Source organism: Vanessa atalanta, chromosome 21, assembly GCF_905147765.1.
Source record: "Vanessa atalanta chromosome 21, ilVanAtal1.2, whole genome shotgun sequence".
Lineage (NCBI taxonomy): Eukaryota > Metazoa > Arthropoda > Insecta > Lepidoptera > Nymphalidae > Vanessa > Vanessa atalanta.
In genome coordinates this window covers 8,616,857-8,688,945 of record NC_061891.1, presented here as the reverse complement: position 1 = coordinate 8,688,945, position 72,089 = coordinate 8,616,857, and the positions used below count along the sequence as shown (strand labels likewise).

Genomic DNA, 72,089 nt, shown 5'->3' with positions numbered 1-72,089 from the left:
GTTTATTCACTTCAGCGATAGCTCAAAGATGGTTCCTCGCGATCACGCAGACCATGACCGCCTCCACTAAATCAGGTCACTTTTTACAAATTCAAATGAAATTTCCCATGTCAATGTCTCATTTGAGAAGTACCTTTGCGTGGATGAACAGATTTGTTCTACAAAAGCTAGGCACAACCTCAAGAGATACAACCCTAAGAAATGCATCTGTGCAGCGTAAGTGGGTTTATGTACAAGTTTGAGCCAGAAACTGGACAAACCTCTAGTGAATAGAAAAAGAAAAAAGACAGTAATGATAAAAAAGCTGTAAAGAAAACAAAATACAATAACTCAAAGTCCACGAAAAGAGTTATAAATCTTAATAAATTTGACGACGGTACAGAAAATTATTTAGTATATTTTTTAATGAGAAGTACGAATAACTATTATATAAAGGACTAAACCAAAAACACGCAGCATGAAAAATAAATTAAAAGCTCTTTACAAACTGATGAGTAAATATATTCGATTTGACTATAGAAACTTTCATTCGAACATTATTCAAAAACATATTATACACACAGGCAGCTTAAAGATAACTAACAAAGAATAACGAACGCACAGAGCTTGGATTGAAGGACTTGGATCTTTGTACGACTCAGTGTATCAAAATACAATCACATTTCCTGAAGGAACAACCTGTTCGTCAGTAATTCACGAAATAGATGAGGCCGAGTTGACAACGAGAATAAATGCATTAAAAGCAGAAAAACGTCCAGGCCCTGATAAAATTACGAACGTAGCCATAAAAATTGCATTATCATATCATATCATATCTGCTTATTTCTCTAATACATCTCTTTATCTTGGTATTAAAAATGGGTACGCCAAAACAATGAACAGAATCAAATATAATACTATTTTATAAAAATGGCGACCCTAATAACATAGGTAACTACCGGCCTATTTGCCTACTTCCATCAGGTATTATTCGGAACGAGCACGACACCAGCGCCACCATGTACAGATGTAGTGAATAATCCTTTCCTTTCGTATTTTCTCGGAAATGTTCGTTTTTGTCTTACTACTTCACACGCACTCAGTACCCATCGAGACAACGTAGGGAACGGTCGCATTGCAAGAGGAAGTATCTATATAGAGTAGTTAATACCACAGAAATATTTTGTTTATGTTAGATTTTGTGATAAACTTCATGGACTCGTGTATTAATGCAGGCCACCTATATTTTGATAGACTTTTTACATTTCACTCTTGTCTGTAATTTTTGTAAATAATAAACATTGATTTTATTCGATCCACATTAACAATTTATAACAGACATGCCGAAAGCACTTAGAAAAGGGAAACGTTTAGATCGGCAAGCCTGCGAAGTTATACTAATATATATTTATATTTCTTAACTGAAAATGATGAATTCAAACATACCAACTATACTGTTTACTTTTGTAAAGTCCAAAAACGAGTTTCGGAGGCCAGTGGAATTTCTCAACGAACAGTAAATAAAATATTGCAAAAAGAATACATAAATCAATCCACCTCCAATAGTCCGAAGTTGGCAAAGTTGGGTAGACCAAATAAATTATTTTGTCTAGGTCTTGACGATTTTGACTACAACGTTATACGCCAATTAGTGTATAATTTCCATTTGATATACAAACAAGTACCTACAATTAAAACCCTGAAGTCCAAGTTATCCGAAGCCATAAATTTTAAGGGATTTGACTTTACGCTAAGAAAAATTCTTAGAAAAATGGGATTTCGGTATAAAAAAGTTGGAAAAAACAGAAAATTACTTATCTAGAAAGATGATGTTCGTTTAAAAAGAGTAAAGTTTTTAGCCGCGATAAAAAAGTACAGATTGCAAGCAGGTAGGCATGCGTTCTTAGTACATACTAACACTACTTAATCGTCCACATTTCCTTCGTCAGAAAATACGTGACGTCTGGTGGCCCTGGGATCTTACTCTATAATAAATTCCCTATAAATAGAGGTAATCCAGAACCTTTAAACAAAATAAAACAACTTTATCTCGATAAATATTACACATCACCATAATCTCAAGTTAGACGAGGAAAGTTCTTCAGATGTTCAGATCAAGAAATCTTTGTTTTCTTCAATATATAAAAAAAAAAAATTGATTCACAACACAAACAAATTCGAGATGAGATTGAAATTTATTTAAACTCGTCAATTGAACCTGAAAGCACAAATCGCACAACACAAATAAAAGGGTATTATGTCTAAAAACACGATTTTTTTTTATTTTCGTTTCGAAAACTACATTTTTTTCTTTATAAATTGGCAAGACAATGATATTTCCAGTTCAAATAGTTTCTGAGATAAGACAACACATTTCTTTATTGACTGCTCACTACCACCATACCCGAAACAATCAAAACGGTCGCATCTTACTTGAATCAGTTGCCGCTGTGCATTCGTACGCCTCACACGTATATAGTTTATGTTACTACCCGATCGTTGTGAATTACGGAGCAAAAACTTTAAATGTGAGTATTTTATACAGTATTATATTGACTTAATACCCTATTGATTGTTAAATATAATATGAATTTGCAATATCATTTTAAAATTGCTATTGCCTGTTAAATTTTAATTTTATTTAATTGTTAACGAAGTTAATTCAAATTGATACTGTGATATCCTAATTTGTATAAGATAATACCTTATTACTTGAGATTGACGCTCAATGACGGAGTTACAAATGAAATATTACCGTTTAGTTTGATGTTTATTTATACTTTTCTTTTAAATTTTAGCATTACTTACAAACTATGAAGCGAAGTAAGAGGGCTGAAATGATAATGAGGGCAATCTACGATTACCAAAGTACACCCGAATCGAATTCAAATACTGAAAATCTATCTGAAGACCTGTTTGCTGATGGTGACGAGTTACACGACCCAACTTATGTCCCCGAAAATAATACGCAGCACCGTCCTCAATCGTGTGCATCAGAGTCATCGGGTAGCCAACAAACATGCGAGTATACCTCTTGTTCGTCGGACTTTTTTTCGGCCTACAGTAAGTGCAATAGTTTTTTATGTTGGGATCATTTCGACAATGTTCAGATGGATAACGGTTGCGAATTCCATAACAAAATTTCGCAAAGTAAGAGTACTGTTCACGATAATACTTTGACTGGAGAAACCCTTTCACATGATTTAGCAAACGAGACTCTCACAGAAATAAATAATCACAACGTGTTATTTGAAGCGACCAACCAAACCAGTCATCAACACTGAAAAAAAAAAAAAAATTGCCTAGGTGAAATTTTTAGCACATGCTTTAAATGCCAAGGATTTCTATGTATCCCTCATTTTAACAAATTTTATTCAGATAATGACTGTACGCTGCATAAGTCATTTTCTTCAGGACAAAATGTGAATACCATGGTCATTAGTAACTCTATGAAGCAGATTAACAAGAGAAAACGCAATTTGGGATTGGAGTATTTTAATTCAAAAAAGAAGCGAGTTGAACCACGATCGCTGAAAAATCCCTGTAATGCAACTACTTGTCGATTAAAGTGTGCATCTAATATAGATGAAGCAAAACGAAAGCAGATTTTTGATAGTTACTGGTCATTGGGTGATATAAATAGGCAAAGGGATTTTATCAAAGATAGTATGCAATAAAAAATAAAAATATTCTAATCGTTGCGTAAACTGCGAAAATGAAAAACCGTCGCGCTCTTTCAATAACACTTTTTATTTTTATATCGAAGACCGAAAAATTCGTGTTTGCAAACTGTTTTTCAAGTCTACTTTAGACATAAATGATAAAACAATATTAACAGTTCGACAAAAAACGAATGACGGTCGATTTGTTACTGAGGATTTAAGGAGGCAAACATTCCAAACATGCAAAATTGACGCTAGAAACCGCCGAAGTTCGTAGATTTATTCAGTCAATACCACGTATAGAGAGCCACTACATCAGAGCACAGAGCACTCGTCAATATATAGAGGGAAGCAAGAGCTTAACACAAATCTACAATGATTATAAAGAAAAGTGTAAGTCGCAGTCTGAAAGATTCGTTAGTAAGTCTACATTCTCGAACATATTTCACAAAGACTTCAACATTTCATTTTTTCAGCCGAAAAAAGATCGCTGCGAGGTTTGTGTTTCGTATGAAAATAGTAATAATGAGGAGAAATTGTCATTACAGAAGATTTTTGATAACCACCAAATGGAGAAAAAATTATCCAGACTAGAAAAACAACGGGACAAAGAAAAAGCTTCAAAATACTACGTTGTAGCCTGTTACGATTTACAGGCCGTTCTTACAGCTCCACGAGGAGAAGTTTCCGTTTTTTATTACATTTCGAAACTAGCTTTATACAATTTGACGGTTTCTGAACTAGTGACGGGATTGACTACTTGTTTTGTGTGGTATGAGGGTCAAGGACAGAGAGGGGTTACGGAAATAGGTACTTGTATTTTAAAATTCATGGAAAATATGTTGGTAAACGTAAATTCAGAACATTTAGAACTTGTTTTCTTTTCCGATAATTGCTGTGGGCAGCAGAAGAACAAAATAATGATAGCACTGTATATTTACGCCATAAATAAATATAAGTTAAAAAGTATTACGCACAAGTTCCTTATTAAGGGACATACTCAAATGGAAGGTGATGCTGTTCACTCTACCATAGAAAAAGGTATCAAAAGATCACTGAAGTCTGGTCCTATTTATAGCCCTCAAGAATATGTAAGTATAATAAAAACTGCAAAAAAAAAAATCCACCTTACTTTGCAGTTCAAGAGCTAGCTTTTAACGACTTCTACGATATTAAAACAATGTGCGATAAAATTGGAAATAACTATTCTAAATCAACTGACAACTGTCAAATAAAATTAACAGATATGAAAATAATACAAGTTAGAAAAGATGATCCTCTGGCTTTTCATGTAAAAACATCCTATGCCGATGAAGATTTTAAGCGAATAGAAATAAGAAAATGTAATACAAGACAACAGAAAACTGTATTCGCTATTCCAGAAAGTCTGGAAAAAGCTTATTCTGCAAAATTGCCAGTCAGTGAGAAAAAAAAACAGGATATTTTAAAGCTAATTGAAAAACGGCACATTCCGCAAATCTACTATGATTTCTACAAATCTTTGTAATACATAATATAGCTTATTTTATATTTTTATGATAACTTTTAACTGATTTTGAGACTTGAAATACCATTGATAACGATATTAGTATGATAAGAGCTTATGGTAATTTTATATAATATTAATAACTATAATAATAACTTATAAGTCTGATAGCTTGAAAAAAATATGATAAATACATATTTTATTTTATTTAAATGCCAAAATAGCCACTGAAATATGTATCTTAAGGCTGTTGTTGTACCATGACGGTAGGAAAATGTCTTACTATCTTTATGGTTATTAATTATGTCTAATGTTTAAGAAACAAATTCAATTTTTACGTAGATTTTGGTTGTTACAAAGATTTCGATTTTATTCTTTTGTTATTTTTTTGTTTAATTAACATATAGTTTTTTTTTTTTAATTTTTACCTAATGATACTTTATTTTTAATAAACCTTTTTCGGTTTGAATCAGTAATTTAATTATATTAATTTCTCACTTATAGTATTAAAATTAAACATTTTCTACTCTTTAATAAGGTATCATTATTAATTACTACTTGTCAATTTTAAAACTATTGTTAATTTTGGATGAGCAAGACAGTCGTAAGAGAAACATCTGAGCTAAGTGAACTGTTTATAAAGTATCATCTTCCCCCAGTGCTATACCAGTGCCAATAAAAGTAAAATATTAATGACACACTCACTAAACTTATTCAATATAAAGTAGAAGAATGTAACTTTAAAACAAGGTATAAATTAGGATATTGGAACTCTTGGATCCGCAGCTATGATTTTTCAAACTTTTAAACGCGATTATCTCGGAACACTGTTTATGAAGATAATACCCTTTTGTTTGTGACGTGCGAAATGTTATGATGTGGTGGAAAAATAAAGAATCCGGTAACCTAACTTAACTAAAACGGCATATGAAATTTTATCTGTTCCAAGTACAAGTGTGCCAGATGAGGTAGCATTTTCAAAAGCAGGCCTCATCATATCTAAAAGAAGAAACAGATTGAGCAATAAAAATATTCAGGCCTGTATGTGTCTTTCCTCATGGTTAAAAAAGAGTATTTAAGATTTTCTAAGTTCATACTAAATGGGCTGGGCGACGGCTGATTGGGTAGATAAAGAAATATCTAAATATAAAGAATATCACCTTTTTTGTTTTGTTTAATAATTACGTAAAATTTGTTTAATCATTGATTTATTTTTTTTTATCAATAAATAAGGTGTTTACAAATAATGCTATATGTGTCTGTTATAAATATTATAAATATATACATAAAGATAACCCCAGAAATATTAAGAAGTACAAATAAACTAATTTGTACTTCGTATACTTTGTAAATACTGGCGCTCGACCGCGACTCGAGCTTCAAGTTCGGCCCTAAAATTGAGCTTTTTTATCTAAACGTTGCGGAAACGGCTCGAGTCCCGACTCGAGGCTTACGAAGCTGCTCGAGCGTTGACTCGAGCGTTATAGCGCCGACTCGAGCGTATTTACAACACTACCTTTTTTGGCCAATCGTGTATCTTTGAACACATAACTCTCCTCTTTAGCGCAGTCGTGTAAAAACAATCGATGTTTGAATAAGATCGCTGTATTTTTTTATAAATCGATATTACATCGATACCACTATCCGATGTATTAAATCGAAAAAAACATCGGTGGTTTTTTTTTTTATGTCCATCACTAAATTATTACCATCCTTCCGGAGTGGTTCTACTCTCTTGTCGTAGCAGTTGTACTGACGCTGTTTTTGAAACCGTAGTAATATTTGTAACTAAAGTAATAAAGCTTAAATACTGTTGATACAAATTCTATATTTCATGAAAGACGTACAACTTAATATATTTTAAAATCCTATTGTACACTCAATTGGCAAATAAATACTTAAATACTTGTTATTATTTATTGTTGTATGTATCTAGTATAAAATTAATAAAGTCATGCATTGCAAACATTCTCACATTTTAAAAGATAATCTTCCCGTGGATTTCTTGCGCCTTTTCTTCAAATGGATGTCTGTTTCTTCCCAAGCAGTTATCTTGGCTTTCAATAATTTGTACGGTCTGAGGTCTGTTAAATAAAGTATTATTTATCATTTAAACTAATAATTAAATTAGGGGGCTGCCAAAACCCACCGAACACCACTGGTTTTACTCACCATTTATAGGAATATAAAACTTGATCCGCTTGTTTATTAGTCTTATTTAAATTAAAATAACACTATCTTTAATATCTTCTAAACTGTTTCCTAAATTTCTCATAATGATAATCGTCTGTAGCTCTTTCGCCCTTTGCTTTCTTAACAATTTTATTAACACTTTCATCAATCACATTTGGTTCTACCTTTTTACTTTCTGGTTTTTCGACTTTTCTTTTCTTAGAATTAGCGCTATCTAAATTAAATCTATTATGTTGAACAAAGTTGACTGCCATATTTGTAGGTACAAATTGTGACGGTCCATCTTTTTTGTTATGCCTTTCCCACAAAAGTTTCATTTTAGCTTCTTCAGTTGCTTCAATGTTTTTTATTTTCGCATCAATACCAAGATCTACTTCCGGAATACCGCTTAGCATTTGGTTAGACAACATCTCTTCAGATCTATGTGCAGCAGATGCACGTAAATGTTCTGGTAGCGAGAGTAAAGCTGCTTCCTCGGGTGCTAAGTATTTAAGTGCCTCACCATCATCATTATCTTTTTTGTTATCATCATTTCCTTCTAAAAAATGTAATATAACTGTTAATGAATGTTCATTTCTAAATAAATTTAGTAATAAACACGAAACAATAAATAAATTTTTTAAAACTGTTACATTCAAAAATTATACAATCAAATAAGTTTAGTAACTATTACACAAGTGATTACAAAATCAAATTTTAACGAATATATATTCGAATAAGCTAATCTTTAAATGGTGGTAGGTACATATATGGGTAGGTACCACTAACTCATCATTTATTCTACTGGCATATAGCAATATTTATCATTGTTATGTTCCTCTTTGAAGAGTGAGTAAGCAAATGCAACTACAAGCACAATAATATAATAATAATAATATTGGACAACATCACATACATTACTCTGATCCCAATGTAAGTAGTTAAAGCATTTGTGTTATGGAAAATCAGAAGTAACGACGGTACCACAAACACCCAGACCCAAGACAACATAGAAATGGAATTAAATTTTTCTACATCGACTCAGCCGGGAATCCAACCCAGGCAAACAATATATTACATTTAGATGTTATGGGCCTTGTGCTTGTTCCATATTCTGGTGATGCATTGGTAATATGAGAAATAACTTATATTTTTTACAGTATCAATGTCTATGGGCAGTATATTTTTTAATAAATATATTATGATAATTATATTATTTTATTTTTGTGAACTTAGCACTATGTTGATATTTTTAAAATTATTACTCTAAAGCAGACAAGCAAATCGTTATCTTTGTCTATACATATATACAATTTACATTTAAATCCATTTCTTACATCACTTATGAACCAAGAACTACTAAATCTAAGATGTTATGTATAATACACATTCAGACCGGATAATTTTTAGCAAAATTTCTTTTTCAAATCAACATAATAGTTTTCGTTTATATGTTTTTTTTTTTCAATATTACATATCTACTATGGAGTAGTTTGATAGCAAAACCTAGTAGACATTGTTCTGCCTATGCACATATATCATTTGTTAAACCACCTACAGCAACACCTAGAGGTGAATTAAAGCATAAAAACATATATGTGGCAAATATATTGATTTTATTACCTTTCTTTTTATAATATTAGCAGACAGACAAACAGATGGGCCACCTGATATAAGATTTAATCTGTCCATAGACATTGGTGAGGTTATAAATATAAACTATTCCTTACATTGCCAATGTCCCAGCTTCCTTAGTAGCTGAGAAGTTATATATTGTGCCTATAGTTCACTAGGTATATATAATATTATTAATAATACCCCCAATTACAGTTTACACTATTAATCAAGTGTTAATTTAATGTTATTGTATGAAATAGATAAACAAATTTGTTTAATAAAAAATAGTACAGCATTTTTTTTAAATATTCAAATCTTTTTGGCTACCGTTAAGGACACTTGCATTAGTACGTGTAGTGTTCGTATTTCTATCTTCTAATAAATATATGCATTCACATTCATAAAAATAATTTTAAAATTACAATTTCCCTGTGGTTTTTAGATATTCTGTTTTATTTTATCTTATTTTAACTAGATTCTCCGTTCCCTTATGATTGATTGGAAGAGAATGTCTTTCTGTGTTTGATAATGTCTATTTTTGCATAATTTGTGCAAATAAATAAATAATATACATTCCCTAAAAAGTATACACATACATTTTGTTAAAATATCACTGATGAGTTGAAAATAAATCTACTAACACATAATATCTTAACAAGTTGTAACCTTACATAGACAATCGAACTTACCTTTTCGCTTGGCTAACTGCTCTTCTATATATTTCATCATTTCTTCATCTTCGTCACGTTTATTTGTTTCAGCAGAAAATTGCGTTCCAATGCCAGTGTCGTATGCATCATCAACCTGTTTAACTTTCCCACTTTTCAAAGCCTGCATATTCACCATACCACCGGCTTTAATATTATATGGGTCCTTACAAGTAACTTCTTCAACTAACGAAGTTTTTTGTCCTGTTGCTAGAGCGACGATGCTAACACCGTTCGGTCTTTCTCGTAGTTTCTGTATTTCTTTCGCCTCCTGTAGTCTTGCTAATATAAATTCCTCATCTTCAGAATCCTCATCTTCAATTTTTATTCTTTGCCTTATGTTCTTCTTTTTTTTTGGTTTAAATTTTATTTCTTCAATTTCGACTATGGATTCTTTAGATTCTTCCATTATATTAATTTTCTATTTGATAATATTTTACACGAATTATAATTATATTTTGACTTCAGAAAACAATAACTTATTTATATGCTACAACTACAAAAAAGAATATAATCACAGACTTGAGACTTAAGGCGTTCACATGCTTGACGAGTGAGACGACTGACGTTAACAGTGTTACCAAGTACCAACCCGAGTATTAATATTATTACCTTGGGTTGAAGGATTCCATAACAAAACATAGTTTTACGTATGCTAATAACTCAGCTATAATGTGCATTACTAAGAGCTTATGATTAATATATTCTTATTTATAATACAGCACTAGTACACTTACTTACTATTTTGCTTTAATTTTATTTCAAAAAATTCAATAACTCTTCGACGTTCGAGCTGACGTTCAAAACGCATTTTTTTCGCAAATCCATAGTGAATATCCTAGATTAATCAAGCTCTCGACCAATTATATCGCATAAATTTGCTGTCAAATGTTGTTTATTTGGGTTTTTTCCTAATATGGTTGGAATAGAAAAGATATTATTTATAAATATTATTATTATTAATCAAAACAAATTAATTTCTTTAACTGTTCTACAATGTTCAATTAAAATTTTACTTGTTCGTTTTGAGCTTTTTCTTTTTAATGAAATAACAATTAATTTTTTTGAAACTTGTTTATACTTTATGATGAATTGTTCGAATAATAAAAGACATTTGTCCATCCTGCATTGGCTTCACTAAGTTCTCTATCACCAAATAGGCAAATATACTAACTTTTCTAGTTTCATCAAAATTATTAATATTTATGTATGCAGCACAATTATGTCAAAATATCTGCTGATTTAGATAACGTATTCAAAAATATTAAAATTACTAGATATAAACAAATATATTTGTAATCTTTATTTTAGAATTAGAAATTTACTTGTAAAAATGGTATAAACAGACGAATATGAAAGAAATATCTCTCAAAATATTAGTTTGAATTATAATATATTAGTAACGTATTTTATATATGTTTAAAGCAGTACCATCTTTATAAGTCGCAGCCGGGTAATGAGCTATTATTTTCAACTCTAGCTTTGACCCAGTATGTTTCCTTTGGGCCAACATGCTTAATCCAACGTGTACTTGCGGCTCTATGGTCACTGGAAATAATCTTTCTCTACAGTCTACGATAGTCTTAACTCATTGTTATCTATGTTCTTATCAGGTAAACTTCAAACTTCAAAATAAACTTTGATAAGCGGAAGATAAATAAAAATAACACACAATGATAACTTTATTTCAGTTTGATATTCAGAAGCTTAACTGCGGTTGCTTTTATAGTAGTAAATTTCGTAAAAAATATATATTAGAAAATATTAAATTCGTATAATTTATAGTGTTAACTAGAACCAAAGTGTTAAATAATGGCTGGTGTCTTGTTATTACAATCTTCCCCGCCTAAATTGGAGGATATTCAAAAACGAATTTTTAATAAAGACGCTCTTGAATTCCTAGCAAAGTTGCATAGAGAATTTGATGTAAAAATCGATCAACTTTATAAAAATAGGCTAAAATATGCAGTCGTTTTAAAATCAGGTTCGCCTTTAAAATTTAAAGAATCTTCCGAAAGGAAAGACTTTTCATGGAAGATAGCTCCATTACCTCCTAGGCTAAAGTATGTATTTTTCTCTGTTTATTAATATCAACTATTGATTAGCTATAAATAAAAGTAAAACACCTAATTAGCTCTTATTAATAAAATTAATATGTATCGCACATGATCCCTACTGCTGGTATTATTTGTTCACAAATAAGTGTAATTTAATTTCTTTTCTAGTAATCGTCATTTAGATTTAGGCGATGTGTCAGCATCGAATTCAGCACATTTCATTGCTGCATTAGACTCCGATGTTCAGGGTGTCCAGGTTGACTTTGACGATGGACACTGTCCAACATGGAGAAACCAATTACTCGCATTCAACAATATCAATCTTGCAGTGAATGGTAAACTTCCTGGAGCTCCCATTAGTATTACCACTTGTCCCATTTTAATGCTTCGACCTAGAGCATGGAATATGATAGATCACGATATTTTGGTGAGTATCGATTGTTTTTATTTACAAATATATATAAGCTATGGTATTTACCAGATTCCTATCTAAATTTACATCATAAATGATGTTTAAAAAAATTTTTTTTTTATATAATAATGATATGCAACGAATGAAATCTTGAGGAAACCTCATTTGAGGAAGAGGAAGTTTTTTTGTATATTATTTGCAGGTAATTTATTATAGTTGGCAACTGACACACTATAAAACTATTCTTGAGAGTTGTATTATATAAACCACACTACATCAACTCCAAATATATCAAATTATATATACAATGGAACATTGAATTTAAAGAACAATGTATATTATTTACCATGAAGTCTTACATTTATAGTAATTTATGAAATATTTGCATATAACTAGACATATCAGGACCATGTGCAAGAATGCAAGCAGCATTAAACTGTTGAATCGCAAATTTGATTTAATAAACGAGGCATGAATCATCTTTTTTTTGCTTTATAATATAAAAATTCTATTTATAATTGTTGTAGATTGATGGTAAAGAAGCTATTGGTGCTCTAGTTGATTTTGGTATTCTCATGTTTCACAATGCCAAGAAACTACATGAAGCGAACAGCGGTCCATACTTTTATCTGTCCAAGTTAGAAGGTGCATCCGAAGCTCGCCTTTGGAATGAAATATTTGTATGGACACAGAAACAGCTTGATATACCTCAACAAACTATAAAAGCATGTGTTTTAATAGAAAATATTGTTTCAACATTCGAAATGGATGAAATATTATATGCATTGAAGGATCATTGCATCGGTTTGAATTGTGGTATTTGGGACTACTGTGCTTCAATTGTTGCAAAATTTGGTATGAACTGTTTTTTTTTTAATATATATATTTTTTAATTAATCTCTAGACTAAAAATCCGTGCACTAGCTCAATTGCTATGTAATATTTTTTATGTTCTTTTATGCTTTTAGACGAATCATATTTGTGTTGTGTTTGTAAATTTCAAAACAACTTGGAGATTTATATTTCAATAAAAAGTCTTATATGACATTCTTATGCTATAGATATTACCAGTCTAAGAAACAGAAACTATATCTTGCATCAACAACCATGTCTGAGACATTTTTTTACTGGTTCACTCACCACTTAAAACGGAACACTGGTTAGGTTAGGTACCACTCACTCATCTCATATTCCCACGAAACCACACAACTTAGTATTGTTCTGTAGTTGAGTAAGTTAATCAGTGTAATTTCATGCACCAAGTAATAAAAATTTCCTTACAGGAGATAAAAGAGAATTTTTATTGCCGGATAGAAATAAATACGTAAATATGGACCAAAAGTTTCTCAACAGTTACATGAAATTGGTAGTTAATACTTGTCACTCGAGAGGCGCTTTGGCTACCGGGGGCATGGCGGCCGCAATGCTCAAGCCGGGCACCGATGGGACTGACGAATCGTAAGTTTATTATTAATCAATAAGCTTGTACTTGCTCTTACTAGCCCGTCTGGGTAGGTACCACCAACTCATCAGATGTTCTACCGCCAAGGGTGAGTGAGCCAGTGTAACTACAGACACAAAGGATATAACATCTTAGTTACCCAGGTCGGTGGCACATTGCCGATGTGAGGAATGGTTAATATTTCTTACAGTGCTATTGTCTATGTGCGGTGGTGACCACTTACCATCAGGTGACAGCTTTCCGATGATAAATTCTCAATAGTTTAAACTCCTGATCACGTAAAGCCGTTGATTAGAAGCTAATTTTTTTCGCGTCGTTTACATTTTTGCGTTCTATACGTATAACATTTGATTGGTTTCATAATAAATATATATTCTTATCTTGTAACAAATAATACTGGTTATAACCGCATTAAATATATGATACCAAAGATCAATACTGATAAAATTCTTCATAGAACAATAGAGAAGAACAATATTAAATCGACATAATTTAAAAAAAATCACGTTTACAATGAATAATGTTGTTATCGTTCATTTCTAATGCACATCATTACAGACTTAGTGATATAATGACTCTTATTTCCTTGACTTAAAGTTCATTTTATAATCGAAAGTGTTGTATCAATAAATAGCTTATCTGTCAATTTTACGTAACAAGGCAGAGGTGATCGGTTTAGTTACATTGTACTTACAATGAACTTTCATGTCATTGAAAAATAATTTCCTAACCAATTTCGGCTACGGAAGATTCTTAAAGGAAATTAACCAAGCGCGACACATTATATTCCATAAGTTTTACGAGCTTTCTAAGCTCTTAGGCTCCGGGCTGCTACCGAAAATATCTCGACAAAATACCAAATAACTTATTTTTGCACCGTGTTTGAAAAAAGTCCCAGCACACACAGTCAAAGATTTCAGAACATCAACGCAATATCATTCATGATCTTGTATAATTATTCTATAGTATTTATTATGGATTTGCGAAAAAATGCCGCTCTTAATGTCGGCGAAGTTGTTATCAGTGAATATAAGTCGGTATGTGAAATAGTATTGTATCATAAATAAAGATATCTTAATAAAGATCTGTTTGTAGTGCATAAAACAGCAGAGCTGAGCATTGTGTCCTCATTTCATTGAAATAGGCAATATTGGCCTTATAATTGTTTAAACTTGTAAATTTTCTAACTTAAAAAATAACAAATAACAAGACTTCAATTCTTAATCGATACTTATGTATCGATGTTCCCGTTAAGACGTTTTTCTATTCAACAAACGATTGATTTGCGGTTTGGTTGAAGTTGATCGGAGTAAGGTTGGGATCAAATCGTTATCGATATAATCGAGTAGAATTGGTCCATCAGTTACGATTAAGCCGAGGTTAATATTTGTGAGGAATAATCCAAGTTGAATTGGAATAGTAACGGACACGTTTAATTGCTCTTATTAGTTAGTAGAATTAGCCCTCTGTTATAGTCATAGTCTACGGAACCAGAATGAGCTAGCCGTTGAATTAAAGACGCAGTTCAAACAAGTAAATGTATCTCATTCCAGGTCGAAGATCATAGTGAACAAAGTGCTCGAAGCCAAGCTGAAGGAAATCGAGGCGGGCGTCGATGGCTTCATGGTGTACGATTCACGTATTGTACCATATGTAAATGAGGTTAGTATTTTTTTTATTATTGATTTGTGGTAGGATTTTGAGCAAGCACGTCTGGGTAGATACGACCCACTCGAACATATATGATATATTTTATCGCCAAGCAGTGCTTTGTATTGTTGTGTTCCGGTTGGAAGGGTGAGTGAGCCAGTGTAATTTCAGGTACGAAGGGAGTTACATCTTAGTTCCCAAGGTTGGTGGCGCATTAGCAATGTAAGGAGAAGAATGTTTTATACGGCGCCAATGTCTATGGGCAGTGGTGACCACTTACCATCAGATGGCCCATTTGCCGTCCGCCTATCGATATTTTTAGAAAAAATATAGAGTTTTATAAAAAAAATATTCTTAATTCAAGTAGGCTCGGCTCATAGGAGCACTTTTAAATCAAAATATTGAAAATAATCTACTTATACATTTTGCTCCACCAATTCCACCAACCCGCATTGGAGCAGCCTGGTGGAATATGCTCCAAACCTTCTCCTCAAAGGGAGAGGAGGCCTTAGCCCAGCAGTGGGAAATTTACATCTTATCTTAGAATATTAGTCATTAAAAAAACACTGGTATGATGTATTTAAGCTTGTTCGAAAATACGAAGTTATAATAGTAAGTTCATGTTTCGGTTTTGGTTGACGAACAATTGTTGGTTGACAATATTCAAAACCATGAACACCTATCTTCTCACGGTTCAGCTTCACGGCTTAAGTTTATATATTTTTTTTAAAGTACATTATGTCTTGAGAACTTCCATTGTTGTCAATTTGTTTTTTATGTTAATTGTAAGGGAATTCAACACAATGAGTTTTTGTGTTTTTAAATTGAAAACGCGAAAAAAATAAAACCGATGGTACCTTTGTGTAAAATTATGTAAGCAAGCAAAAAAAAACTATAGCAAGAAAGATAATGAATTACAAATTGTCTGAAAGTGTCGGTGTCGTATTGAGTTCGTGATTTAGAATGCCATGAAATGAAGTGGACAATTTAACCTTTGTTTATTAAAATCTTTAACTTTTATGAGTAAAAAGTATGATTATTACAAGAAAAAACCGCTGCTTGTTGTATAAATCTACAAGCATCGACTACAGATCTAATCAATCAAATAACCATTGTGGCACAGCACTCAAGTTCGTACAGTATTGAGTTACATGAATGTACTTGTAAAATCGATCTGAAAACTTTATTAATACTATTCTACAGCTAGGATAAGCAATTACGATTTTAAGGTTCTTGATATTTTAGACGGTTCGAGAATAGCAACAAAAATACAAAGATATTTAGCTACCACGCTCTATAATTGTAAAATTTGATAGACCTCGCATTTGTTATGACTTTTTAGCTGCGACATTGAAATTCAACCAAAATTAATTCAAATACTAAATTGAACTCGAGTCACCTTGAAATCGCGATTGAAAATCCACAACCAATATATGTAATGGAACATCTCCATAACTAACAAAGATGTACATGCAGTTTCAAGAATCTGCTCTTAAGAATTAGTTTACATGTTTGTTTGAGTTCGCAATGGAAGATTTTATAGATAAGAAAAAAATTACGTGCCTAAGTTTAGTTTTCAATCGCATAGAAATGTTAACATAAATTAACAAGTTTGTAATTTGGCTCCTAATTATTACACGCTGGTAACCATAGACAATAAAATGTAATATTCCATACATTAGCTTACTTAATCACTTAATCTTGAAATGATACACGTTTAGAGGAGAGTTCAGGCTTCTTGAATAATACTCTTGATGAGTGGTCGAAGGAATGAATGAATGAATGATTTAATCGAAAATTGCACCGGTATATATACAAAAATTGCAAAATCAATTAGCCAATTAAAAAACAGTATACAAAAACAATAAGTAACAAAAGAGGCGGGAGATGTCGTTCCGTCCTGCTCGCGCACGCTGACGTCACGAGCTGACGACGCCGAGCTGCGCGCGCATCATGCTAGTTCGCATACCCGCGACACCGTAGCTATAAATTACGCTCCGGCACGTCGCGCCGGCCATTTTGTTCGAGCGCCGCGCAGAGAAAGGACGACTGCACCGAAGATCGCCGTGTCGACTCGCCATGTGTTGTGAAGTGAAGTTCTTGAAGTGTTGAAGAAAGATGAAGATGCTTGAAGAGATATGAAGATAAACGAATCTAAAAACAGTTCTTATCAGAGCTATCTTGCGTGCCGTTTCTTGTTTCAATCGAACATGACGTAATAATAAAAACAGTCCTTTTCGGGACTAATCTTGTTTCAACGACGAAATATAAGCACGGTGCGAAAAACAGTCCTTTTCGGGACTAATCTTGTTTCAACGACGAAATATAAACACGGTGCGAAAAACAGTCCTTTTCGGGACTAATCTTGTTTCAACGACGGCGTCTTACAAAGTGCTGCTACAGGAGTCCCCCTCAAGTGAAACGTACCGGCAGTTTGATGTTGCGGCCTGACCTTGTTGTTTTGATGTTGACAGGCTGTGACGTCAGGTTGTTCGATGCGTTAGGTATCTCGGGTTTTTTGTGGTAAGGTAAGGTAATGGCAAGGTTTGTATCTGGTTGAGTGAGGTTATTTTGTTCTTCTGGTTCTGGTAGCACGTATGCAGGTTTCAATCGGTCGATTGATATGTTGGTTTGACGATCGGGTAATTGAATCGTAAACACCTTATTCGATCGTTGTACGACTCGATAGGGACCTTCATATGGTGCTTGAAGTGGCGTTCTTAATGCGTCGACTCTAATAAACACATGACTGCATGTACGTAGATCTTGATGCACGAAGATGTGTTTATTATTTCGATGTGTTTCGAACGGCTGAGGTTTATATTGAGCGATGTTCGCGCGTAGCTTTTCGACGTACGTACTATCCATCGTAGATGTAGGTATGTATGTGCTTGCGTCGAAAAAGTCGCCGGGCAATCGTATGTTATAGCCGTAGGTAAGCTCAGCTGTGCTAACGCCGGTATCGGTGCGTAGTGCGGCTCGCAGTCCAAGTAGTACTGTAGCGAGTTCATTGCCCCACGAACTCGTGTTCGATAGCTTCGCTCGCAATGCAGTCTTCAATGTACGATGCCAGCGTTCGACGATTCCGTTGCTTTGCGGATGGTATGGCGTAGTACGGATTTTGTTTATTCCGAGAATTTTCATAAGGTTATTGAACAGGTGACTTTCGAACTGTCGGCCTTGATCGCTTGTTAGTGTGGCGGGACATCCGAATCTTGCTATCCAGTAGTTATAGACGACTTCTGCGACTGTCTCAGCTGATATGTCGGCGGTAGGTATAGCTTCGGGCCAGCGGGTTTGTCTGTCTATCATAGTAATTAAGTAGCGATGTCCTTGTGCTGTAGTAGGAAGCGGTCCGACGATGTCTATGTGGATGTGTTGAAAACGATCACTTGGCGGGAATGCTTCGATGTGGCTTGACGTGTGACGCTGTATCTTGCTTTTTTGACAGTTTATACAACTTTTCGTCCATTGAGCGATGTCCGAGTTCATTGAAGGCCAAAAGAATTTTTTCGTAAGCATCTTGCGCGTTGTTCGGGTTCCGGGATGACTTATATTATGTACGCTGTTAAAAACTTGCTTTCTATATTCTTCGGGTATATAAGGTCGAATTTGAGATGTAGATATTTCGCAGTATATTTCGCTGTCGGTGTTCGGGATATTTATTTTCTTGAAGGATAGGTTGTTCTGTTGTAATAATTGTTGAATGTTGCTGTCTCTTTCTTGAGCGTTCGCTATTTCGCTGTAGTTGATTGTAGATGGGCAAGCTATTGCTTCGATTCGGCTTAAGGCGTCTGCGACGATGTTATTTTTACCGCTTATGTGACGTATGTCCGTGGTGAATTCGCTTATGTATAACAGCTGTCTTGTTCGCCGCGGAGTTTCGTTCGATGTCTGCGTCTTGTTCATAGCGAATGTAAGCGGTTTGTGGTCGGTGAATATTATTATTTGTCGTCCTTCAAAGATCTTGCGAAAGTGTTTAACTGCCATGTAGATAGATAGGAGTTCTCGATCATATGTTGAATATTTGTTTTGTGCGTCGGAGAATTTCTTTGAGAAGTAAGCGATAGGTTGCCATTTCTCTTTGATGTATTGTTGTAGGACGGCTCCTGCGGATGTATCGGATGCGTCGCAGAATATCGCAAGAGTAGCTTGATGTGAAGGGTGAGCGAGTAAGGTGGCGTCGGTTATGCTCTTCTTACACGCTTCGAAGGCTTGCGTTGCTTCTTCGGTCCATTGAATGACGGTTTTATCGCGCTTCTTTACGTTGTGTAGGTATGAGTTTAACGGAGCTTGTATTGTAGCTGCGTTCGGTATGTGGTCACGGTAGAAGTTAAGCATACCGAGAAATCTTCTTAATTCTTCTATTGTTTTCGGTTTAGGGTAGTCGATTATTGCTTTTACTTTTTCTTCAGGCGGTTTAATTCCCTCTTTAGAAACGATGTACCCGAGGAATTTGACTTCAGACTGGCCTAGGTTGCATTTGGCGGGGTTGATAGTGATTCCATTCTCTTCGAGTCTTCGTAAAACTGTTCGGAGATGTTCTCGATGTTCGGTTTCATTGTTTGAAGCGATGAGTACGTCGTCGATGAATGGAAACACGTAGTCTAATCCTCGAAGTACTTGATGTATAAAGCGTTGGAATGTTTGTCCGGCGTTTTTTAATCCGGGACACATTCGGGGAAATTCGAATAAACCCATTGGTGTTATAATAGCGGTTTTCTCGATGTCTTCTTCCCTTACGCTTAGTTGTTGGTATGCTCGGTTGAGATCGATCGTTGAAAATATTGTTTTCCCGCAGAGATGATACGTAAAGTCCTTGACTCGCGGTACCGGATAGCGATCGGGTTTTGTAATCGCGTTGAGTCTTCGGTAATCGCCGCATACTCGTATGTCGCCGTTTTTCTTAGGAACGATGTGCAGTGGCGATGACCATGGGCTTTTACTCGGTCTGCAGAGTCCTTGTTGTATCATGTTTTCGAACTCTTTCTTGACTTTTTCATATCGATGTGGCGGGATCGGTCGAGCGCGACAATGTATAGGCGGGCCTTGTGTCTCGATGTAATGTTCGACGTTAATCTTCGGTTGTAGTTGCATCGCAGTTAGTCGTGTAGTGCCGGGAAACTCTGCTAATATTTCGTGGTAGGCGTTGCGGATATCTATACTGCGGACTGTAGGCGTATCTGTTGATGTTATAGGAGCGTTGATCTTGAGATTTGTGACGGCGTCAATCAATCTTCGATTTTTTAAATCTACGATCAATTGATGGTGGTTTAGAAAATCGGCTCCTAGTATAGGCTTCGACACGTCAGCAACGATGAATTTCCATTTGTATGGACGTCGTAGGTTGAGATCGAGTTCGAGTGTTTTTTCGCCATATGTTGATATTGTCGTGTTGTTCGCAGCGTACAGTTTGAATGGTAACGGCGTTGTTTTCTGGCCTTGTCTTCTTGGTAGAACGGATATGTTAGCCCCAGTATCTACTAAGAAAGATAGTTTCGTCTTCTTGTCTGTTACGAATAGGCGGTATGATGTAGTAGGAACGCCGGATTCCGCCGCAGCCAACGTTCTTTCTAGTTTTCCGATGCTTCTTTTTTATAGCTGCATGGTGTTGTGCAGCGCCTCGCTTGACTACCGAAACGACGGTGGTAGTAACAGTAGGGTGGCGATGATTCTTCACGTGTGCGGGATCGGGACGAGCTTCGTTGGCGGGACCGGAAACGTTGACGGTGATAGTTGTATGGCGGTCTTGTATTCGGTCTTGCTTTTAACTCGGCGATTTCGAGAGATAATTTTCGGATTTCGTTTATAAGAAATTGTGTGTCGGTTTGATTGGTTGACATCATCGGCGATTGAATTGTAGATGGTTGCGTGGAGACGGCGGCGACCTCTTGTGTCTGTTCCATCATCTTGTCGGCGAGGAGTGCGAGCTCTTCGAGTGTCGTTTTTGAGCTGAAGGTTTCGCTGACGGCTAGGACAGAACGGACGTGTGCTGGTAGAAGTTTAGTCCACATCATACGCAGCGTTGAGTCCGAGACCTTGTCTCTAGCGAGATTTCGCATGCGTCTGAGTAGCTGTGTGGGTTTTTGATCGCCTAGCTCCATCTCGGCGAGAAGTTTTTGGAACTGACGGCTGTCAGATTCTTCGTAGACAGAGATGAGTCGCTCCTTGATGGCCTGGTATTGCTGTTCCTTCGGGACGTTGAATAGGATATCGGATATTTGTTCGATATCCGCCTTTTCTAATTGTACGAGGACCATCTGTGTGAGTTGAGACTGGCTCCTCTTCAATTCCTCCGTTGCGGCTTCGAAGCTGAGGTACCACAGCCGTGGGTTTTCGCGCCAGAATGGTGGTATTCGCATTGACAGCGCAATACTCGATACTTCTGGGGTGCTTGCGAGGGCTTGTGGCAGAGCTTGATTGTTGCCTTCCATGGTGTCGAACAGGGATTCACGTCGGTCAGGGATTCGTTCCAGCAGAAATTTTCTGTAGGTAGCCGGGCAGAGATTCCTCTTCTTTGATGGTATTCTTGCTTCAGAGTGCTCTTGTCCGGGGTCACCACTTTAGAGGAGAGTTCAGGCTTCTTGAATAATACTCTTGATGAGTGGTCGAAGGAATGAATGAATGAATGATTTAATCGAAAATTGCACCGGTATATATACAAAAATTGCAAAATCAATTAGCCAATTAAAAAACAGTATACAAAAACAATAAGTAACAAAAGAGGCGGGAGATGTCGTTCCGTCCTGCTCGCGCACGCTGACGTCACGAGCTGACGACGCCGAGCTGCGCGCGCATCATGCTAGTTCGCATACCCGCGACACCGTAGCTATAAATTACGCTCCGGCACGTCGCGCCGGCCATTTTGTTCGAGCGCCGCGCAGAGAAAGGACGACTGCACCGAAGATCGCCGTGTCGACTCGCCATGTGTTGTGAAGTGAAGTTCTTGAAGTGTTGAAGAAAGATGAAGATGCTTGAAGAGATATGAAGATAAACGAATCTAAAAACAGTTCTTATCAGAGCTATCTTGCGTGCCGTTTCTTGTTTCAATCGAACATGACGTAATAATAAAAACAGTCCTTTTCGGGACTAATCTTGTTTCAACGACGAAATATAAGCACGGTGCGAAAAACAGTCCTTTTCGGGACTAATCTTGTTTCAACGACGAAATATAAACACGGTGCGAAAAACAGTCCTTTTCGGGACTAATCTTGTTTCAACGACGGCGTCTTACAAAGTGCTGCTACACACGGATACTTGATACTAGTACATGTAAAAATACGTTTGAAAACAATTTTAGATTTAAAAATCAAAATATACTTTATTTGAGAAAACTTTTACAAGTAATTTTGAATCGTCTTTTCACATACCTATTAAAAGTAAAGCTACTACTGGTTCCGATGTAGATTTTACAGGGAAGAACCGGAAAAATACTCAGTAGGTAGTTACTCTGTCCCCTACATTTGAGATACATTATGTCAGTTAAATACAACTATATCTATAATACAGGATATATTATTAGTACTTGCTCCACGCTTTTTTATCATCTATATGTTGAATAATATACCTTTTTGTTGAATTTGAGAATCGGCAAAGTTAAAAGTATTTGCAGAATTTTATTGTAGAAACAAACACCTTGGCCAACTAGGATTTATTGACTATGTGGAGTCTATGTTACTTTGAATATACATCAATAAATGCATATTATAATTTTAGCTCTGGAAGAAAAGCGGTGCAACTCCAAATCAAATTCATCGCATATTAGACCTTAAAGTAACACCAGAGGATCTATTATTGATTCCAAGCGGTGGCGTCACTATGCAAGGATTGAAGCACAATGTGGCGGTCACGATCCTCTTCATATATCACTGGTTGGCGGGTATCGGTCATTTCTTCTATAGTGGTAATGTTGAAGATTCGGCGACTGCGGAAATTTCTAGAACACAGATTTGGCAGTGGATTCGATTTTCGGTAAATTGCAGTTTTTTTTTTAATTTTCCATAAAGATAAATAGATAACAACAAGCATAAGGATTATATTCATTAGAATTTCCGCTTGGAAGTGTTATTACGCTGCGAGTCGTACACCTATAATTAATTCTTACAGCCTTATTTGGAAGAAGATTCAAATAAACAAGTAACATTGAAACTGGTCGAAAAGGTCGCGTCGAACTTCGCTGCGCACGCGCATAAAAACCTCTGCCGCTCGAACGCGGAACGGAAACGACTCACAGCAGCCATGTACATGAGCTTAGAATTATTCCTATGCCGAAACCCGCCAGAATTTATAACCAGCTATCTAAACGACAATCACAAATTCAGAACATTACATAATAAATCGCTTCTGAGTAACCTTTAAAAACATTTTTTTTTGTAATGGAGAGGGGTAACAAAAAAAACTGTAATATTATACACTGCAAACGGTTCTTGGTTAAAATATCTTCATTTATAGTAAAACACTTTCCACATAATTACTATTATTATATTCGCTTTAATTTTACATCCAAAGTTCCGTAAACAACTTTCGCCGACATTCAAAACGCCATTTTTTCACTAATCCATAAATCCATATCTCGACCAATGATATTGCGCCAATTCAAAGTATATTTGTTACTCCTCCTGTGATTGGTGTAAGCTCTACGTACAGTTATACGGGTGTAGACGTGTTGTCTATGCCTTTGGTATATCTTATTTAAATTTATATGAACGCTATTGTTGTTATGTCTGTCGTTCATATCCTCGGGTATGGTCACAAACTAAAGCTTAGGAATACTATATACGATTTAATAGGACACTAATTTTTGTAATAATTGGCTGTAGGGTGCCTACTGGTGTTTATTTAAAAGTTTTTATTATCTCATTAATTTAAATACTCATACTTGTATAATAAATGCGAAAGTAAGTCGTTCTGTCTGTCTGTTACTCTATGACGGCTAAAGCACTACCCAAGCTTGAACCCCCAAGGAAGGACATAAGGTACTTTTGTGCCTAACACCTGAAAATTTAATATTTATGGACTAATGCTAATAATTCACACATTTTGAATAAAAGGGACCAAAAGTTTATTATCCACGAACAATTAGGGCCATTCATTTATTACGTAAGACTATTTTCGCTTGTTTTTGACCCCCTCCCCCGTCAATAATAAGAAAAAATAAGAATAGGCCGACCCCCTCTCCCCCCTGTTTAATATTTATCACGTAAGAATGTAAAGGAAAAAAAAGGTTTATTTTAATGTTTGTTTCAAAGATACATTTTTTTTAAATTTTTATTCGTAATTTCATAACTCATAATCTATTTTTTGGCCCGCCTGTTGCCATAGAAATGGAAATATCGTTTTTTTTATACCTATACGCATCCGAGCGAACCTCGACTATCGAACCATTTTCAAATAATTTAAAATTTGTGCATTTTTTTGATCTTACGTAAGAACTACCGAGACTCCTTCCCACCCCCCGTCTTACGTAATAAATGAATGGCCCCTTATTGACGTAGCTTTAAACCTTAACTATCGTTACTCCTAAGCACAAGCATGACGCTTACTTGAGAGATAAATTTATATATTACTAACTTCTCGATATCTGGCATAGATTTTCAGATTATTTTTATTAGAGTCTATATTATTATAAAACCAAGGATAAAATATATTTTTTTATACAATTTTTCTTGTTTAACTCTTTGTTATTTATGGGTTTTAGTAATAACTCGAGACACATTATGTTTCCAATTGTAAGCTTTAATTATACTAAAATGTTATATCTTTGTTTATGATTACTCAATAAAAATGACATATTTTATTATTGTTTTATTCAATAAATACTATCTTCGCCTCATTATTTTACCTGCGTTGTATTATACTTAAAATAAATATGTACGTACGCTTGAAACGATATTATAGAATAAATGTTATCTTCGGTACTTGACCAATTGAGATTGTCTCGAGCGAAATGAAAGTTGTTTAAAACTAGAGAAAGATACTTTAATTTTACCTATTATTATATAAAATTAAAGATAACAATAATTATTATTATTATAGTTATTAATTATATTATTTAGAAGTGATTTTTTGTTAGAAAATATATTATAACGATAAAAATAAAATATATAAATAGATGTTATTAACAAGTCTGACGTCAACTTTATTTATAAAAATAATCAAAATGTAAAATTTTATAAATAAAAATTTGTCCATAAATAAAAAAATACACATCAAATGGCACAACACAAAATGTTTATATAATGAAATAAAACAAAAATGACCTTAAAACCAAATAACTTTATTTAAAAATAAATCAAATACAAGAAATGTCAATAATTATAAGAAATTAATGACAAATAATCATTGTGTTATAATCAGATCCCGTATCTCATTGACGTCTAAATGTCACCACAGGTAATGGACGAAGCAGCACAACTTGCAATTAGTGTTATTTCGAATTGTAAATATTTTAATATACATATTTGCATTCAGAGACACTTATGATCTTTCATTTTACGCCATTGTATTTAACCACCGTGTAAGGTTCTACTTTAATTAGTTTTAGAAAGTCTTAAAGAGCACATGTACCTAATTGTAAGTGGTCAGTTTTGAACAAAGGAACTGAAAATAAAATCACGTCTTACACCGTCAATGTCTGGACAGATATCAGACCTAAGATGTTATTTATTTCGTGCCTGTAATTATACCCACTCATTCGCCCTTCAAACCAAAACACGGTAATACCAAGAGTACCCATACACTTTCTTACACATAAACCCCCTCATGCATAACTCTACCACAGGCAAAGTCCTTGGTCATATTATACGTACTCATAAGACGAAAATCTTTTATATATTCTAATCTATACAAAATGTTATTCAGTTTTTTATAGTGTTGCCAGCTTATGTTGTCTGTCTGATAACGGAATCTAACTAAAAACACATTAAAATATTAAATTCATGCAATTATTAACAATAATAATCATGTCCATTGTTTAACATTCAAAGCACGTGATTCGTATAACAGTTTATAAAAAACATTATATCTAAAATAATATTTACAAAGCTTATATAGTTTAAAATTAACAGGATACTATTTTATTTGGTCATTATACATTTTAAGAGACAAAACACGTGACGTGCGAGTGAGAAGTAAAACCTTTATGTGTTGAAATTGTTTCATTTATAAATTACATAAAAGAAACATATTCAAATTCGACGTTGAACTCCCATCGTACAGTTGCACTAAGAAAATACAATTAATTGCTTAGAATTACAATTGTGCTATTAAACAAATATTTTTTTTAGTTTTTAAAGCATTTTCATCATGACAATGATATATCTATAGTAAATAGTTACGAATTAGACTATAACGCACTTTATTGGACAATTTTATACTTTACTGTGTCTTTTATCGGCTGGACTTAGAAATATTTAATTTAAGCATATTAATAGTTACAGCTAAATTGTTAACGTAGAAAAGCCTTTACAATTGTTGTATATGATTTTTTTATATTTTACAATCAAAACCACACACTATTCCTGATGAATAAATCAACTGTCAGAGCGACCGGTTGAGCGGATTAGAAATCCATGTGGTGCAGCGCCATCTAACGACGAATAACAACGTAGATAATTTAAGAAGCTCCCATTAATAATATGTACCTTATTATATTAGTCTCAAACAGCCCAACATCCATTTTTATATTTATTATGTTACTGTGATAAACAAAATGATTTCACATTTGACATGTACTGACGTTTTTAGAATACCATTGAGCTCGGACATGCTATTTGAATCTTAGCAGTTTTTATGTTGTTTTTATATCTTTGTTTTATTCCGAATTCGTCGTAGCGCGGGATTAACACTAACCTATGTCTAAGAGGCAAGTTGTCACAAAAATGTAACCATAAAAACTGTGTCCATAACTTCTTATAATTGACCAAAATAGAAATAGTGAAGAAATAATGGTAGTTTATATAGAAGATATGTAAATGTAGAAATGCTATTTGTTTTTTTTTTTTTTGTTTCGTAAATAGCATAGGCTGCTAAGCGAGTAAGTTATAAATTTTATATTGACATACTTATAACACGAGTAAGGGCATTGATAAGTTGCATATCGTTTGATGGATTTTGTTAGAAACTAAAATGTATTTTAATGACATAAATATTCAATATGTAACATGATCAAAGATATAAAAACAATATAAAAGCTGCTAAGATTCAAATAGCATGTCCGAGCTCAATGGTATTCTAAAAACGTCTGTACATGTCAAATGTGAAATCATTTTGTATATCACAGTAACATAATAAATATAAAAATGGATGTTGGGCTGTTTGAGACTAATATAATAAAGTACATATTATTAATGGGGAGCTTCTTAAATTATCTACGTTGTAATTCGCCGCAAGATGGCGCTGCACCACATGGATATCTAATCCGCTCAACCGGTCGCTCTGACAATTGATTTATTCATCAGGAATAGTGTCTGGTTTTGATTGTAAAATATAAAAAATAAATTTGTATGTAGCTTATCTATGAGAAATAAATTTAGCCGTAACATACGCAACTAGCTGTGACTATGCGACATCCCACGTGTGCTGCCGGTGCTAGGAGCAGCACGAGTTCTGCTCCCCCCCAACACGCTAGGACGCAGAGCAGCACGAGTTCTGCTGCCCCCCGACGCGCTAGGACACGGAGCAGCGTGAGTTCTGCTCCCCCCCGACGCGCTGTCGGGCGAGTGCGCGCGCGAAGTTGTTGTCGCGCACGGCGGAGTTCTGCTCCTGCATCGACAGCGCCAGCGCACGAGCCAGCGCCTCGTCCTCCGACTGGAAGTTGACAACATATATATTGTAAACAAGTTAGTCCCTTAATAAGAAAAAAATAACATTGGTTTGCTTGAATGCTAAATTGATGAATGATTAATAAAATTCTGTATTGACTATAGTTGTATCATGCAGTATGCACCACAACAAAGTAAGTTTTATGATAAATTATTTCAGATTCCCTCACCATATTTCCTTGTACTTCTGAGAATGCAGTTACAGGAGTGGAGACAGCTGTTCCGTTTGTTAAATTAATTTCTTTCGCTTTTAAACGTGCCATCGCTGCATTACTGTGAAATAATAATAACAATGTTACAACAGTTGTACAAAAACTAGTTCAGGTCACTCATCCTTTATTTTACCACAGAACTGTACACTGATAAGTATTGCTATCAGAACTTGGTTGTAGGCATAGTTCTGTAATACTACTGGTTTTAATCACCACAATAGACATCACATTTTAAGTTTGCTTTTATTTAAAAAGGAATACCAAAACTGACCTTTTGTCGGAAATACTTTATACAAATTGTCAAAATAAATAAATATCAATATTTATTCACTTATACATCATTGTTCTTACACAACACACAAACATTACTTGTACGTGTTAGATTTGCTCTTATCATTAAAATTAATGTTAAGAGAGGGATCACAAATGTTTATTTTATATAAATTTAAATTATACTTACGCGGCTTGTCTTCTCTTAGCTGCTAATTTCCCTTCGCAGGAGTGATCAGCGGCATGTCGGTGACGAAGACAATAATTAAGTGCACATTCACTACAAACTAAGGGCACCATCTCTTTCGTTTTGCATCCTTTGTAGGAGCATCTATTTGTGAATACCTGTAAAATACATGATGTTTTGAGATATCATAAAAAAAAAGTTTATTTCATAATGTACTAAGATTTCTCAGCATATGACTGAGCATATAACAAAAATTTTACATAAGTGATATTTAAAAAAATATATATTAATCTAGGTCTAGTTAATAGTAGAAAATATTTAATATCCTTATTTTTCAAAGTGTTAAAGGTGTTTTATTGTTAGTTGAAATTCAGTTCAGCAGGTGACTAGTTACAAATTTTAGATATTCTTCATTCATCATTCATTCTTATTTGTGTCTCTGAAAATGTGTATGCAAATTCATAATGATCCTTTAAGATTGTAACAAATAAGACCTCTTTTACAAATATAATATTATTTAGGACAAATAAAACTATAAAAGCATATGAGTGTTAATTTTACATCATAAAATTATCATATTGCCTCATATTCAGTTGGACAAAAACAATGGAGTTAGTTTACCTTATTTCTTCTCTCCCTTGCAGGATCTGATGTACATTGATTGTCTATGTGTGCACCCACTGCAACATCAGGGGGTTCTCCTCTCTTCCCAGGCACCGGTGCACCACAGAGTGGACACTGTGGGACTTGCACATCTCTTCCATTAGGTGATGGGCACTCATGCTTAATGTATGTGAAGTGGTCAGAGCTGCAAATGTAAACATATTTCTACTGTAATGGACTACTAATTTTTGCTTACAATAAATTGTATGTATATATAAGTTTTAATTGTGTTGCAACAAACTATTTGAATAATACATAAATAATTCATGAGTGTATAGAAATGTTCTTCATAAACCTTGAATGCAGTTACTAATATTTTGAGGTCATACACTAGAAAAATGGTCTTTAAATAAAATAAAAAAACTTTTATTTTGTAAATATTACCAATTGAGAATAATATATAAATAAACCAACTTTAATAAATATTATCTGAAAATTTCAGGATCCAGTTTATTTTAGTAGGTTCTACCCACATATATATTTTATTGTAATACCTACTAAAAAATAACTGTCATGATTATGACTCATTGAACGACTATGACTCATATATTACTATTAAACTAAATTTGTTACATATAATTTATTTTTTGACATTAAATGCGGAAATATTTCTATAGTCAAGGCTTACCAATATACATCCTTGCAAGCATCACATTTCATTGGCAGAAAGTCTGAAAAATAAAATTTTGTTTAATTTTTCTAAAACAAATATTCTATTTATCAGATTTACTTACAATATAACTCAAAGTTTTATACAAAGATTAAAGAAAAGGTGTGTAAAAGTTACTTACCCAATTTATTACAAGATTTATATGAACAATTCTTTCCAATATGAGGAAACTCCATTGTTTAAGTGATTAAAACGATGTTAAACTTAAGGCGTCTGAATCTTTTGAAAGTTTATTTAAGAATGGCGTAATAATACGAAATAAAACAGTATATATGCTAGACACTCATACAATAGTCATCGTTGTTTGACGAATAAAGTTAAATAACAATGAAACGACATATTTAACTTGGAAGTTGGAACTTTTATTTGTCAACGTCAGGCTGACATTTAACTTATAAATATCTAGAATATTCATAGTAATATTAAGAAAATATAATCATAATATTTATTACTCTTGTTTTTCATATTTTTAAATTAACAATTAAGAAAACAACATTTATCTTTAGATTATTACGACAAACAACAAACTCTTAGTAGTGCACAATATAGCTGAGTTATTAGCAAATCGCATGAAATACGTATTTATACAATTGTTTAGATATATTCTTATCGTTACTACAATCTTGTTTATGTAAGAAAACAAATATTCAATATAATCAAATATAGCATACATTATTTTTTGATACTTTTTAATAAGCTCTATTTGTTTCTGATCATATGCAAATGACCTTTTGTCCTAAATATCCGTGACAGTTATGTATGACATTTAGAAGCTGTCATCTTGTCATCGCACATCACTATCACATATGTCTGGGGTCGGCCAAGATTTTTGATAGTACAATAAAATTGTATTTAAATAACAAATCCATAAAATAGGGTATTCAATAAATCTGGGGTTTATCGAAAATATAATCAAAACAATGAGCAAGCTCATCCCTTCTGCCGCTAAGCTCCTTAGCGGAACTTCGATCACGGTGGGCTTGGTGTTTTTTTTTTATTAAAATTTAAAAAATAAGAAAATAAATGAACCGTTGGTGCCGCTATTAGTCTTGAGTTATAATTGGCGTGTGTTTGTGTTCTAGAAAGCGGCCGGCCCAGTTGCAACCACTTCGAACGTAAAATATAGTACTAAATCTGAAGCTACATTCGAAATTAAAGTAAGTTCTATTAATTATTTTTTTTATTAGTGCACTGTTTCTACGTTATTACATAGTCAATATTTATTCATAATTTCATTAATTTTGATATCAGTGTCTAGTTAGTGAAAGTTTATTTAAATTATGTAACCTAACCTTCAAAATGTCAAGTGTAAACTTGTTATCTATACTATTTTAATGGAATATTTGTAATTCTGTATGAATATTAAAATAATAAAATTAAACACTGTTTAATAACTTATTAATGCTTTGAGTTAAAAAATATATTTCTTTTTTAAATATTTAGCCTTATAAACTCCACAAATTGGATAAAGGTCCTGCTCAATCAGCCACACTCACAGCTGAAGATGCACTCAAATTATATGAGAAACTGGCAGCACTCAGGAGAATTGAAACAGCATCAGGAAATTTATACAAGGAAAAGATTATTCGTGGTTTCTGCCATTTGTATTCAGGTATTTATAAACACATTTAAAATATTCAGCTGGCTTTGATAAAAAAATTGTAAAACTGTGTATTATATTATTGCAACATTAAAAAAAGGTTACAATTATTAATTATTTTTATATAGCAACTATTATTTAATTCATCATAATGAAAATACATTTAGTTTATTTATATAAATCATTGTTTTATGCTAAAAGTAAAATGTATTATTGCAAAATGCATATTTGTTTTTATGTGTATCTACTATTATAATATTTCAATAACATTTTCAATTTTATCTCAAACTTGTTTGCTCTGATATTGCTGATAGCAATGAGGCTTTAATGAATTTAATTTTGTTCACCATTTTATTTATTCACTTGTGCACACACAATTATTTTCTTCAATATATTGTTATTTTTCAAGTTATCATATCTTATTACATATATATACATATTTATGTATGTATTTTGATCTATTTATTTTTGTTTGTTAAGTTGGTATAAATTGAAATTGTTAAATCCTATGTTAACTTATCTCATCCAAGATTAAATTCACTGATTGCTATCACATTTAAAATTTTCATTGATAACTAAAAATAGCTATCAAGGTATATTTGGAATATATGTATATTACAATTTGATGTTACTGTATATATTTGATTTTATAACATTTATAAAATGAAAGATGAGATCCGATTTTAGCCACTAAAAGGCGATTTTTAGTAGAGTAGTGTACTGTACCCTATTTCAATCAAAGGTGTAAAGATAAACAAACCTATAGTCAATTACAATCAAAGCAGGAATGAAGATGGTAACCTTAGATTTACATATTTCATGCGATTTGCTAAAATCTGTGCCATTTTAATTTCAGACAAATTCTAATAACAGTGTCAGTGTCACATTGATGTTTCAAACTCCTTTTTATCGAAAATCAATAGTAATATCATAGATTATGATATTACTATTGATGAATCAATAGTAATATCATATTAAGCTCTTGACCAATGATCAATTCCATATCAGAATTTTATTTATTAAGCTTTTGTCCTTTTGCGATTGGAATATATGATGATTTACATGTTCCTTTATATTTGTTAATAGCTCTTTCTCTTTTCTTATATATAATACAATGGCCAATTGGTTACTTCTGTCCACTTCATTTTAGTACCAAAATTCTGATGGCAACTTTCTCTACATCCATAATGAATAGATTAGATTATCATCATAATCAAAATCTCAATCAACAACATTGCATCGACTCAATGTCAACGACATTTATTTGTCCTCTGCTTGGAATAGGTTATAGATAAATCTACCATTATCGTTAGAGACCTCTCAATGCCGAGCATGATAAATGCTATGCTCGGAAGCGAGAGGTTCCACCTCACCTAACCTCAGGAGTTGGTCTCCAGCGTTAACGTCAGGTCGCATAGATCACCGATGAGATGGAGAGGATACCATTGGTTTTTTAGTGGGCATTCCGTTGTATTTTATTTAAACGCACTCCCCGTTTAATTCAGTGGAAACTCGTTAATTCGTTTTTTCAGCGAAAAGAAAAATCATCTTTTTAGTTTTAAATTTGTGTGTTTTGTTTTCAAATTCGTAATAAAATCTTAATATCATCTTCAGGTCAGGAAGCTGTGGCGGTCGGTATGCGTGCAGCAATGCGTGACGTCGATTCTGTTATCACTGCCTATCGTTGTCACGGATGGACTCATTTGATGGGCGTCAGTCTGGTCGGTGTTCTGTCCGAATTAACCGGACGAAGAACCGGATGTTCACGAGGCAAGGGTGGTTCTATGCATTTGTATGGGCGAAACTTCTACGGAGGCAATGGTATCGTTGGAGCTCAGGTAAGATATGATTATTGAATTGTACCATTTCCTTCTCTGTTAAGACATTCTCAATAGGTTAAGTTGCTGTCTCCGCCACCATACATACATATTCGGGATGTATGTATGGAGCGTAGAGTCCGCTGAGACTTGACCCCCGCCGCCGACAGGTGCCGCTGGGCGCGGGGCTGGCGTTCGCGCACAAGTACCGCGGCGACGGCGGGGTGGCCTTCGCGCTGTACGGCGACGGCGCCGCCAACCAGGGGCAGCTGTTCGAGGCCTACAACATGGCCAAGCTGTGGGACCTGCCGTGCGTGTTCGTGTGCGAGAACAACGGCTACGGTGAGTTGAATGGGCCTTGTCGACGACTTTCAAAAATTTACAAGTACGATAAGTTTATGGCCCCAGTATACATATTATTGAACAATGTAGGCTCTACGCAATACTTTCCTGGTGTTTTTCAAATTCGAAGTGTAATTTCGGACCAGACCACTGAAGGTTCTGTACGACCAGACAGATAGACAAACAGACACCGGTGTAACCACAAATTTACGGTTTTCCGATTTTCATTTATACTTGTGATTGTAGTACATAGTAGTATATAAGTGACATGCATCTGTCTCATTGTTTAAAATTAATATTTTATCGGTAGTTTCGTTTGATATCCTGTTTACGTCAGTTTCAGTTTCAAGGTCCTCAGAGCCACCATATTTCAGTTGGATAAACAATGTTTTTAAATCATTATGAGGAATATTAATTTACCGCCACTAATATAGAGCCGAGATGGGCCCGGTGTTAGAATTTTGGTGTGCTTAATTTGTGTTTATATTTCATCTCGTGTTCGGCGGTGAAGGAAAACATCGTGAGGAAACCGGCATGTGTCTAATTTCAACGAAATTCTGCCACATGTGTATCCACCAACTCGCATTGGAGCAACGTGGTTGAATATGCTCTAAACCTTCCCAAAGGGAGAGGAGGCCTTAGCCCAGCAGTGGGAAATTTACAGGCTGTTAATGTATGAATATAAATTTACTAAGGTATGGGCACAAGCGTGGACCGGGCGTCCGCCAGTTCCGACTACTACAGCCGAGGAGACTACATCCCCGGCATCTGGGTGGACGGCATGGACGTCATCGCCACCCGGGAGGCGACGCGGTTCGCCATCGATTATTGCACTAGCGGGAAAGGTAGGACTTACTTACTATTTGGTAATATGTAGGAAATAAATACTTGGTGGTAGGGCTTTGGGCAAGCCCGTCTGGGTAGGTACCACCCACTTATCAGATATTCTACCGCCAAATAACTTCCGGTTAGAAGGGCGAGTGAGCCAGTGTAATCACAGGCACAAGCGACATAACATCTTAGTTCCCAAGGTTGGTGACGCATAGGTGATGTAAGTAATGGTTTATATTTCTTACAGCGCCTTTGTGGTGTGGTGGTGGTGGTGCGCCTACAGGATGGTGGTGACCACTTACCATCAGGTGGCCCATATGCTCGTCCGCTAACCAATGTCGTAAAAAAAAGATTTCTGCTTTAAATAAAGGTCAATGGCAACAGACCATAAGAAGTTAACGGTTAAGCATTAGTTAGTAGATAGGTGTTGGGAAGTTGGCGTAGGGCATGCTAATTTCGGTGGGGTGGATTTAGTCGTTGCTGCTTGTTTTAAAAAATTGGAAAAGCTAAAGAAATTTGCTTACGATGGCATCATCTAAATATCATCTAAATGTAGTTCGGTAATTGGTAAAGCGTAATTCAAACCAGCTGAACTGTTTACTGTAACCTTAACTATCCATTCTCTACCCTTAACCCATTTAGCATATTTTCTACCGCCAAACAGCAATACTTCGTGTTCCAATTTTAATGGCTAGTGAGCCAGTGTAAAGGTCTCAAGGGACATAATATCTCAGTTCTCATGATTGCTGATGCATTGGCTATGCAAGGGAGGGTTATATTGGGTGCCCGCTCACAATGAGGCGCGTCACCGTAGAGGAGGCTCACGCGTGGAGTACGTGTGGTTCCGCAGGGCCGCTGGTGATGGAGATGGAGACGTACCGCTACTCGGGGCACTCCATGTCGGACCCCGGCACGTCGTACCGCACGCGCGACGAGGTGCAGGAGGTGCGCCAGACCCGCGACCCCATCACCTCCTTCAAGGAGAAGATCCTCTCCAACGAGCTCGTTACTCCGGACCAGCTCAAGGTAATATTCATATATGTGTTACCGCTTTATCGTCACACGAAGTCTTTAGTGTCCATGATTATATAATCTGTGCGCTTGCAGAATACTTTTGAACTTTATCAAAGTATATCGAAAATTACATTTCTCTAGCAAAAGAGCTATACCAAAAAGAAATTATGAACAATTCGACTCAGGAGTAAATCAAAAGGGAACTATTTTATTAAATTCTATGTATGTACATAATCATGTATTTTCGTTCTGTTATAGGCAATATTTTGTGTAATTGACTTATAAAATTGTTCTTATCCATAAATGATATTCACATTTAACACTGAAATTACACAGTAGCAAATCACGTCCGCACTGATAAATGAGTAACAGCAGTTCCTCAGTTCCAAAATGCCTTAAAATATTTTGTATTCAAATTCGTAGTATTGTAGGGCACCGGCACAGACCCTACACACAGCCTTCTGACGTACTGTCAAATTATTAAGACTACTAGTCGTCTTCGCGTTTGGATTCCACTTCCACTTGCCAACAGGTGGAGTGGAGTCATATGTCTGTCAGGATAATAAAAAAAAAAAGATTCAAACAAAGATAATAAGATGATTTCATAGACAATTACTACTTCTATTTAAGTAGTTACATATTTGTAACAATTAGGTCGATGAAAAGAGAGACAAAGGTGTTATCAGATGGTAAGTGATCAGTATCACCCCAATGTCGACGGTGACTACACTACAAAACGTAGTGAATGTACTACAAACGAAAAATGCAATCATAGAATCTAAAATACATAATTAAATTAAACCCAATGTTTAAGTTTTGCTACCTAAAGTTGGTTTTTTATGTAATAGGCACTCGGACGAGCATATGGACCACCTGACGGTAGGTGGTCACCACCGCCTGTAGACATTGGCGCTGTAAAACATATCATCGCTTACATCCATGCACCACCAACTTTGCGAGCTAAGATATTAAGTTACACTGGCTCACTCACCCTTCGAAACATCACAACAATACTAATCATTGCTGCTTGGCGGAAGAATATGTGACGGGTGGGCGGTACCCAGATGGAATCGCAAAAAGCGCTAACACGAATTATTGTAATTGATTCCAATACTACCGTACCGTAAACCAAATTTTTTTGAACAGGAAATCGATACGCAAGTCCGTAAAGAAGTCGACGAAGCGACGAAACTGTCGAAGTCGGAGCCGGAGGTGGGCGTGGAGGAGCTGTCCGGCGACATCTACTACAGCAACCTGGAGCCGCACATCCGCGGCGTCACGCCGGCCGCGCCGCTGCGCCACCTCGACGTCGTGGCGCGCAACTGATCCCACCCGCCACTATTCCGCTGCTGATCACTTTCTTGTATATATATATTAAAATTATTTCAATAATTCATCATTCGACGAATCGAATAAAACTGTATTGCCGTGTTGGATGACCGTTGCGGCGGAGTGATAGAAGTCATTTACACTCTTTGGATGTATAGATCTTATAGAAATGTTAGTTTATTTAAAAAATTACAGGCGACGTTAAAATATATAGAGAGTTAGGATAATTAAAAAGTATCGATTGTTTAATCGATTTTGCGACGTCTTTTGAAATCGTTTTTTTTTTTTTATTCATTGTTTATTTTTTGTTCATATTGAAACTGCCACTTTGTATGTCGTCAAAAGTATACGCATGTTATTGCAATTTTGTTCTACGTTAAGGGTAATAAATATTTATAAAATATTCTTATTAAATATGTTTTTGGTTTTATTGCTTTGAAAAATCCGCGTTACTTTCCGTTTTGCCGCGCTAAGTGTTCTCTCTGTCCGTCTTTGCCTATTCCGAGGCCTAGGGCACATGACACTATGGGCCAAATAATAATGATTTAATGATACTACCTACTGCCTGCTACCTGCAACTAAGGACAAATACTGTAATTTTTTTAATGAGAGTATAACCGGATTTATCTGCCTTTAGAGCCGAATGGGAGCCCTAGGCCCGAGGCCGTGGACCTTTATGGTAAAGACAGTACTGGTTGAACATGTGACGATATTTCCTCAAAACCACCACCAAGCACGAGGTCATTCATAAATATATATTAAACACATGAAAAACTAAGTGGGCTATCATACATTTAGTTTGTTGTACAGCCAGAATCATATATAAATGATGATATGCTTAAAATGTATTACGATAAGGTTTGTTTTCATGGTATGTTCCATGTTTTTGGATACTTTTAATGTTTAGAAACAACTGGCGCTTTGCTTGTTACCATTTAAAGGAACTACGACATTTTAAGGAGGTCATTTTAAGGAGGTCCGATACATTTGGGGAAAACGGGTGTATTCAATATTTAGACGACTTTGGTTGTACAAATATTATTGATAACTTTAGACGTTTCTTTGTTTTTGCTAATCTTAAGTGTTAGTTTATATATGATGCTGACTGTACGATAGCCACTTCAAACAAAATGATAAATTACATACAGCATTCATGAAGATATGCTTTGACGACCTCCGTGGGCGAGTAGTGTGTACACCGGTTTTCACGGGTACGCCACTCCGAGGTTCCGGGTTCGATTCCCGGCCGAGTCGATGTAGAAAGAGTTCATTAGTTTTCTATGTTGTCTTGGGTCTGGGTGTTTGTGGTACCGTCGTTTCTTCTGATTTTCCAAAATTTATACATAAAAAAATCCTTCCTTCGTCCTTGAAGTTAAGAAGCTTGTTAGTTAGGTTTGAATTAGGAATTAAAAAGCACAAAGTAAAGAGAATTTGATTTTTTTGTCGAAAATGAAACGAAATCTTAAATTCCACAATTTATTTTGATTATAACCCTACGTATTACAAGTTGGCTAATACATTAAACGTAGTACAGACGTCCTGATTTCATCAAAATATTTCGTAATCACAATTATTTATTGAGCTTTTGTATCCACTTCCTATTGCTAAAAATGCTAGAAATATTAAAGCGATTTAGATAGATTTTTTAAATCACGCAGTATACTTTTTATTAGCTTATATATCTAGGCAAATTATATGAGGCATCAAAAGTCACATGATTCGTATAAAGGCACAATTCAGCTAAAATTAACAATGACTATTATACTTACTTGTATATTGTCGTTAAAATAATTCTCTATACAATTTAAAGTACATATTTTTAATAGACTTTAATAACAGGAGAATATTCACAGTAACTAAGTCTTGTTCACGAGAGTCTCGTGAACAAGACATTCGTAGATAATGTCGAAATATCGAGCTCCAACAAATAAAAATAAAAAACATGGTAAATATCCCGTTTTAAATACTGTTAGTAATAAAAATAACCATGTTAATTTAAAATCTAATATTCACAGTTGTTTAAAACTTCAGATATAAGTTCTAAAGGACATTCCCGGCTCGAATCACGCTACACACAGTTCCAGGGCCGGATTTAAGGCAGGGCTGTGGGACCTCCACAAGAGAGTTGCCACCACAATAGAGGTTCCGACGATTTAACACTTTTAATTTAATATAATGTTTAGGTATTTGGATTTAATCAAATTATAATAATATTACTAATTACCGTTTTAAATGATAGGTACTGATACAAAGAGTAAATACATTTTTGACAATCTTTACTGATAGAAAGGAAATTGTTCAAATTAGTTTGTAAAATAAGAATTAGAGACTAATTATTATTTTACAAACTAATTTGAATTACAAATAACTAGACTCCTGTTGCCTTTGGCCTCCACTCCTTTGTGGCCCCGGGCCAGACTTCTAAATCCGGTCCTGCACTGTTCTGTTCTCCCAAAAGTTCTAGTGTATTGTTCAGAAAGACACATTAATATATTTAATGTTTGTGCGTCCTTACTCACAGAGCAAAAAAAACTGACAAAAATATGGGAAAAGGATGCGATTGACGTGCAGGAGCCGCGAAGACTACGTGAATCTGTTCTTGTTCTACATTTACTCTCATGTTTCGCGATCGCGCGTAAATGTGGAGGTAATAACATTGTACCTAATCATAAAAGCGGGAAAATGGAATTTATTCTGGGCTTTAAGGTTAAATGTTGATCAACAAAGTAACGACAAAAATTTGCATTTTTTAATCACACACGATCGTGACATTTCTTTGGATATAATACAAAAAATACTTTTTAAATTAATGTCTTTTAAATTTCACTTAAGGGTAACGTCTTTTACTAAAGGAATGTGAAGGATTGTAGGTTCGAGAAATGTTGGAGGGAATGTTTAGTATTAACTATAGAAGTTTATTAGAGTTGTAAGTAAATCATGTGAGCTACCTATAAACCTTAAATTATTATTTAAGAACTTAATAACATTTTTTTCAACGATATAAACATTTTAAAATAAGTTATTTGTAAATATATGGATTTATATAAAATGTATGCATTAGTGTTGCATATCGATAGCCCACTATCGATAGTAAGGAGATAGTATAGATAGTCTATCGATAGTATTGTTACGTATCGATAGTATCGATAGTCTATCGATAGTATTGTCACGTATCAATAGTATATCGATAGAATATAGTATCGATTGTACCGATAGTATCAATAGCTCCCCATGAGCAATACTATCGATAGTATTACTTTTAACCTAAACTATCGATACTATCGATAGTATCAATAGTATAGCTGCTACCAATAGTATTGCTTACAGAGAGCTATCGATACTATCGATAGTTCTGCAACACTGGTATGCATAGTTAGTATTATACAATACACAGATAAGCAACGGAATTTTAGAGGATTATTTCTTACAATATATATTTTAAGGCAATTTTTGTACATTATGTTTGTCACGCCAATTAATTGAACGAAATTATTGTTAAAATTTTGGTAAATCAATAAAATTTATATTTATTATATTAAAATGTTTTCTAAGAGCTAAATAATTACTAATATTAAGAAAGTGACTAGAAAAACAAATCACGTAATTATTGAAGTCTAACTACACTATACACTTATAACAATTTATTTTATTTTAATTATTCGACTAACTTATTTTATTTATTCGAATAACTTTTTACAATATTGTTTTACACTTAGGTACATACATGCCTAAAATTAAAAATGGATGACATGAAGCAACGAAGAAGGTTCCATATTTAAAAAACTAATTTCAGAACGTTATTTACATATTTTAAAATTGAGGCAAAGGTCACTTTAAAGTCTGCCAGCATTTAATTTGAATGTTGCACTTTTTAAAAGTAAGCTTATTATTTTCTTATTTACAGTGCAAGAATTAATATTGATAAATATAATTATTGACTTTTTCAATAAAAATATCAAAATCTCATGATTTTGAAGGCAGTAACTTTATCATCGTCCTCTTCTAAATCCAATCTTACTTACTTAATAGAGGCATTACAATCAAACCGGCAGATTAATTGTCAAACACCAGCCACAATATACAAAGTATACATATATAAAGTATACTTTATTTATATGTAAAATAAATATATAAAATAAAATTGTTATCAGGCTATGATCAATCGACGTTGAATCGTCCCTAGATTAAATTAATGTCCGTTGCATTTCGTCGATTGTGACACTTTTTTTTTTAATTTACTACCCAGCAAAGAGGGCGGGTAATAGCAGGTTATTCAATATATTCTGTCGTACACAATTCAAATGTATAACTTACCTCTCCTTAAGTTTGCAAAACGCTCGGCGAATTCAGTTAAATTAATTGACTAAACACGACTTTCAGTGCCCTATTGCATCATCGCTTGCTAGTTCAGCTTGATCGTTCAGATTAAAGTCAAATTATTTAGTTCAGAAGGTTTAGTTTGAATACAATGGTTGATTTGTTTGACAATTAGTCCGCAGCGAAGTTTATCTTTTGTTATAGTTTAAGTCAGCATTAAGGAGTTCATTTGGTGTGTAAGCTTAAGCATTTTCTTCGTTTTCCAAATTTTCCTCACTCTCCTCAACGAAGCCGCATTGTAACTCGTATAATCTTGCATATATTTTCTTCAGAGCGATAAGTTCCTTGTGGGTGCCCATTTCCGCGACCACACCCTGGTCTATGACGCAGATGACGTCTGCGTTCTGTATGGTCGCGAGGCGATGGGCGATAATGAGGCATGTCCTGCCTTCACTCGCTCTGTCCAAGGCTTCTTGGACCACCTTCAAAGGAAACAATAATAAAGTTTTATTAGCTAGAACAATAAATTCGGGATGAGGAATTTAATTGACAGTTTAATTACGCAAAATAATTCACTCGGAATAAATAAAAATAACATAAAAAGTCAAAAGTTCTGATAGTTCTGAAGTAAAGGAGATGACACAGCTTAGTGCAATTTAACCAAAAATCTTGGTTTCAACCTTTGATTTCTCATGTGTCTTATCAGCATCCGTATGCGTACCGTATGCGTACAGTATCCGTACATTATAATATCTCCATATGCTCAGCGGCATATGGAGATATTATAATGTACGGATGTATGTATGTATGTAACCTGAAACCATTGGAACATTGTAGTCTATCTCCATCGTTGGGCATTTACTGCTCACGGTTAATTACAAATATCATAAGCTGATCAATTTGTTTCTTCTATCTAAGTCTATGATGAACGCAAGCGATCGAGAGCGTAGTTAGTGGTGACGTGTGTGCGTGCGTGTGAGCGTGTGTGCGCGTGTGCGTGCGTGCGCGCGCGTTACCCGCTCGCTGTGCGTGTCGAGCGCGGAGGTGGCCTCGTCCAGCAGCAGCACGCGCGGGTCGCGCACGAGCGCGCGCGCGATGGCGATGCGCTGCTTCTGCCCGCCCGACAGCTGCGACGCGCGCTGCCCGATGCGCGTCGAGTAGCCCTGTCGGCGAACGGTGGCGTTACTCGGGGGTAGCTCGCTATCGGCCGAGTGCGACGACTCGCTGATTCGTTTCTCACATCGGGCAAGGCGGCGATGAACGAGTGCACGTTGGCGGCCTTCGCGGCGATGACGATCTCCTCAATCGGAACGTTCCTGGTGTTGTCTCCGTAGGCGATGTTCTCGGCGATGGTGCGGTCGAACAGCACCGGCTCCTGCGACACGATGCTGAGGTTGCGACGGAGGGTCGTCAGCCGCATGTCGCCGACGATACTGTGGTCGTCTAAATACTGAAATGGTACTCTTACTTAAGTATTTACATTTCACAAATAGCTTAGTATTTTATTTTGCTAAGTTTAATTTGAAATGTTGACTGAGCCAATGTAATGTTAGCGACACTACACGAGGGATGCCCCTAACCGCTGTTGAAATAATTTCTTATGGTCTCTGATTATTCTCAGTGATATTCTAGCGATATACGCTGTAGTGCCGTATTGTTAGTTTTATCTTATTCACCTTTCAGAAGTTTATTTGGGAGAGTTACAGAATATTATTTAACGCCGGTTCAACTATAATTTAGAAACTGAGTCTATCTAAAACTAGAAACTTGTTGTAACGTGGCTTCAGCGCTACAAAACGTACCACATGACCGTCGTCCGGGTCGTATAATCTTTGCAGGAGCTGTATGAGGGTAGACTTCCCGCAGCCGCTGGGCCCGACGAGCGCCACGCGCTTCCCACACGGAATGAGCAGGGAGAGGCCGCGCAGGACTTGCACCTCGCGCCGCGTCGGGTAGCGGAAATTTATGTTCTTGTAATGGATTTTGCCATCTGCTACCTAAAAATTGGAAAACGATCTACGGTCAAAAGTCAAAGTCAAATGTAGGAAATTAATTATTTTCGTGACGAACGCTCTCGAGGAGCGCGCGAGTGCACTCACGTAGGCGTCGGGCACGGAGGGCGCGTGCGTGCTCTCGACGAGCGGGCGGCGCGCGAGCAGCGTCATGACGCGCCCGGCCGCCAGCACGGCGGCGCCGAAGTTCGGCGCGAACGCCAGCGCCTGCCCCATCATCCACGCGCCGAATATCAGCGCTTCTGACACTCTGGGTATCGTACGTATAAATACATCTCTCTGTTCAGAAACTATATTAGCATTGCCCATAATGTTTACCTGCGACTTGCGAGGATTCATTTATACGTAGATTGATAACATCATAATCACTTGAAGGCTCATTACCATTATAAGAATCATATCATAAAGAGATGTATTATCGACTAAACGTTATTTAAAAGAGTAATATGTATAAGAGGCGGGAGCACTTCGGATATACTTTCGATTTCAGACTACAGTCCACAATATTAAAAGAGATCACGAGCCGTCGAAAACATCGTATTTATTAAATTTTCTTCCCAATAGCTGGTTTGAGACATTCGAAAGTTCCGAAAGGAGTGAACGAATAGGAGTGGTCGTTAAGTGTATTGTATTACAGAGACCGGCCATACCATTAGCAGTAGTATCTTTGGAAATGAAATAATCGACCTCTCCCCAGAGGCACTCACTTGATGACGTCCTTGTAGGGCACCTGCTGGTCGGCCACCAGCACGCCGCCGTACCACAGCGACAGCGCGTAGCCCGCCACGGGCGCCGTCTGCCCGAAGGCGAACACGGCGCCGCGCCAGCGCAGGCTGCTGCGCGCCGCCCGCCGCGCGCCGCCGCCCGCCGCGCGGTACCGCGCCAGCGCGCCCTCCTCGCCGCCTGCGCCCCGCACCGGTTAGCTCACAGCCCACGGATTTCACTTATATGTATACTGCCAGACTAGCCGTTCAAAATTAAAACGTTGCTCCGTGACGGATGTGTCACGATAGTTTTCATTTTTTTATGTTCGACTTCGAGAGCATTATCGTGTTATTATTTGATTCGATAACGGCCATAATTATAATGGCAATAAGAAGATTGTCCAATCATTATAGCAACATACAATCAACATTACAGATTTTGGTTAGAACCTAGAAGAAAACAAAATTAAATCAAGTTCAGTTTTTTTTCTTTATTTTAAAATATCGAAGAAAGCAATAGTAGTTCTTTGTCTGTTCCTTTTGCTTGCTTGTTTGAGTGGAAAAGTACACAAGACTCTAGGATTAATGTAGATATATCAGATACGAGTAGCATAATTTAATTTATTAAAATTACTTACAAAACGCAGACACTGTCCTAATATTGGTGATAGCCTCCGTAGCTATCGTCGTCGCTTTGTTTGATGCTTCTCGTATTGTTGCGATGCCCTCGGCTAGCACTCGGCCTTCCAACACGACCGCAATTATGACCATCGGCACTGATATCAAGGACACTAGCGTCATGCGCCATGTGTAGTACATGGACACCATAATACCGATGAGGATGGTGGCTGATGCTTGCATGAGCGCACCAATTCGGGTACCAGTGGCCTGTGATTAAGAATATGTGTTTTACGACTGTTTTATATTTTCGACGAATTTGTGCTCCGACCAAAAATCATAAGTCTAGCTGCTTCGCGACTTTGACTTATTCATAGATTAGACGTTTAAGATTCACATCATCCTTAGTCTGATGGTGTTTCTAGGTTAACATTTATAAAGACAAAATTTAAATGTAATTACACACATTCATATTCTAACTTGTAAGGACTCTTTCAACGATGGTTTCAACCTGATTGTTGTTGTTTTTTTAAAGTAGGATAATATTGTTCAAGATCTGAAAACATTCGATAAGATTTACATCACAACTGACGAAAAAGTGGCCTAAATGTAATAAATCTAAAAGCATTCAAATATCAATATGTGGAATATTGATCAGAAATGTGACGTATACCTATACGTACAAAAGACGTATTTCCATATTGTATCTAAAATACTTTTTTAAAATTAATCTTGAATTTTATATTTAAATATATTTTTTTGTATCTAAGAATTTTATAGATACTTTTTCGGATAAAATACGTTTGAATTTAGCAATGCAATAATTGACAAAGAAATATGACAAGATTCTATGGTGTGGTGACATTTATTAAAAAAATAATACGGTCTACTCTTACAAATGTTGCAAGTGCTTCAAGATCTGTTAATTTGGACAAGTTAATCGTGTCACCAGTATCAAAAGTGGAGTCAAAGTCTTTTAGAGCTAGATTGCAGGTGTACAATTAACAAAACTCCCAAGAGTTTTGTGCCATCGTACAGTTAAAACTAAAATTAGCGATGAGTACAATGGATATTTGAAAAAAGTTAAGATTGGGTTGAATAATGTTGAGTTTGCTTGCAGTACGGGTGATATTTGGCCTTATTCTATTAGTAGTTATTTAGGTGCAACAGTCCACTGGATACAAAGTGACAACTTTGAGAGTAAAAGTGCAGCTAACGCTTGAAGGAGATTCAAAGATGCTCACACATATGATAAAGTTGCAGAGATGATAGCTGATACACATTCAGACCATTACAGTATAAAATATTGTAGAAACAGTCACAGATAATGGCTCAAAGAAATTTAAGTACATTCAAATATTATTTTAATACAAATGTATTTTATCTTTAAAGAGTATTTGGAACATACCTATTTTGTATCTAGTATTTCAGATAAAAATCTTGAAAGTATTTTGTAACTGGTGTCTGAAATACTTCATTTGAAAGTATATTCCAGATACATTGTACATCACTGATTTAGACTACTATAACATTATTAAGCGCACAATTGGTTCACAACTCTTTCGAACGTTTCGACGTTGTTGCAAAGTAAGTTTTTTTTTTTTTAATGTTATAGTGGGCAAACGAGCACGAGGCTCACCTGATGGAAAGTGATTACCACCTACCGCCCATGGACATCTGCAACACCAGGGGAGTTGCAGGTGCGTTGCTGGCCTTAAGTTATTGTACTAATAAGTATGATATACAAGATATAATGCTATTTGTGTGGCTAATACATACACCTTGTACTGCTGCAGCGTCAGAGGCGAGCCTCGCACAGAGCGCTCCGACGCCGTTCAGAGGGTTGTCGAACCAACCAATCTCCTGTTGCAGCATCGCTCGAAATGCAGCTACCCTATATATAAATGTATTGATAGCCAATAATTCTCATCAAACATAAATCAGGATAATATTGCACGGTAAGAATAATGAAAGAATTTAAAAGAAAATGTTGAAAATATCTCGTTAAATTAAAAGTTAATAGAAATATAATTAATTTAAAAGTAAATTAATGTCGCCAAGATGTACGTGCTTGTATTGTTTATTTTGTATGTTTGGTTACGATCATAATAGATGTGGACTGATAGTTTTTACATCAAACTAAAGCTTTGGTGATCCTTATTCATCACTTTCCCTTGCAGATTATTTTCTATGGTCGTTATTTTCATACTTTTTTTCATTAAACTATTTATACAGTAAATAATTTCTTATTCTTTTGGTGCAAACTCACTTAATGGCTGCAATTGACAATTCACATATTACACATTAGCGGCCTGTAAATTTCCCACTGTTGGGCTAAGGCCTCCCCTCCCTTTGTGGAGAAGGTTTGGAGCATATTCCACCACGCTGCTCCAATGCGGGTTGGTGGAATACACATGTGGCAGAATTTCGTTGAAATTAGACACATGCAGGTTTGCTCATGATGTTTTCCTTTACCGCCGAGCAAGAGATGAATTATAAACACAAATTAAGCACATGAAAATTCAGTGGTGCCTGCCTGGGTTTGAACCCACAATCATCGGTTAAGATATATGCGTTCTAACCACATGGCCATCTCGGCTCATTAGCATATTAATTGGACATTATTATTTGGAGTATTGTATAAATAAATTCAGTTGTTGAAACTGATGATAATCAGCTTTAAATTGTCGGCTTTATAAATTTTTTGTCGATATTAATTAATTCGTATGTTTTTAATAGAATACAAATGTTACCTCAGTCTAGCCGTGAGCCTCACGCCTGTGATGTTGAAAACAAAGATTTGGAAGAAAATACCGATGCCAGTGTACACTCCTACTAGTAAGAAAAGTATGGCAATGATGTTGGTACCACCACGAACATAGTCTTCATCCTTACTTTCTAATAACTGTAATAGAAAAATACTTTAGACCAAAACATGCTATCAAGAGTATTTATTATATAGCGTTCAAATATTTTAATAGATTTTGATACAGTTTTTTAAATAATATCCAATAGAAACATTATGATGTGTTTAAAATCTAATAAATCTTAGTACCAGAAGTTAAGCCAGAGTCTAGGGCACATTGCTTGGTGGTAGGGTTTTATGGGTACCACCGACTCATCAGATATTCTACTACCAGTAGTATTTAGCATTGTTGTGTTCCGGTATATGTGGTAAGTGAGCTACATAACATCTTAGTTACAAAGGTTGGTTTTATTGTGATGTAAGGAATTGTTATAATTTAGTTGTATTGTAATATCTATGGGCGAGGAGGATCATTTACCATCAAGTCCATCCGTCTTACTAAATCATAAAAAAAAATGTAGTTACTAAATAAAAAAACGCCTACATAACCACATTTTCGAATACACTTTGGGTATAATCCTGAGTTACTTTAGATCAGGCTTTCTTTGCTCAATTTTTAAATAAAACAAACATATGATTAAATTACTTACACCATATGTTTCACCGAAGAGGATAGCAAAACACGGAAATGAAGATCCCACAGCAATAGCCGCTATAATTCCTATGGCCATAAGATGTTTTTCCGGTTCACATAATTTCAAGATTTGCCATGTTGTCGGCTCGAATTCTTTTTCCTCCTTTTCGTCGAGAACTACGCTGTCCTCAGAACCTGAATCCTCTTCCTCCATTGAATTACTCTTCATCGAATCGAGGGAAACCATCTTTTGAAGTTTCGATCTTCTCATTTTGGCATCTGTGGTTGGATCAAAGTTAGCTGTGAATTTTTAACAGTTAGAATGTTAGTTCTACGTTGGAAATCCTATCTGAAAAAGAATCGTGCCATAATTATCGTCATGTCGATTGCTTGTGAAAGTGCGTGACTTAAAATGCATGCCGATACTACACTGGAAAACTAAACAATATTTTTAAGCAGTTTTTCTACTGGTTAGTAGGAACTGTTTAGCTGTTTGGAATGTAAGGGTTGATGCAAAAAATATTAAATACAATGTGCAGTTACTGAGCGTTGAAATTATTATTATATTCGTACTTACTTTTTGGGGCACCCGTGTTTCCATCAGGTGCGATGCTTGGCTCGTTCTCCAGTACCAATTGATAGTATCGACCTCTTAGACTTAAAAGTTCTTCATGAGTACCTTCTTCTACTACTTCACCCTTTTCAATGAAAACGATCCGATTCGCATTTAGCACCGTTGCTAATCTTTAAAAGGAGATTTTAGTCATAAGATTTGTGTATTTTAACTAGCATAATCTAATTGGTAAAATTCTATGAATTACCTGTGGCTGACCATGATGGTGGTTCTTCCATACGCAGCTGCATCTAAAGCTCTCTGAACCTTTGCCTCACTCTGCGAGTCAAGAGCTGAAGTGGCCTCGTCGAGGATGAGAATTTTCGGTTTCCGGACCAACGCTCTAGCTATTGCGATTCGCTGTTTCTGTCCACCAGATAGTTGAGCGCCTCTTTCTCCAATCATGGTATCATATCCCTGTTAATATTGTTTTTGATATTAAGATAACCTCATAGTATGGTTTCTAAATATGATGTAAACGGGTTAATGAGTTTCTTGGTAAAATACAGCTAAAATATATATGTAGCATCCAGTGATGTAGTTCATTTTGTGAATCTTAATAGTTCTGAGTATCGAAAACTTGTTAAAATAAAAAATAAAAATGTTTTATTTACACGATCATGTACAAACTTACATTAGGTAAATGTCTGATGAAGCCATGACAGTATGCTTGCTTTGATGCTATAACGATTTCTTCGTCCGTGCAGGTAGGATTGCTCATACTAATAAAAAAAAAAGAATTTAAACAATAACTTATAAATAAATAAATAATAAATGAATATAATTAATAAATACTGGACAACATCACATACATTACTCTGATCCCGATGTAAGTAGCTAAAGCACTTGTGTTATGGAAAATCAGAAGTAACGACGGTACCACAAACACCCAGACCCAAGATAACATACAAAACGAATGAACTTTTTCTACATGGACTCGGCCGGGAATCGAACCCTTGACCTCGGAGTGCGTACCCATGAAAAATGATGTAGACACTACTCGACCACGGAGGTCGTCATATTCGATCAAGGATGATTAAATTGAGTTTTTGGAACATCACAACATGTGAATACTACTCACCGTATATTCTCCTTAATAGATCCAGCAAAAAGAACAGGTTCCTGGCCAACGACTGCGATGTGACCCCGGTAGTGTCGCACATTGATATCTCTGAGGTCATTGTCCGATGCGGTCACGGATCCCAAGTCTGGATCATACATCCTTTGCAAGAGCTGCAGTACTGTGGACTTGCCGCTGCCACTCGCACCGACAAGTGCTACCGTCTCGTTACGATTTATCTTCAGACTGAGTCCGTTTAAGACCTATTTTAAAAATTAATTAACTATTTAATTTGGATTAAACGTTCGCATGGTTTTTACTTTTTTTATGAAGTAACTTTATTTTAGGAAGGCAAAAAAGGAAATGGTCCAGCTGTTGGAATGTTAAAAGGCTATAGAATCACAGTACTTCAATAAACCTAAATCCCTCCCTACACCGTAAGTACGCTGTCAACACTGTATTTAAGATGTTATGAATCACATGTCTTTACACAGACTCACGCGACGCTTAAACCGGAAAATAATTAATATCTGATAACAGTAATACAACACCTGAGAGAGAGCTCACTCAGATAATACAGCACAAAGTTAACACTATTAATGCAAAAAGTTTGTAAGGGCTTAAATTGCGCAACAAGAGACAAGTATTGCTGATTAGTTGTTGTAATCGTGTTAACTTAATTTACGAATTCTAATGCCTAAAATAGTATCGAATTCCTCCATCTTTTAATAATTGAAAAAATACTCTAGATATACATACATATTACACATGATCAAGTAGCTTATAGATTCATTAGATATTAATTACTTTTGAATTTTATTTTCTTAAGAAACAAATATTGTAAGATACCTGAACGTCAGGTCGAGCTGGATATCTAAAATACACGTTCTTGAGCTCCATATCACCCTCCAGTACAGGTTTACTGCCTTCAGTCGACAAGCTGTCTATAGTGGGCTTCCGATCGAGCACGGCGAAGATCGCGCCGGCCGACGCGCGCGCGCTCGCGATGGCCTCGAGGTGCGGCGCCGTCAGCCCCACGTTCTGCGCGCCTTGGAGGACGCTGAAGAAGATCTGCTCAACACATTCAGAAGGTTGCACTTATCCCGAAACGTTCCCCAAGAGAAGCGTCCGACTGGAGGCCGGATTTTGTGTTTGTGTTATAATTGAAATAACTTTATTGAAGAACGTTTTGAAGTTATTTTAATGAGACTTAATTTCCATAAGGAGTTTTCCTTCACCGCCGTTCGTGAGATGAATTATAAGATCAAAAAGCACATAAAAATTCAGTGGTGCTTCTCCGGAATTAAATCAGCAAGTTTAGTTAAAATTTACGTTTTCTAACCTACGGGCCGTCTTGATAATGATTAATATCAGACTACAAATTGGGATTCAGACCAGAAAATGATAATATTAAGCTGTAAGTGTTAGAATAAATGGAAGAAGTTAGAATATCTATATTATCCATCATATTACCAGTTATATGTTACTCAGGACATGTAATAGTATGATGTAATAACGTATCTTGCTCGGACTTAGCTGATTGAGAAAATTATGCTGACGATGAAACGATTAAATGAATTATGTTTCGCATTTAAATATATATTTTTAAAATGAATAGCCTGCTTACAATCATCAGAACAGCTGGAGTGTACACCGGTTCTTCTTCGTGCCGGCTATCCAAGATCAAACCCACACCGTACCAAAAGGCCAACGCGTATGTAGCGTAGATAATAAGCCACATAAAACCACTACCTATACCCGAATACACCCCCTTTTTTACACCGGTTTTCTTAGCTGGATCGAGACGTTTTTGATATCTGTAAAATGGGATAAGTTCTTATTATTGGAATGTTTGAATGAATTATAAGAAGTCATATCAAATTACAGTGACTAGTGTGGTGATATATATTATATTATATACCCTTATTATATATAAAGACTAACTGTGCCCGCGACTTCGTGCGTGTTTGAATTTAATAAAAAAGCGTGACTTTATTAATATTTTTCCCTATAAATCTAAAATAGAGTTGCCTAAGTTACTCCTTATTACATCAGCTATCTGCCAGTGATAGTCCCGTCAAAATCGGTCCAGTCGTTCTAGATATTAGCCGAACAAAAAGACAGACAGACAAATAGACAAAAATTGTAAAAAAATATTATTACATATACCTAATATGTACCGTGTACACATGCATTTAATAAAACGCGGTTATTTTAATATTACGAACAGACACTCCAATTTAATTATATGTATATATATAAAGAAATAATAATAATAATAACGCTTGCGAATAATACAATTTCGAACCTATCAATCTCTTTTTCTTCCCCCCCAAAGGCGACCACGGTTCGGATGGAAGAGAGAACTTCCTCCGCGATGACGCCGGCGACGCTGTACGCCTTCAGTTCTTGTGACGTCAACGACGATTGAACCTGACGGTTTTTATGTCATAAATATTAACCTTTGTCCAAGAGAAAATATATTAGCCGTAAATTTTTTCTAGTATTAAAAAGGGTGTTATGAATATGGATTCGAATTGAAGTGAAAAATATCTTTTTACTAGAGTTTTTACTTTTTTTTGAAGGTAATTATGTAATAGAAACATTTAAAAAAAAACTTCTATGAACAAATTAAGCTTAAAGTTGTTTTATTTTGTATCAACTTTCAGCATAGTATAAGTATACCTTAGCCACGATAGCCGTAGTGGCGATAATGATCGGCGCACAGGAGAGAATGACGAGCGTCAGCTCCCAGCCGTAGACGCACGATATGATGACCGCGGTAACAAACGACATCACGAGATAGATCAGCATCGGTATCTTCTCACCGATCCCTTCGCGATATTTTTCCACGTCACTGGAAAAATATTCTAAATCAAAATCTTTATTCAACACAGAAGCATTAAACTTGCTTATTGATTATCAAAAATCCATCAACGTTTTGGTAAGAAACATGTCGGATTGAAAATATATGGCAAAAGTCTCAAGCAAATATTAAAAAAAAAAATGTTGGTTTTGTGCACTTTCGTGTTTTAAAATAATATACATATTAATAATAGAAATGATTAGAATTAATTATTGAGATAGTTTTATCATTGACAGTTTTTCGTTATCTTTTGCATGGGGCTAGCAATCTTCAAAATACGCCTCTGGATTTGACGTTTAAAATCGTCTATAGAATTGACATGTACATATATATTTAACAATATACCAAAATTTATTGTCAATTCTTACGACCCCCACGAGATGGATTCTATTCCATTCTGCCAAAACTACGTATCTTTGAATTATGTTTTGTAATCATTTTAAGTTCTCTAAGGATGATATATTATATTTGTGAGTGTATCTTAATATGTAGGTACAAAAGTTACCGTCACAAACTGGGAGCTTACTCTGAAACTTTAGTTGCGAAATTCATCGAAGTGTTCAGGTCATACCACGTGATATCCTGACGCAGTACGGCTTGTAAAAATTTTTCTTTTACTCTGTCGATCTGTAATAATATCAAAATGACATTTGAATATCAATTATAGCCTAACAACCATTCAACTTTTCCCTTGTCGGACGAATAACACTTTATCGCACGTTCAACTAGACGAGAACACGTTCGTAGCAACGGATTGAGAGTTTCATCCCAGTTAAGCACCACTATTTTATACGTGCTTAATTAGTTTCTATAAATCTTTACGTGTTCGACGTAGAAAACATCGAGGGAAAATCTGATGTGTCAAATACAATGCAGTCATGTAAGTCCACAAACTCGCATAGGATCATATAAGTGTAATAAGATCCAAGCAATCTCCTTAAAAGGAGCGGATGCCAATGGAATCATTTACTGAATTTAAATTTAAACAAAAAGTTTAATTAATTTATTCTATGCAACGCGCCAACTAACCTATTTACTTTTTGTCATGTTAAAATTAGTTCAGAAATAAACAACACAACCATTTTCATAGCCTCGATTGGCGTGTTACTTTATGTTTACGGGGAGCGGCTCGTGTCGGTCAGGGTTTCCACCTGGCTATTAAAGGCACAATTTGTAGCCTAGAGTCGGCTAAAAAACCAGCCGTATCTATCTCTACTCAATATTGTGATATAAATGGCATTTAAACGCATTAACTAACTTTACAGCCTATGTAACGTAGTATTTTATAAGTTAATTTAATAAAAATACCTGTTTAAGTGCGGCATAATTAAAAAGATCGACACTGATGACCCCCACAAGGAACTGCAGCACGGAGAACACCGTGCAACCGATGCCAAACGCCTGCGAGTCTTCGATCAGGGCTTGACGATTCTCTTCTCGGCTTGCGTTTGTACTAAGTTATTGAAAATGTATAAATATATTGTATAGTAATAGTTACATATTTTTTATAACTAAGAAGTATAAAATGACAACTACATAATTAAATTAATAGTTTTAAAAAAATGTAAGCGGACTGGCAAATAGGTCATCTGAGGTAAGTCGCCACCCCAATATATTTGTGGGATTCTTTATACCAGTAGAGGTTTACACGTAACATTTACAGTATAATTAAATTATTTGATTAAAGATCCTCATACTCACAGTATCCTGCCCCCGCCAAACCACGCAATAGTGAGCGTTGGCGTTGAAGTTCCATTCATAACGGTCCGGTCTATAAGCAGCGATGTGAATTCGCCGTAGATGATGACGCCGACGGGCACGAAGAGACCGTTCAGCGAGGCGAATATCACACCCAGGAATAGCAGAACGAACTCCCATGGCTTAGCAAATCTAAACTGTATTAACATTTAATTACGTATTATTATTGCACCTACTATATTGATTATTTCTTCCCTCTAGTGTGATTGTTAGTTGTTTCAAAAAGGTCTGTTGCTTTAAACATGTATATTAAATATTTATCTACCAACATTTTATCGTTAAATCGCGTGTTGGAATAAGCTCTAAAACCTTGTACATAATATAAAAGATTGAGTGAGTAAATAATAAATATGCTCTAAAGCAACTTTGTTGTTAATAACAACAATATTTTAAATATTTTTTTGTTTTGTTTTGGTCATTATTTGGCTACTTTTAAGGTTTATTTTCATTTATTCAATCACTAACTTAGTACATTTCCTATCTCGTAAATAAAAATATCGGTATATCTGCTTCAGATAAATAAATTCCGTTGTAATAAATTGTTTGAACGATCACCATGAAAATGAATGTTTTTAGTCTGTGTCGCGCATTCCTAAACCATTCATTGAATTGAGTTGACACTTGCGCGAAAGTTTCTAGTGTCGTATCATCAAGTTATGGATAGTACTTGAGTCGGATGGTTCTTTAAAAATTACACTAACCATTATAATAATACTATTACGATTATTACTTTACGCTACTATTTTTCGATAGATATAGTAAAACCAAGTAATTTTATAAAAATAAAAAAAATCTTATTTAAAAATTAATCTAACCATCCACGAATGGCGCGTCCGTGTAAAACTAATATATTTTTTAAATTAAATAAAATTATACTTGCTTTTTTGCGAGCGTACGGGCGCGTCCTCGTGAGTGAATGGATCTGTACTTAATATTATACAGAAGCGTTCAGCAAATATCTCGTAATTATTAATAAATATAAGCACAGGATTTAATTTATAATAGCTACTTCCCAGTTACACTCACGTTAAGATTTACTGCTCCGCGCTCGTTACTTGTAGCGTTTTATACATACATACATTTATATTTTAAACATATTTAAATGGGCGGGCAAATGGGCCTCCTGATGATAAGCGGTCACCACATAAATATTACCAATTACATTGACAATGCGCCAGCAACCTCGGGAGATAAGATTATGTATCTCTTGTGCATATAGTTGCTCATTTACTTCAAACCGGAACACAAAAATTATCAAACGAACTATTGCTGTTCTGGTGTAGAATATCTGATTAGTGGATGGTACCCAGACGGGCTTGTACATAGCCATACCACCAAGAAAGGTCGATAACCTTTCTTAATAAATGGGCTATCAATCACGAAAATATCTTTCTCAATGAGACCAGTAGATCCCGAGGAACTTTCAAACAAAAAATATTTTCAGTATTACATACTTAAGAGCATAGATTTTCACACCTTATTCTATAAACTTGTCTTTATCGCTGATTATTAGAATACCCATGCAGCGTAATTGACAATGCCCTAACGCCCTAAATTTAACTTTAATTTAATCAATTATTTATACTTACTAGACTAAACCAAGAAACTGCGTCTGTTTGACTATTAGGATCCGCTCTGTAAATAAAATTGTTTGGTTCATAAAATGTTATTTCTATATCAAGCAAAGTTGAATGGATATTCTAGTGAAATCTAAATCCATGTGTCATGAATCATGAGCTATGTGAAAAGCGCGACTTTGTTCGGATTCATACCGTTTAGAAGATGCCATTTCCAAGGCTATATTTTTATCCTTGCGCTGCTAAACAGATCACGATAATATCAGATTAATTTTAAATCAAATAAAGAACATTGGTAATTTTTTTTTTAAATATTAATTTATCAAAAATAGCATATTATTCATTCTTATAAATAAATTAAAATTTTAAACTAAATATAATACATATAAAAGCAGATTTTAAATTGTAAGATTATTGTTACATATTATTTATAAGATTATGTTTTCCTTCACCAAACAATTTAAAAAAAAAAATACGAGTATTAATTAAGTACCTATTCGTATATTATGAGATCTTATATAACAGATTAAAATCGTAAATTCAAATTAGATTTGCTTAACATTTCAATGTAGGTTTGTTTTTATTTTAGTTACAATTTATGTATTCCTATTTCAGCTTTAATAATATAAATCACTGTATACTTTAAACATGCTGCTGGATTAAGTACCTAATAAATAAATAAAAATACAGTCGAGCAAATGAACCAAGAATAGCAATTATTCTCTAAGAACTAATTTCAAAAATGTTATAAACCAATTGACATCATATCATTTAAATGTTAAAATTTATGTCGCGTATCATTTTTTGAAATATTTGCGGTGAGTTTCGAGCTTGTTCTTACTATAAGAAGGGTCATTATTCCAAACAACGTTAAATTTTCTCTAATCGAATTGAAATGTATTTTGTGTCTGTTGAAATCAAAATATACTTTATTCAAGTAGGCTTTTACAAGCACTTTTGAATCGTCATTTAACAAACTATTTAAAGTGAAGCTACCATCGGTTCGGAATGTAGATTATATCGAGAAGAACCGGCAAGAAACTCAGTAGTTACTCATTTATCATAATACATACATACTGTAGTCTCGATTATAGTTTTTATGCTTCGTTGGTTAGTGGTTAGATGAAAGGCCAAATATGTCGAGGATCTGAGTTTAAACCCTAGATCGGCCCGATAAAAAAACGTTAGTGTATTTTAACATTCGAGGAATTCGTATAGATTCAAGTCGACCAACTTACATAGATAGCTTTTGTTGTACTGCCAAATTTATGTATTTATATTATCTCATCATCATCATAAATACGAAGATAATTCCATAGCGACATAGTATCAGCTATTTATTTCATTAGTTGTGTGTGAAACGGTAGCAAAAATGCATCCGTCCATCCTCACAAAATAAGACATTTCCAATATTAGTAGGATTGGTCATGCTCCTTACAAAAACGAAACATGCAAAACAACAATAGACAGAATCACTGTATAGTTTTGTTAAAGTTCAACGAGATGGTTACCTATACTAAAATTATAATTACGAAAGTAACTCTGTCTGTTACCTATTCACGCTTAAACCACTAAACTGATTTAGATGAAATTTTGTATGGAGATAGTTTTGATTCCCGGGAAACGGAATTAAAGAACTACTTCTTTTTATTCACCCCTCGAGGGAGTAAAATGGGGTGTGACGATTTGTGTGCTATTGGTAAAGTTTTATAATGCGGGTAAAGCCGCAGGTTTCACTAGTATATAATATCTTTTATATAAGAGAAAATTATTATAAATTGCTCCATATATAAAACTAGTTTTATCGTATCCTTGTTACAAGTCACAAGCATTATCAATTCGAACCGTTGAACGAATGCCAAGTTTCTTTGATCGATGTTCAGAGAAAATATTTACTAGAGACGTTTTTTTCATTCAAAATAATGTTATTTGATGGTTTACTTACTTAGCCGAAACTTATAAGTTTCTTAAGTCGAAATGGAAAACGAAACATTTGTAGAATTACGTCACTAGTCAAATTTAAAGTTGCGGAAACCAGCTATTCCATATTTCCGATTTTAAAAATTAGTTGACTGTTTAAATCTCAGGCCTATATATCTACAATAATGTCGATCGATTGCTTTAGTGGTGCTTTGAGGGAGGAGAAACCACTGAATAATCTCTCACATGTATAATATTAGAAGAGATAATATATTACGATACAAAACGTTTATAATACATCCAGCTATACTACTAAAGCTAGCTGTCCGACTGAGTATGGGTAAAATTCATATAATTCACCTCACCCATTTCTCCCCTTAAGTTTAAATTTGCAAAAAATAATTTCATACTATAGGGTTACGTTATAAAATAAACCTATATACAGTACGACAAAAGACAAAAACACCAAAAAAAAAAACGATCAACATTTGACGAATTTTTTTGTGATATGACATTACAAATTATTACGTTTGCGTATAAAATATTTTTACATAAGAAAAAAATAAAGATTGATGATTTTAGCGCACTTAATTCGGATGTGATCGGTTTTACGAATTTTATCGATCCTACTACAAGTTGTATCGTACTATACTAAATACGTTTGTCTGTTTGCACAATGATTTTATAATATAGATACACGATAAGACAATCGAAGAGATGTAACTGTGCAGGCAAATATTTATAATTAAAATTATCACAAGAACAAGAAATCGTCTTCGGTAGCGGCTATCAAAAGCGAGACTTAAAACTTTAAAGGAAATTAGAAAAAAAATACGTTCGTAATGAATAACTTATATTCATAAAATATATTTTATAAGAATAAAACTAACACGGATTTAATTTAATAAATAAAGCTTACCCTTCTTCCTTAAGCGCTCTTTCTGTTAGAAATGCAGACTGTTGAGCAAGCGAGCTGATGGTAAGCGAATTCTGGCGGAAGCTGAGGGTCAGCGCCGGCCGCTGCGAGCCTCGGCGACCCGAGTACCTTGACGTGACGCTTCTAGACGACTCATTGCGTTTCATTCTCGGGTTAACCGTTCTGTAAGTCAATCAAAATCAGTTCACTGTAAAATATAAACTATTTCTCACTCCGTCAATATGACATAAATGATGGGATCTAAGATGTATAGTCTTTTGTCATTATTTTTCAACAAATGTATTAAAAGTAAACAGCTGGACAGAGAGAAAGGCGCAATGGCCAAATTGGTAATTTTGGGAAATGAGGTTTATTGAATTATGTATAGGCCTCATTTTTTCAAATTCCTCGCACGAAAAGCCTGCAATTTCATTGAACTACGAAAGTTGTACTAAATGGTCTTAAAGATTAAGCTGGTATTCAATAGAAGGATATCATTAATATTTTATTTAAAAATAAAAACATTCACCATTGATAGCATTCGTTACAATTTACAGATATTATTTTACACTAATGAATCTGCTTTGTAGAACAATGTCAAAATAATTATTACATCATCATTATATTACACAAGGTTAGATTCGGAGGTCCGTAAGCCCTGGGCCAATAGTGGAGTTTGGGCCCCTAATTACCTATTACCTATTTTACAATTTAAACTCTTTTTTTGTATCAGTAACTTACTTAAAATAAATTTTAAACTCGACGGAATTATTTAAGTATTTTTTTATTTAATTTTAAAAAATATATCGATTATATATTTTTTTAATTTCTGTTTTTGGCCTCCTGGGCGGTTGACTCGATTGCCCTTCTGATCACCCAGCCTTGACATAACACATTAGAGTTACTTGGTGGTAAGGCTTTGTGCAATCTGGTTGATACCACCTACTTCTCATATATTCTACCGTCAAGCAACAATACTTAGATATTATTGTTGTGTTCTGGTTTAAAGGATGCATATACCAGTGTGATTATAGGCACAAAACATAATAACTTAGTTCCCAAAGTTCGTTGCGCATTGGAGACGTAAGGAATGATTAAAACTTCTTACGACGCCAATACCTATGGGCGACCACTTACAATCAAGTGGCCCGTCCACCTACCTATTACGTAGAACAAACAAAACAAAAACATATCAACATAAGTGTTTTAGCCTAAAGAAGTTCAAAGAACCGACTAAAGGCAAAGATTGTAACTATACTTCGGCTAAACTTCGCAACCAACCGCGTAATCGTTGGTTGAATAATAAAAACGAAAATAAATTAAAATACTAATGTTTTTAGATAAATATTTAAGATATTAATCTAATTTAAGTCACGGTTACGAGACTTTGTAATAAAACAAAACGATAGGTATCGCGGTAAGCCTTGTGAGATCGAAGTTGCTTTTGCTATATGTATTACATAAGAGAAACAATAATATAAACACGGTTAAAAATAATTAAATGGCATTGAGAAAAACGTTATAAATAATCTCTCTCAAATAAAACAATAACAAAAAACTAGTCGGTCTCACGCGAAACTTTGCGTTTTTTTAAAATATTTTTTTTTTTAGAATAACTTTTTCTGCTCTCTATAATTATTAATTTGTTAAATAGTAACAATTTAGTAAATTTCAATCAAGTATCCTGTTTAATTTCCTGCACATCTGGCTGGAGCTCTTCAAAATGAGACCATAGCCGATTTTTTATGTGCAGCTATCGTGTCATAATCACTGGAACAAAAATCGCCTTACGCTATTAATATATAAGTTTAAATAATTTGTATAAAACTGTATACATATGTCACGAGTAACGACAGTCAGTCAGTTCAATCGAAAAATGAAGATTTTATTTGTGCTTAATTCTAATTTTATGGTTTATCTTATTGGTTTCATTAATTATTATATTTTAGTTAAAGAATGTATTATACTTCTAATTTTTTATTATTATTTATTTTTAATTTATATTTTAAATATATACTTTATGTAATAAGTATGATATTGCTTGGTGAGACTACCTGTAAGTAGTAGAAATTTTGCCTTGATAATTTTGAAATGTATTTTATATTTTATTTTGGATGTGATATTGTATCTACCGTTGGTTGTTGTACTGAAAATAAAATAAATTAGAAAGAGACAAAGAGAAAGGAGAGAAAGGTCACCTGGAGGGGCTAAAACGCTTTTTCTTTGTGTGACGATTCCTACCAGGTCTACTGTGAGCGTAAAAGAACTTCGTTCCAATAATACAATACTGTTTAGTAATATTATATTGTTATTTTATATTTAAGGATTTATTTTAAATATTAACATAGATTGTCACAGACCGTCATAGCTACATAGGGTACCATTTAAAATCAACGTTGGGTTTATGGAACCCAACTTGGAAGTCATTGCTTACCAAATCTCTTTTTCTTATATTTTTTTTCCTTTTTGTTGTTTTTTTTGTAGATTAGTATATACTTTTTTCGTTTGCTTATAATTTTATACTTTTTATATTTGTTCCGTGTCCTAAATAAAGATATCTTTCTTTCTTCTTTCTAGTTTCATGTGCTCTGATCTATAAGACTACGCGTATGAAATTGTTTTGTAAGAGTAAGATAGTTAATTACTTACGATCAATAATGTCATCAGATTCATCATAAGCACGTGTTTTTAAAGGCACGTGTTTTATATTAAGCATATTAGATTGTGTCTGAACACGTGCATATATTTTATAAGCCACAAATATACTTATAATAATGCGTAGACAATATGATTTCTTAGAATTTCGCTTTGATTTAAATTGTCAAATCTGAATATGACGTGTACTTTTTTGTATATATCGATAGAAACTTCTTATTATTAATCGTGTCTAATTCCAAATTATGATTTGTCCCATTTGCCGTTGAAACACTTGTACCTTGGAGTAGTAGTGCAAGAAGTTTCATAAAAGTATAAAACCTCGCCTTATTGTCTCCACTGGTGGAGGTTCATTTTTCGCCCAGAGTATGGGAATTGCGATTCAACGGGGAAATGCTGCTAGTATTCTTGCCACCATTCCACGCGGTCATGATTTATACAGCAATTATATTTAATTCATATTATTATATAGTTAAGGACTGGTAATAATTCTTATGTAAATAAATATATCTTTTTAATACGTTTCTATGATTTATTTTTATATTATTTAGAAGAAAACGAATATTTATTCAATATAAACTGTTATTATATCATACATTTTCGTAATGCACTTGCGTATAATTCAGCCCGTACTCTTCTAATTATTTTTTATAATAGATATTAATAACATCAAGGTCAATTATTGTTACTGTTAGGGGGAACTCACTTATACAGGTAAAATTATTTAAAACTATCATTATCATATCATATTTAAAATATCACCCAAATCCGTTTTATATTTTTTGCGTAAATGAGTAACAAATATACATCAATCCTCAAATTTTCGCGTTTATAATATTATTAGGATAAGTATTACGAATAATAAACGAAATTCAAACATTTCTTAAAAACTTACAGATCTTCAGAATTTTAAAAATAATCAGTGAGTAGATGGTTTTATACATTGATTGATTACACGAAGTTGAATGAAAATACGTCTGTAAGTTTTCACGGAAACCTAATAGCACGAAACCTTCACTACACGAGGCAGAAAGTCTCAAGACAGTCCTTAAAAAAAAAACGAACGTCATTAAATAAAAAATTAACGAAGATTTAGCTTTCTACATACTGCGCTAATTCAAAATAAAAAAAAAAACTAATTCAATAATTATCTATGAATGGATTAATTCGTTAAAATGGGTTGCAAAGATCGATTGATAGAGTAGTCGACGTAGTACTGCATTGCGGCGCGACGCCTCACGCTCGGCGGCCATACAACGATTTTACCATTCTCAGCCGACTGGATAAAATAAAGAGTCGTGTATTTGAGTACATTTTAGTACGGTCATTTTATTATTGTAACTTTTGATAACTATCTTTAACAAAATAGTAATTCTAAAAGTTTTCATTACAATATTATATAGACGAAAGCGTTTAATTTTACTTTTATTCAAAATAAAAATATTTTATTCAAGCACGAACACTTTTGAGTCGTTGTATTAAAAGATAAAGTTTTATTTTATTTTACCATCGGTTTGGATTGTAGGTTCTAGTTCTAGCTTTTTTTTTTATATGAAATTAAACACTCGTTCTATAAAAATACTATGTTAATTAAATAAAACCAAATTATTATTTATCTCGCTATGAATTATATTTATTTTAGATATGCTAATAATGTATTTGTTAAGTTATTATTATTAAGTAAAGTTATTTATTATATTAAGGTTGGTCCCGAAGATTTTGTCATCTTTATATTAAAACTTTTGTGTTTTATAATAAGGATAAGTTATTGTCTTACCATAGCACAGATTAAATACTAACAAAACATCTTACCTCTATTGCACTCTGTTTTTAAGTACAGCCCAATTTAATTAGGAAACATGTTTTATTCTATAAGGCTCTTTAATTTTAATAAATGTTTCTATATAGTTAACTATTTTTCAAGTATATAAAAGTTGTTTTGAGTACAAAAACGTAGCCTATTTAAACAGCTTCCTTCCAAGCTACCAAATTTCATTAAATTCTGTGGTTTAGCCGTGAAAGCGTAACAGCCAGAGTATTTTTCGCATTTGGAATATTAATAATTCACATTAATACGACTAACTTCTTTTATATCAGATTATATAGAACGTAATTGGGAAAAAAGTCCGTTATATCGAGGTTATCGTTTTTATAAATCACCTTTAGTGATCAAGTAAAAGATTTAGACATGTGTCACGATAGCCGCTCTCAGTTCGATGGAATTTCTAATTTTATGGTAGGATCTTATTGGTTTTATTAATTATTAGTTAAAAAGATGTATTATAATTCTCATCTCTAATCATTGATTATGCTTAATTTATATTTTTAATACACATTGTGCAATGTGATAGTGCATGGTGAGACTACCTAAGTAAGAGTAAATAGTAGAACATGTGCCAAGATAATTTTGAATTGTAATATATATTTTTTTTATGTTATATTGTATCTACTTGATTTTCCTACTGAAAATAAAATAAAATAGGTATAGATGTCGTAAAAATGTTAATTGGCAAAATAAAACTAAGGTCATGCGTTCAGGCGTCACGGGAAACCGAGATTTTAACCAAAGAGATAGAGTTAATTATCTTTAGACACGGCATCGAATAGTTAAATCACTTTACCACTTCAAAAATAACATTTGAAAATAGCTGGAACTTTGAAGGAATGGTTTTAAAAGATTGCTCTGATGTGTGGTGTTATTTTTTAGTTTTTACCTACTAGTTACTAAGTTATAAACTTACGTTGAAATTTGAGATTTTAAATTAACATGGTTATTTTTGTTACGACAAGTATTTCAGACGGATATTTTCCATGTTTTTTATTATTATTTCTCTTCAAGCGTCAATAGCGCAATAGTTTAGCGCCTAGCGATGTAAAAAATCGCAGGTTCGTTCCTGACCCCTTAGGTTTATTGTCGTCCCTACTCCTAACACAAGTGATAAACTTAAAAGGAGGGGTAAATAGGAATATTAGTAATTCCTTAATTAATTTAGGGCATAACTGGTATTCTTTTTTTAAAAAAAGTCGTAGACAATGTCGAAATATTGAGCTTCACCAAATAAAAATAAAAAACTTACTCGATAGCATGTCTATACGTTTCTGTAGTCTATCGCGCTGCGGTGTTATGTTGATGAATTCAATATTATAAAAGTAAATTATTATTTCATTATTGCATTATCTATATTAATATTATAAATGCGAAAGTAACTCTTTCTGTAACCTTTCACGGTTAAACCACTGAAGCAATTTAGATTGAATTTGGTATGAATATGGTTTGAATTCCGAGGATATCCTTTTTAAAAGTAGACTTTTGTATCGTCATTTTACAGATATATATTAAAAATAAAGCTACCACCAGTTCGGGATGTAGATTCTACCGAAATAAAACCAACAAGAAACGCAGTAAATTTCTAACATTCTATTTTCCAACGTTTGAAATAAAATATGTTAGTTAAATACAATTATATATATTATATCCCACCTAAAGTCAACTTCACGCAGGATATATTATGTATAATAGATCCTTTTTTTTAAATATTTGAATATATGAATCGGCAAAGTTAAAAATATCTGCAGATTAATTTTAGTATAGTAGTACTACTATATAAGTATACTACTAATCTTTAAACTAATCAATGACAATGAGATCTAGAAGTAGAGATACAGTAATAAGGATTTTTTAGAAAATTTTGAGTTAAAGATCCTACACTCCTTTGTGTGTGTGTGTGTACACTCCTTTACATATATATGGACTTATACATTTCTAATATTAGATAAACATTTTTTTTTTTACTAAAAGAACATCAATATATGTATATTTTCTAAAATGCTTCGTCTAATAGGACGTCAGGTCACTTAAAACAAGCCGGTATTTAATGGGGTAACTTACGACATCCTCGTTGTATACATTCTTATCGTATTTGTCGCCGTTATTATTTAAAGTATTTTGACAAATTCCTCTATTATTACTCTTACAGCCTATTGAAATATGTTTTGATTTTGGTCCTTGACAACATCACCGATTGAGAGTCAGCCGAGAAAGCCTAGGTGACCATTCCGGGAAATTGTATCCTAAGTGTCCTGTATCCTACATAATGCACATCGACTTAAGACGTTATTGGAATGAAGGAGGCTCAGCATGTCCTGTGACGAATGTGACCCCGCCGAGTCTGTTAAATATATTTCAGGAATAACGATGCAGATATAGCTTTTATATGATATACATTACTTGAACATAATATTTGACCGACATAGATAAAGTTAATTCAAGTATTAACTTTGAGCGACGATTGTCTAGTGTTTTGTTATGTATTTGCTTTTACCGGGTTCAGTTATTATCAGTCAAGTACATTTTGTTTATAAAGATTACGTAACATCAACTGGCAACATTGTGAAACATAATCGAATTCGTCAGTTTAAAAATAGAACGAAGGTAGTCGTATTTTAAGATAATTCATGCAAAACTTAGCGGTTAGCATCTTCCAAGCGTACTCGGAAATGCAAAGTGAATGGGAAAATTCGTTTAAGTGAAAAATGATCGTATGTAAATGAATAATCGTACAATCGACTATAGAGACATGATCGCTAGACGGTAGACGTTTTATTTTCGTTAACAAAATTGATTTAGATCAAGGGCCGGTTAAAACTGAATAGGACTTGTTATTGTTGGACATTGTGACAAGCCAAGTGCATCTGCCAGTGCGTCTATGCTATTATTATAATCGAGTTACACGGAATTGAATCTTATGTTCGGTTATCAAATTATCGTGACGTGTTATAGTCAGGTGTGGGGTTGTGTAATGCCCGTTGACGTTCGTGGTTACGTAAGGCTTTGGACTGTGACGTCGTTGGCTTTTCAGCAGCAACTGTGTTTGCTCTAACGAACTAGTTTAAAAAAAATACGAAACGAAATGATATTAATATAAATTTAATTGTCGCACCATAAACTAAAAATTAATTGAAAATAGTTTACCAACTATGAGAGATATTTAATCTTTTAGTTTAAATATAAAAATTGTAAGGACGTAACAATATAATGATGTACAAGATATATTTTTTTTAATATAGAAAAATCCATAAAACCTTTTCATTGAATTTATTTTCAAATGAATAGAGACGCTCTTTGATCAATGAAAACTTGAAATAAAAAAAAATCCGGATTGAAAAATAAATTATGTTCTCTTCTATACATGAAATATGTTTATGCCAACTATCAAGTCGATCGGTGGCTGCGTGAATGAAGGGCAGACGATTAAACGCATCAGACATGGCATTTATAAAACCAGTGCCGTTTAATTTCTATAGCGTAACACAGCTCTGAATAAAGTTGAGTACATCAAATTTATATTTGATAATCGGTCAACAAAGGCACACAGATTATAGTCTTATGAAATTCAACAAAATATTTTTTGAAAATTACAAAAAAAAAGATCTTTTAAACATTTTTATTTTTATTTCAAATTTTTATATTGTTCACACTTTCGTCAATACCTACTAAATAACAAAAAAATATTGACAAATTGGTACTATATATTGTTTATGTAAATATGTAAGACATAGCATAATTAAAAAATGCAATATATATAGATAAAAATAGGCTTTTGTGCTTAAGATCGCATTGTGGGCGGAACAGTCGCTTGAATTAGCAGAGCGCTCGCTTGAATGCGCTACACAAGTTTCTCATTTTTAATCCCTGTTAAGTGCATGTGTGCATGCATTTTTGTGGAAATCTAGATGAAAATAATGTAAAACTAAACTAAGAATAGATTTCAATTATTCATTAAGAAATTATTATTTTCTCAAAAGATGATGATCGATGATGAATATAAATAAAATTGATTCGTTTTATTTATAATTCATGTTATGTAAGTGAGTTTGTGTTTTCGTATTTTTGAAAATTGTTATAGGAATGCAGAAAATGTAAATGAGTTATCTAGTGCTATGTGGCCCCATAGACACTGGCTCTGGAAGTAGAATCAAATTCTTATCAAATTTAATTTTACCATCAATGAAATAAACCACAGGATCTAAGATGTTATATTCCATAACACTGATTCAGTCATACTAAGTTTTGCTGTTTAGCGGCAGTTTTTTTTTAATACTAGGTGGCAAACGGGCAGGAGGCTCACCTGATGGAAAGTGACTACCACTGCCCATGGACATCGGCAACACTGGGCTTGCAGAAGCGTTGCCGGCCTTTAAGGAAGGAGTACGCTCTTTTCTTGAAGGTTCCCAAGATATGGTAAAGTGTGAAAACTATGACGATTGTAACGATATAATGAATATAATGATGTCTCAAAACAATTATATCTATTCTTTTATAAACGCGAAAGGAACTCTGTTTGTCTTTCTGTATGTCTGTCTGTTGCTTTTTCATGGCCATATCACTGAATCCAATTTAATGAAATTTGAAATGAAGTAAACTTTGACATGGGAACTTTTTTATACTTAACGCCTGACGACGAATCCTTTAAACGCGAGCAAAGCCGCGGGCGACGTCTAATTGTAATTCAATTTAATTCTTAGTTTAAGGGCTTTTAGTTGTGCCAATCTAATTGTAAATAAGTTCCAAAAATTAGTTGACGCTTTAAAATTTTATATACTAATCGGAAACCCTACAATATTACTCAAAAGCCTTATTTTCTCTCAAAGAGAAGCTTTAGAACTTCTCGTTCCAACTGTGATGATGATTATGATTTAATTATGTGATTTTTTAATTTATTAAGATTTTATTTGACTCATGTATTATTTTTTCTGATTCCACGAATTTAATAAAAAAACACAATACAAGAATAAGGCACAACTAAAGTAATTGTTTTCTTCTATTTGAACTTAGATTCTTCGAATACGATTCAAGTTTCCTATCAAGTCCGTCTCGCCTTATTAACTCGGTATGGCAATTTTTGGAATACTTTATACGACAATTTATCGAAGTGTCATTGTAGTGCATGACACTTAATATATTATTAATAATATATTGAAATGTCATTCGCTACTTTTTTTTTTCTTTTTTCTTTGTTTTTATTTGTGCCAAAAAGACACAGATTATTTCGCCAATGTCACGTGCGAATTCACTACTTTATTAACGCAGCCGTAAACGTCAAACATGGCCGTTGAAATGTCATGTCATTGAATTTCATGGATTTAAAATCAAAATATCTCGATTGTACGAATTTTGCGGATATCGATTGACTAACAAATAAATAATTATTTTTTAACGATCAATAATTGTGGATAGGTTTCGATCGGGTCTATCGTAGACCTACATTAACAGCCTGTAAATATTCCCACTGCTAGGCTAAGGCCTCCTCTCCCTTTGAGGACAGGGCTTGGATCATATTCCACCACGCTGCTCCAATGCGGGTTGGTGGAATACACATGTGGCAGAATTTCGTTGAAATTAGACACATGCAGGTTTCCTCACGATGTTTTCCTTCACCGCCGAGCACGAGATGAATTATAAACACAAATTAAGCACATGAAAAGTCAGTGCTGCTTGCCTGGTTGAACCCGAAGTCATCGGTTAAGATGTACGCGTTCAAACCACCGGACCATCTCGACTCTTATAGTAGGCCTGCACGAGATTATTAAAATAGATGTTTTCTAAAACTATAAATTGGGCTTCCATCACAATATGGTGTAAAATAATAAAATAATAAATACAAAAACACCATTTTTTTAAGGCATATAGTTAGGCGGACTGGCGAATGGGCCACGGATAGTGGTCATCACGGCCCGTTGGCAATGTAATAAATATTACTCATATAACCGATGAGCCTTGTGCAAGGCCGTAGGGCTAGATAGGTACCAAATGTTTTATCGCCAAGCACTATTGTTGTGTTCCGATGTAAGCAGTATTGTTGGATGTCGGTTTAAAAGGCGAGTGAACTACATCATAGTTCTTAAGATTGGTGGAGCATTGGTTATGTTAGAAATTATTTCAATTTTATACGGCATAAATTACTAAGGGCAGTGGTAATCACTGTATACGTCTTAAAAACATTTTGCCAGAAATAGACCAAAAATATGTGAAAAATATAATTATAAAATAACTGAAAGGAAGAATGTCAGAAAATATATTTGTTATAGACGCTATGAAAACGAATGCAAAGTTATGCGTCGCCAGCGTCCGCGTCATATCGTCGTGCGGTACTGCAGAGTGTAGAGGTATTCTGTAAGAGCGTGGAATGTCATAATGTAACATGTGACATTACCTTCAATAAATTTATAAGACACACGACCGACGTAAGTCGGTTGTCGAAAATATGTTTTTTTTTTTATGATATCGATGGCAAACGAGCCGGAGACCCACCTCATGTATGAAAGTGACTATCCATATTACCCATTGACATCTGAAACACTGGGGGGCTTGCAGGTGTAATGCTGTTAGCGTGCGGTACCGCCACTTTATGAGTGAGATACGAAGTAATTCCAGAATAACAAATCTAGTAATGAATGTAGCACATTTGAGACTCTTAGCGTAGCGTCATTTCGCCGTTTAATTGGCCGTCGGATGGTAAGTTGGTCACCACCGCTAATAGACATTATAAGAAATATTAATCATTCCTCATATCAGCAATGCGACAACAACCCTGGAAACGTAACGTGATGCAAGTTTTAGTTACACTGGCTCATTCACCCTAATGATTGGACTATGATTTATAAACTTAAACAACAATTGTTTCATTCCGTAAAATGAAAGAATACGTTATTTAAGTCGTGAACAAGAAAATGAAAATAAAAAAATATTGAGTTAAGATAACAACTGTCCCCATAAATTCAAGATCCCCCCCCCCCGCCTTGGCCTAGTTTCATAGTAGTCAAGTAAAAGCTATTTAGCTAAGCTTTTTAGATGTAATATTACAAGCAAGCATCGAATTGTTAATCAAAATTAATACAGACGAAATAATTATCAGATCTCAGTAAATATGATTTCAATGATGGAATAATTCAATCGTAATCTTCGGGCCGGCGCCGCGACGACGCCGGGATGGCGTCGTCGTCCTTTTTCTGTGCCAATTGCTGAGTATCGTCAACCCTTAAACTATATAAGGGAACACTTATCACATAATTTTCTAAGTTTATTGGTAACTTAATATCAATAAAAACTTCTTGAAATATAATAAACAAGACGATGGTATAATTTTTAATATATTATTTATTTAATGTTGCGAATACCTTTCATTGCAAAAATTGTACTCCCATTTTTCAAGGAGATCCTTATTACAGGCAACCTACTAAGTTTGGGCTGGTGCCTCACACACAATTGTACTTATTAGAAAACGGAAAAAAAATAACTGTAATGTCTGTGACAATAAATAAATTTATTATTATTAAAGTTAAGGAACTAACCTTGAAATCGTGTGGTTATTAGTCAATATAAAATATAATTTACGAGGAACGCTAGCTAAGTTTAAAATAATATTTTATCGTTAACACGTGTCAAATTCATTTGTTTTTTTTTTTTTTATTTAAGCAGATCAATCACTCATATTTTAAATCAAAATAATTCAATTATGTTTTTGTACTGTATGTATCATCCCAGCCAAGTCGTTCACTGATTGTTGTCCTACGACCTTCTCACGGAATTTTTGGCAAGTTATATTTTCCATTATCAAAAGCTACAAAGGTTTCTGACAAATGAGGTTTTATTAAGAAGCTGATTGGTAAATATAAAAAATAGTTAACTTGAATACTGTTTACGTAGGCTTAATAAAAATCTTTTTAAGTTTAGTTAACTACTGCAAATGGAATTAATGTTATGGGAATCAAACTGTAACTATTATACAAATTATTGCATGCCATCAAACGAATAAACAAAGTCGAATTGTTATTTGGTACGTGAGAAAAATATTTTGATTCTTGGAACTTCGCCAAAATTTCGAAAAGGCTGTACATTTAACTCTTAACCTACAGCCAAAAAAAAAGGAGAAATGGTTTTCAAAGATACATTGTTAAGTATTACATTAAATTAATTATAAAATATTAAAATAAAAACTTACCTAGTATTCTGTAAAAATTGTTATCCTGAAAGTACCTATTATTTGTCAGCTCCCAAAGAAGATATAAATTTACTTCCTTCATAAGGACACTAATTATTTCTAAACTTGAAGCTGATGAAAATGATGGAAACGCGGGAAAAACGAAGCAATATGGCGACGGGCACAGGACGTCAACCCTGCGCAGATGTTGGCAGCATACTGGGTGGTTTTGGCAAAAGAGCGACTTATCTAGTGGAATAGCTGAAGTGACTTCAAATATTATATCTATATCTGTATCAAGGAAATGAACGAAAAAATTTTGGTCGTCATTCCATTGATGAATTTGTTTATTGTCTGGCGAGGCACATAGTCGTATGCAATCATAGTTCTCTTCAGGGGTGAAGCATACTCGTATCGTTAATCTTTATCTAATTTATAATTAACAGAAAACATAAGTACCTACTTTGATGGTTCTGCACGAATATGTAGTATGTTTTAGGGATATCAAAGAAAAAGTCGTTGTAATTTTATACACATTACTGTAAAGAAATAACTAGAGCCTCAAGCTCCTTGAAAGCGGGTTATATATATTTCAAAACGCTTATCAAAATAGGTTATTTTGAAGGTGGGTTATTCGTAATTAATAATTCAAATTTGTGATAGAATATTATTTATAAATTACACACAAATTTG

At 34.4% G+C, this 72,089-nt stretch overlaps 5 protein-coding genes across 7 annotated transcripts; 2 read left to right on the top strand and 3 right to left on the bottom strand.

Annotated features, from left to right (window-relative positions):
• Positions 1-6,935: 6,935 nt before the first annotated feature.
• Positions 6,936-10,179, bottom strand: LOC125072328 (telomere length and silencing protein 1 homolog). Its single transcript, XM_047682932.1, has 3 exons — positions 9,606-10,179; positions 7,300-7,858; positions 6,936-7,211 (listed from the first exon to the last, which is right to left on the bottom strand). Exons 1-2 carry the CDS (start codon positions 10,030-10,032, stop codon positions 7,368-7,370), a joined length of 918 nt encoding a protein of 305 aa, XP_047538888.1. The 5' UTR covers positions 10,033-10,179; the 3' UTR covers positions 6,936-7,211; positions 7,300-7,367.
• Positions 10,180-11,288: 1,109 nt separating this feature from the next.
• On the top strand, positions 11,289-23,716 carry LOC125072463 (malate synthase, glyoxysomal-like). Its single transcript, XM_047683095.1, has 7 exons — positions 11,289-11,686; positions 11,849-12,107; positions 12,620-12,947; positions 13,376-13,550; positions 15,108-15,216; positions 22,921-23,175; positions 23,311-23,716. The coding sequence occupies exons 1-7, from the start codon at positions 11,436-11,438 to the stop codon at positions 23,560-23,562; spliced, it is 1,629 nt and encodes a 542-aa protein (XP_047539051.1). The 5' UTR covers positions 11,289-11,435; the 3' UTR covers positions 23,563-23,716.
• Positions 23,717-25,459: 1,743 nt separating this feature from the next.
• Positions 25,460-30,385, bottom strand: LOC125072465 (AN1-type zinc finger protein 2A-like). 2 transcript variants are annotated; one of them, XM_047683098.1, is made up of 7 exons: positions 30,149-30,385; positions 29,986-30,028; positions 29,316-29,502; positions 28,698-28,852; positions 28,196-28,298; positions 27,865-28,011; positions 25,460-27,822 (listed from the first exon to the last, which is right to left on the bottom strand). In XM_047683098.1, the coding sequence occupies exons 1-6, from the start codon at positions 30,201-30,203 to the stop codon at positions 27,871-27,873; spliced, it is 684 nt and encodes a 227-aa protein (XP_047539054.1). In that variant the 5' UTR covers positions 30,204-30,385; the 3' UTR covers positions 25,460-27,822; positions 27,865-27,870. The 2 variants fall into 2 exon arrangements, with proteins under 2 accessions (XP_047539054.1, XP_047539053.1); XM_047683097.1 differs by having other exon boundaries at positions 25,460-28,011.
• Positions 30,386-30,835: 450 nt separating this feature from the next.
• On the top strand, positions 30,836-37,376 carry LOC125072464 (probable pyruvate dehydrogenase E1 component subunit alpha, mitochondrial). Its single transcript, XM_047683096.1, has 8 exons — positions 30,836-31,001; positions 31,110-31,184; positions 31,471-31,639; positions 33,242-33,465; positions 33,615-33,786; positions 34,482-34,631; positions 35,468-35,643; positions 36,778-37,376. Exons 1-8 carry the CDS (start codon positions 30,948-30,950, stop codon positions 36,955-36,957), a joined length of 1,200 nt encoding a protein of 399 aa, XP_047539052.1. The 5' UTR covers positions 30,836-30,947; the 3' UTR covers positions 36,958-37,376.
• Positions 37,377-38,978: 1,602 nt separating this feature from the next.
• LOC125072494 (multidrug resistance protein homolog 49-like) lies at positions 38,979-71,618 on the bottom strand. Of its 2 annotated transcripts, none has more exons than XM_047683149.1 (24): positions 71,418-71,618; positions 58,765-58,944; positions 55,938-55,983; positions 54,292-54,485; positions 53,899-54,043; positions 53,117-53,217; positions 52,410-52,581; positions 52,033-52,157; positions 51,352-51,541; positions 50,574-50,795; positions 49,746-49,987; positions 49,299-49,386; positions 48,873-49,081; positions 48,629-48,795; positions 48,068-48,351; positions 47,365-47,516; positions 46,391-46,505; positions 44,632-44,881; positions 43,997-44,192; positions 43,377-43,539; positions 43,080-43,274; positions 42,518-42,727; positions 42,294-42,440; positions 38,979-41,759 (listed from the first exon to the last, which is right to left on the bottom strand). In XM_047683149.1, exons 2-24 carry the CDS (start codon positions 58,926-58,928, stop codon positions 41,520-41,522), a joined length of 4,017 nt encoding a protein of 1,338 aa, XP_047539105.1. In that variant the 5' UTR covers positions 58,929-58,944; positions 71,418-71,618; the 3' UTR covers positions 38,979-41,519. The 2 variants fall into 2 exon arrangements, with proteins under 2 accessions (XP_047539105.1, XP_047539106.1); XM_047683150.1 differs by having other exon boundaries at positions 48,068-48,330.
• Between the last annotated feature and the right edge of the window lie 471 nt (positions 71,619-72,089).

What these genes read in the sequence shown, in the direction of transcription:
- LOC125072465 (XM_047683097.1), bottom strand. Translation starts at nt 30,203, where the DNA reads ATGGAGTTTCCTCATATTGGAAAGAATTGTTCATATAAATCTTGTAAT. An exon ending in GCTTGCAAGGATGTATATTG is followed by an intron (nt 29,503 to 29,985) that starts GTAAGCCTTGAC and finishes TTACATTTGCAG; the next exon opens with CTCTGACCACTTCACATACA. An exon ending in CAAGGGAGAGAAGAAATAAG is followed by an intron (nt 28,853 to 29,315) that starts GTAAACTAACTC and finishes TGTATTTTACAG; the next exon opens with GTATTCACAAATAGATGCTC.
- LOC125072464 (XM_047683096.1), top strand. Translation starts at nt 30,948, where the DNA reads ATGAGCAAGCTCATCCCTTCTGCCGCTAAGCTCCTTAGCGGAACTTCG. An exon ending in ATGGTATCGTTGGAGCTCAG is followed by an intron (nt 33,466 to 33,614) that starts GTAAGATATGAT and finishes CGCCGCCGACAG; the next exon opens with GTGCCGCTGGGCGCGGGGCT. An exon ending in GTGCGAGAACAACGGCTACG is followed by an intron (nt 33,787 to 34,481) that starts GTGAGTTGAATG and finishes AAATTTACTAAG; the next exon opens with GTATGGGCACAAGCGTGGAC.
- LOC125072494 (XM_047683149.1), bottom strand. Translation starts at nt 58,928, where the DNA reads ATGAAACGCAATGAGTCGTCTAGAAGCGTCACGTCAAGGTACTCGGGT. An exon ending in CAGTTTCTTGGTTTAGTCTA is followed by an intron (nt 54,486 to 55,937) that starts GTAAGTATAAAT and finishes ATGTTAATACAG; the next exon opens with TTTAGATTTGCTAAGCCATG. An exon ending in TTCGCAACTAAAGTTTCAGA is followed by an intron (nt 52,582 to 53,116) that starts GTAAGCTCCCAG and finishes ATATTTTTCCAG; the next exon opens with TGACGTGGAAAAATATCGCG.
- LOC125072328 (XM_047682932.1), bottom strand. Translation starts at nt 10,032, where the DNA reads ATGGAAGAATCTAAAGAATCCATAGTCGAAATTGAAGAAATAAAATTT. An exon ending in GCAGTTAGCCAAGCGAAAAG is followed by an intron (nt 7,859 to 9,605) that starts GTAAGTTCGATT and finishes TACATTTTTTAG; the next exon opens with AAGGAAATGATGATAACAAA.
- LOC125072463 (XM_047683095.1), top strand. Translation starts at nt 11,436, where the DNA reads ATGGCTGGTGTCTTGTTATTACAATCTTCCCCGCCTAAATTGGAGGAT. An exon ending in CCATTACCTCCTAGGCTAAA is followed by an intron (nt 11,687 to 11,848) that starts GTATGTATTTTT and finishes TTTCTTTTCTAG; the next exon opens with TAATCGTCATTTAGATTTAG. An exon ending in TTCAATTGTTGCAAAATTTG is followed by an intron (nt 12,948 to 13,375) that starts GTATGAACTGTT and finishes ATTTCCTTACAG; the next exon opens with GAGATAAAAGAGAATTTTTA.